This window comes from Oryctolagus cuniculus, chromosome 2 (assembly GCF_051225735.1).
Source record: "Oryctolagus cuniculus isolate XC-2025 breed Fujian yellow rabbit chromosome 2, ASM5122573v1, whole genome shotgun sequence".
Taxonomy (NCBI): Eukaryota; Metazoa; Chordata; class Mammalia; order Lagomorpha; family Leporidae; genus Oryctolagus; species Oryctolagus cuniculus.
In genome coordinates, this window is record NC_142868.1 from 73944761 (window position 1) to 74016849 (window position 72089).

A 72089-nucleotide genomic window follows, 5' to 3' on the forward strand; every position below is an offset into this window, starting at 1 on the left:
CAACAAAAACAAAGATAGAGGCATCACAATACCAGATCTCAAGACATACTACAGGGCAGTTATATCAAAACAGCCTGGTATTGGCACTAAAACAGACATGTAGACCAATGGTGCAGAATAGAAACTCCAGAAATTAATCCATGCATCAACAACCAACTTATCTTTGACAAAGAAGCAAAAATTAATCACTAGTGCTGTGGGGAGCAAACCGGACTAGACTGAGTTACTGGAATTAAGACTTATTCTATGCATCTGCTCTCCCACAATATGGCGCTGGGAGAGAAGTAAACAGCTTCCGCACAGCTGCCTCCAGTTCAACTAATAAACTGTAGGACTTGCTCCTGATTGGAGGAGAGCAGCGTACTCGGCGTGTGGGCAGCCGAGTTAGGATTGGCGGAGGAGGACTATAAAGGAGGAGAGAGACGGCATGCACAGGGAACATCTATGGGGAACATCTAAGGGGAACATCTATCTGAAGGAACACCTGTGCAGCCCCCCAGAGAGCCGGCCGGCGGTGTGCCGCTCCCCTGCGGAAGTGGGGAATGTGGCCAGGGGGAACTGCCCTTCCACGGAGGTGGAAGGGATAGTAGCCAACCCGGGAAGAACCAGCAGCAAACCCGGGGAGGGCCGAGCAGACAGAAAGAACAGCGCAGGGTCCTGTGTCGTTCCTCCACGAAGAGGGGGAGCAACATAGTGCAAAGACAATCTCTTCAACAAATGGTGCTTGGACATGCAGAAGTATAGAACCAGACCCCTACCTTACACCTTACACAAAACATCACTCAAAGTGAATCAAAGACCTAAATCTACAATCTGATACCATCAAATCATGAGAAAACATTGTGGAAACCCTACAAAACATTGGCAGAGGGAAAGACTCCTTGGAAAAGACACCAGAAGCATAGGCAATCAAAGCCAAAATTGGCAGATGGGATTCCATAAAGCTGAGAAGCCTCTGCACTGTAAAACAACTCCCAGCAAAGTGAAGAGGTAACTGTCAGAATGGGAGAAAATATTTACAAACTATGCAACTGATAAAGGATTAATTTCCAGAATCTATAAAAAGCTCAAGAAACTGAATAATAACAAAATAATTAATCCAGCTAAGAAACAGGAAAAGGACCTGAACAGACATTTTTCAAAAGAGGAAATTCAAATGGTCAACAGACACATGAAAAAAAGGTCAGGATCACTAGCTATCAGGGAAATGCAAACCAAAACCACAGTGAGGTTTCACCTCACCACAGTTAGAATGGCTTTCATACAGAAATCAACAAACAACAAATGCTGGCCAGGATATGGAGAAAAGGGTACCCTAATCCACTGTAGGTGGGAATGTAAAGTTGGACAGCCACTGTGGAAGACAGTATGGAGATACCTCACAAATCTGAATATAGATGTGACGTATGACCCAGCCATCCCACTCCAAGATATTTACCTATAGAAAATGAAATCAGCATATGAAAAAGGTATCTGTACCTTCATATTTATTGCAATTGAATTTGCAATAGTTAATATATGGAATCAACCCAAATGTCCACAAATTGAAGACTGGATAAAGAAATTATGGTGTATATGTACACTCTGGATTAGTACAGAGTGGTAAAAATGAAATCCTGTAATTTGCAACAAAACAGATGTAACTGGAAACCACCATACTTAGTGAAATATGCCATTCCTAAAAGACAAATACCATATGTTCTCTCTGATCTGTGGTAACTAATAGAGTACCTAAAAGGTAATCCATAGGAGTAAAATTGACACTTTGTGATGTGATGATTTTAAACAGCCATTGTCTTGACTGTTGAGTAACAATGTTTTTTTGTTTGTGTGTTTTTATTTTTTCTTCTTTTTTCTTCATACTATTTGTTGAACTCTTTATTTAAGTGAAGGGTTAATCTTATGAGTATTAAATTAATTGAAAATAGATCTTTGTAAAAATTAAGAATGGGAATGGGAGAGGAAGAAGGAAGAAGGAAGAAGGATGGGAATATGGACAGGAGGTAGGGTGCAGAGAATCACTATGTTCCTAAATTTGTATATATGAAATGTATGTAGACAAGGGAGTAGAGTCATGGAAGAAGACAGAAGAAAACAGATAAGTCAGTATTCAGTAACCATGGCCTCTGACACTGAATTGATCATTAAACGCAAATGTTCAACATAAACCTGCTAGAAAGATGTAGATTCAACAAAGAAATGTAAACATCCAGATACAGAATGACAACGGTAGTTTCTTCTACTGTTAACTTTTTCCTTTAAGACTGATTTGATCAAGACAAAATTTCCCCTAAATTCCTTGTGTGGTGAGATCACTAACTCTCTTTGATAATCGTCCACTTCAGATTTTTAACTCTTATTAGATATGAGTCAAAGGTCAATTGTGGACTTCATTGTAAATTTTTTTAAATCTATTTCTTCCTCTCACACATCCTCAAAATTTACTTCTTCAAAACACTGCTAATTCAAACCTGACGGTTGGATCCACAGAGATAATTAATGATATGTCTAAAATGACCTAATTGAAATAATTCCAGGGTTCCACTAGCAGAGAAATACAAGTGGAATGTGGCACTTCCAATGCTACCTTCTGGAAGAACTAAGAGATAGTCCAAGGATGGGAGCTTAACAGAAGCCATTTAATTAGGGAGATTATCAATGGCTAACATATTAAATAGGAGGCCTAAAGGCAAAGATATTCATTGATTAAGTGACCTACATATGTCAAATACAAGTCTATTTTTAAAGTTTCTTAAGTATTTTCAATGGGTTCTGAATGATCTGTAGGAAGCTCTGACTTAGTTGTGAAGAGTTTGATGTATGTATCCACCTTTAAACCTAGATCATGTTTTATATCAACATTTATATTAAGCAAAGCCAAGCTACTTGACCTATGGCCTGTTAAAGTGTTCCTCAGGTAATCTTTGAGATGCTTTCATCCATTTTCATAGTGCTCATTCTCAACCTTTATCACAGGAAGAATACACAACAGTATACACAACAGTACGACATATACATTAGGAAAAAATTTGATGTCACTCAGATCGAGAAGTTCATAAATAGTAAATGAAAGATCTGTATCTTTGCTCTGTGTTTCCATTTCAGCCTCAAACAATGAAGCCCTGCTGAGAGAGTGTCAGGATTGGATAAGTCATTTCTGTACATGTCAGCATGGTACTCCTCTGATATACTGAATTTCAGCTGTCCCATGACCGAGGATACCAGAGATAAGCATTGAAGAGCTTTGAGGTGCTGCTCTAAGAATATATCTTTAAGTTCCTGAATAATGTGCTCTAATGTTAGAATACTTAGGGTTTCTTTACAGTAACTCGCAGAAGTTAGCTGAGACTCCAGGTTGCCTTGCTAAGCCCTATCGAATTTCCCAGGGTGTTTCATTTGAATATCAAACTTAGTTGCCAACTTTGGGGATTCCTCAAACCACAAAAAACTCATGATATACTTTAATATTTTCCATTACTTCACTCAGTGAATGCAGGTCAATGATCAAGCTACTGGCTGCAAACATCAGAGGTTTGCCCCTGGAGATTTTTCCCAAAGGCTCTTATAAAAGGTAAGACATTTTAAGAACAACAGTGGTAACAATGAAATCAAAATCTGTGACTGCTCTACAGAGTACAAATGCTCAGCCAGCTATGCAGTTATTCCATCTAATATTTGTGTCACTATTTATGACATCTAAACATAAAACAAGTGCTTGCAGAAGGTCCAGGAAAATTTCATATATACAAATTTAGGAACACATGGATACTTCCCACCATATCTTCCCTGTATATGTGAAATACATGAAACTTTTATAACTTAAAATTTTTTTTAAATATGATACATATATACCCTATGAAATACTACTCAGCAATTAAAAAAATGAAATCCTGTCTTTTGCAACAAAATGGATGCAAATGGAAAACCTTTATACTTAATGAAATAAGCCAGTCCAAAAAAAAGAAAGATACTGTATATTTTCCTTGATCTGCGGTAACTAATGGAGTACCTAAAATATAATGTATTGTAGTAAAATTGACATTTTGAGATTCCTTGATCATTTACAGCCCTTGTCTCTACTGTTGAAGAGCAATATTTTTTTCTACATAGAATTTTTTGAACCTTTTACTTAGTGTAGGGTTTATCTTATGAGTATAAAGTAAACTGAAAATAGAGCTTTGTAAAAATTAAGAGTGGGAATTGGAGAGGGAAGAGGAAGAAGGGTAAGACCATGGGTGGTAGAGTGAGAACTATCACTATGGTCCTAAATCTGCTTATATGAAATACATGAAATATGTATACCTTAAATAAAATTAACAATAAAATAAAAAGTATGCATCAAAATTTTCATGGAATTTCAATTTAAAAATAAGTATATTGTGGCATGAAAAAAATTGAAATCTGTCCTCACATTTTTCTTAATAGACATTTCTTTTTTTTTTAAGATTTGCTTATTTATTTGAAAGTGAGAGTTACGTAGAGAGAAGAGAGGCAGAGAGAGAGAGGGGTCTTCCATTCAATGGTTCACTCCCCAATTGGCCGCAACGGCCGGAGCTCTCCCGATCCGAAGCCAGGAGCCAGGAGCTTATTCTGGGTCTCCCACATGGGTACAGGGGCCCAAGGACTTGGGCCATCTTCTACTGCTTTCCCAGGCCATAGCTGAGAGCTAGCCTGGAAGCGGAGCAGCCAGGTCTTGAACTGGTGTCCATATGGGAAGCCAGCACTTCAGGTCAGGGCATTAACCCACTGCGCCACAGCACTGGCCCAGATAGGCATTTCTTTTCTTTTTTTATTTATTTATTATTTTTTTTTTTTGACAGGCAGAGTGGACAGTGAGAGGGAGAGACAGAGAGAAAGGTCTTCCTTTTGCAGTTGGTTCACCCTCCAATGGCCGCCGCAGCTGGCGCACTGCGTCCGGTGCACCGTGCTGATCCGATGGCAGGAGCCAGGTACTTATCCTGGTCTCCCATGGGGTGCAGGGCCCAAGCACTTGGGCCATCCTCCACTGCCCTCCCGGGCCACAGCAGAGAGCTGACCTGGAAGAGGGGCAACCGGGACAGAATCCGGCGCCCTGACCGGGACTAGAACCCGATGTGCTGGTGCCGCAAGGCGGAGGATTAGCCTAGTGAGCCGCGGCACCGGCTTATTTTTTATTTTTTTGAAAGGCAGAGTGGACAGTGAGACAGAGAGAGACAGAGAGAAAGGTCTTCCTTTTCCTGTTGGTTCACCCTCCAATAGTCACTGCAGCCGGCGCGCTGCGGCCGGTGCACCACATTGATCCGAAGCCAGGAGCCAGGTGCTTCTCCTGGTCTCCCTTGGGGTGCAGGGCCCAAGCACTTGGGCCATCCTCCACTGCACTCCTGGGCCACAGCAGAGAGCTGGACAGGAAAAGGAGCGACTGGGACAGAACCCGGCGCTCCAATCAGGACTAGAACCTGGTGTGCCGGCGCCACAAGGCAGAGGATTAGCCTATTGAGCCGTGGCGCTGGCCCCAAATAGGCATTTCTTTTAACTTTTTGAAGTACTCTTGATTTGTTATAGAACATTCTGAAAACTGTTCAGAGAAATTGCTATAGAACCTCATAAGCTCAATTTGCTCCCTGCACACAAGAAGCCAATTACTGACATGGGGTGGTGGGGAAAGTAGGAGTTTATTTACAATGTGCAGAGAAAGGAGGCAGGCATCCATCACTTGATTTCCAGAATCCCAGAGGAATTAAAAGCAATGAATCTTACAGTTTAATGTGGAGGTACAACAGGGCATGATTAGCTTCTGTTAGGGGCCTCCGGTAAGCCACAGTGTACAAGGCTTTCCTTTGATTGCACAGTGATAGGGTCCAGCATGCTTCTTTTGAAATGGCAAAGCTGGGCTCTTTTCTGCTTGGGCCTGAAGGTAAATTGGATATTACTTTGATCAGGGCCTGTGATTTCCTGCAAAGCTCTCATATCAGAAGCTGACACTGAGATGTTAATTATAGGGGCAATGTGTATGTTTGCAATATTCAGGGTCTTGGCTCTAGCTTTACACTCATACATGTTTACTATTATATATTGTGTAATGATCCACTCTTTGCAGAGGAACTTTAAGCTAAGGAAGACAGATGTTGGGGCTTGATACAATCTACATTAAAAGTGTTAACAGTAGGGGCTCAGCTTCAATATCTACACAAACATGTTTACAACCTTAGAACTTTCACATGTATCTACTTTTAATTACCTTGCAAGAAAAGTTCTTATTAATGGTTCTCTTTTGAATCATGATACATGAAGTGAAAGTACAGATGAATATAAAATACAAAATCAGGCCAGCACTGTGGCAGAGTGGGTTATTCAACCACCTGCAAGGCTGGATCCCATACAGCTGGTAAAGTCCCAACTGCTCCATTTTCAAGCCATCTCCCTGCTAATGTGCCTGGGAAGGCAAGAGAAGATAGCCCAAGTACTTGGACTTCTGCCACCCATGTGGGAGACTCTGAAAGACATCCAGGCTTCTGGCCTCAGCTTAGCCCAGACCAGACCACCACAGCCATTTGGTTCATTTATTCTTTGGTTCACTGAATAGATGATCTTTTTCTCTCTGTCTGTCTTTCACTCTGCCTTTTGAATAAATAAATCTTAAAAAAAAATTCTATCTCTCTTTCTCTCTAACTCTGCCTGTCCAAAAAAAAAAAAAAGAGAAGAAAAGAAAACAAAATTTAAAAGTGTCTTGTTATGGTAATTTATTTCTGCTCATAATCCCAGATACACAACATGATATAATGGAAAGCACAGTGTGTTAGAGGCCAAGAGACCCAGTTCTTCCACCTGGCTATCAACTGCTTCTGAGACCATGGAAAAGTTAGAACTCGCCTCTTTCTCAACTGGAGGGAATCAAAGTATTAGTGAGATGCCTCAGAGTAATAATCATTGCTTTCAATGCTACTGAATGGTTCATAAGGCTCTGTCTATAGTTCATCCAGTGGATAGAAAAATGGGCCAAGGACCCACAAGACAGAAAAACCAACCAGAATAAGGCATGATGCTCTCCTTCACTGGTGTCTTTAGCACTATCTTTTCCCTCACACCATGTGCCAGGATCAGTGGAAGAATCAGAGGCCACCTGTAGGGAAAATGTATTCAAAGTCTCCTCCTCTTCTTCAACAAACAAAAGCTGTAAGTTGTTTTTTGCCACATCTGGTATTCAAAAATTTATGTTCCCATGTTAAGAAACTATGTAAAGAAGCATAACTCACAGAATCCAACCACAGTCCATACATGTTACACTGACCTACTACCCCCAGGCCTCAGGTACGGACCATTAACTGGATACCATAATTTATTTGCCTATGAGAGTATCTCAGACATCTGAAATCACAGACATGAAGATTGCTGCAAAGAGGACAATGACCTTGAACCCCCAAAGCCTCCTAGAGACATAATGGAAAGGCTGATCTGTTAGGATTGTGACGGAAGGTTTGGCTTGCTCTGCAACTGTACCTGCCAGCTGGCCTCATCACAGTCTTCCCTAAAGGAGGATGGTACCACCTGACTGCGCTCAAAGTTTATTTGTTAAGCATCCCCCAAGGAGTCCCAAGAGGGTTTTTAGCCTGTGAGAAAAAGAAACGAATTCTTTTTTTTCTGAAATTCAACCTTAAATAACATGATGCCTTTTTGTATAGACCAAGAAAAGAGCTGTGGAGAATTAGTCAGGCACCAGTACAGGAGTGGCCTCAAATAATAACTGTGACATCACTGCCATTTCCAGTAGGTAGTCAATTCTTAAATTTCCATCCATTAATAGAAATTGTTCCCTTTTCTTAATAGAAATTTTTAAATAGAAATCTCTACTGCTTTCCTTAGACATTTTCCCAAGAGCAGTGAGACGGCAAATTCCAAGATGGCGGAATAGGGAAGGATGTACTACTCTACACTAGGAATAAATAGTAAAAAAAAAAAAAAAGTGGAGGAAGTACATTCTCAGGGCAGAGTTAGAGAGAAAACTACACTGGAAATTCTATGGAAGGAAGAGGAATGCCATGGATCGGTATGGAAGGTGAGGACCCACAGCAATAAGCACAGACGCAACACGTGACCCCCAACAGCCAAGAGCCAGCGAAAGTGTCAGCTTTGGAGAGTAAGGTGAGATCAGACTGTAGCAGCCCCTGCCACATGGACATAGCCAGAGGGAGAGTCTGGCAGACTATATTGTCCCTGAGTCAGGCCTGAATCTAACACCATTCTTGGTCTGACATGGGTAATCAAATTTTTCATTTTATCATGCACTTGCCTACATTCCTAGTCCATGTAAATATTTTAATATAACTGTTTACTAGAGATAAATGCACCAATATATTATTGTAAGTTTATACACAATATTTATTCTTTTTTAAGATTTATTTATGAATTTAAGAGGTAGCGTTTACAGACAAAGAGAGGGCGAGACAGAGAGGAAGGCCTTCCATTCATTGTTTCACCCCCAAATGGCCTCAATGGCAGAGCTGGGCCAATCCAAATGAATCCAGGAGCTTCTTCCACATCTCCCACATAGGTGCAGGGGTCCAAGCACTTGGGCCATCTTCCACTGCTTTCCAGATCAGTGCTATATGGGATGCTGGCACTGCACATGGAGGCTTAGCCTACTACACCACAGCACTGGTCCCAACAATATCTATTCTTTATGCTTTTATATATACTCCTAGTTTTTTAGTGTTTTTAAAAGCTTTTTATTAACAATAACTATTTATGTCACAATGTTGATATTACTTTTTTTTTTCTTGAAAGGCAGAGTTAGACAGTGAGAGAGAGAGAGACAGAGAGAAAGGTCTTCCTTTCCATTGCTTCACCCCTCAAACGGCCACTACGGTCAGCGCACTGTGGCCAGAGGGCTGTGCCAATCTCAAAGCCAAGAGCCAGCTGCTTCCTCCTGGTCTCCCATGCGAGTGCAGGGCCCAAGCACTTGGGCCATCCTCCACTGCTTTCCCAGGCCACAGCAGAGAGCTGGACTGGAAGAGGAGCAACCAGGACAGAATCCGGTGCCCCAACCGGGACCAGAACCCGGGGTACTGGCGCCGCAGGTGGAGGATTAGCCAAGTGAGCCGCGGCGCTGGCACAATGTTGATATTTCAATACAAGTATACACTGTATACTGATCAAATCATGGTAATTAACATTTTATCTTCTTTGACATCACTTTATAATTACAGTCTTGAAGTTTCTTCTACTTGCTTATAAAATATGTAAGATTATTGTGATCTATGTTACCTCCATTGTTTCATACAACTATTGGGACTAATTCCTTCAATGTAACTCTGATTTGGTGCCCATTATCCAAACTCCTTCTATCCTCCCCACCTCTTTCAGCATCTATTTATCATGGGCTATGTTCAAATTGAGTATTTTTAGCTTCCACATATCAGGTAGAACATGTGGTATTTAGCTTTGTTTGTCTGGTCCACTTCACCCAACACTACAGACTCCAGTTCCACCCACCCTGTGGCAAATGACAGGATTTCATTCTTTCCATGGATGAATAACACTCCATTGTACACACACACCACACTTTTATTTACCGTGAATAATACTGTAATAGTCTCAGGTCTTAATGACAAATAGATCAATGGAACAAAACAGAGAGTACAGAAATTAATCCATGTACACATAACCAACTGATTTTTGACAAAAGTTCTCAGATCTTACAGTGGAGTAGAATAATCTCTTCAACAATGCCACTGGCAAAACTGGATGTATATGTATAGAAGAATGAAATTAGATTCATACCTCTCACCCTATATAAAAATCAACTCAAGATGGATCAAAGATCTAAATTTAAGACATGAGTATTGTAGTATACTCCTAGTTTTATACAATATTTGCAAGCTTTGTTGTTAAAATTATAGAAACCTTGTGAAAGTATATACATTTAATAATATACAACATTTATAATTAGGTGGAACATTCTAAAAAGATGAATAGTCTCACTAGCATGGTGCTCCTATCTGTATATCAAATGCACTCACAAGGTTCCCACTGCAAAGCAAGTGCTGTGTGATCTCCTTAGGTAACAGCTAAGGAAATAACTTTAACTCACTAATTACAACAAAAAACTGAATATAAAACATTGATCATTTTCTTGAGATGCCCATATCACCTCAAGCACTCTTGGGAAACTGCCCCTTGATTTTGCTCCAAAACTTTCTGCACTATGCTTAGAGAGGGCACAAAGTACTGAACTGCATTGGAAAAAAGTCTTAACTTCCCCACCCCACTTTTCCTTTCTTTATTCTTCTTAATAAATTGAAATTTTCCTTTAACTTAATCATGCAACCAATTGAAAGGATTTTCAAAGGCTATGTTACAAAAAGAGCTGTTGCTTTTGTCCCTCAGGACGCCAAATAATGAGTCTAATATTTTTCACTAAATTGGCAACTGGCTTGACTCGTTTCCAAAATGACCTTTCTTTTGTCCTTTGGCATCATGTAGACACAGCCTTAATCTAAATGTCATTAGCAGCTAAATGTAAGATTATTGATTTAACTAAAAGGGAAACCAAAAACTTGGCATCCTAACGGCAAAGCTTTATACACTTTCATAGTAAGAATAGCTAACATTTAGGGGCCAGAATTATAGCACAGCATGTTAAACTGCTGCCTATAACACCAACGTCCCATATAGCGTACCTGTTTGAGTACTAGCTGCCCCATTCTGGTCCAGCTTTCTTTTAATGCATGTGGGAAAGCAGCAGAGGATGTCCCAAGTACTGCTTTGGGGAGTGAATCAGTAGATGGAATAGATTTTCCTTTCTGTCTCTCCTGCCACCCTTCCTCTCTGTAACTCAGCCTTTCACATAAATAAATAAATCTTTAAAAATGAATAGCTGGCTGGCGCCACAGCTCAATAGGCTAATCCTCTGTGTGCGGCACCGGCACACCGGGTTATAGTCCCGGTCAGGGCACCGGATTCTGTCCCGGTTGTCCCTCTTCCAGGCCAGCTCTCTGCTGTGGCCAGGGAGTGCAGTGGAGGATGGCCCAGGTGCTTGGGCCCTGCACCCCATGGGAGACCAGGAGAAGCACCTGGCTCCTGCCTTCAGATCAGCACAGTGCGCCTGCCGCAGCGCACCAACCACGGCGGCCATTGGAGGGTGAGCCAACAGCAAAGGAAGACCTTTCTCTCTGTCTCTCCCTCTCACTGTCCACTATGCCTGTCAAAAAATATTTTAAAAAAGAAATTAAAAAATGAATAGCTAATATTTAATAAGCATTTGGTATATGCCACATGGTATTCTAAGTATCTTCCATGTATTAACTCATCTACTACCTGTAACAACCCTGCGAAGAAGACAAATATTATTATCCTCATGCAGAGCAACTGAATAAGAACTAATACAAGAGAAAAAAAAAAAACAGATCAGAAGCTGTACTGGTCTGAGGCCTAGGCTCTTAATCACTGGAACTTCATCATCACTCTGCCAATGGCACTGTGTCTTATTATTATCAGAACACCTACTGTAATGATCAAGGCCATGATCATTGGTGTCAAGCAGACTCATGTGTTCATGCCCTGGCTGTCACTTAGTATCTGAATATTTTTAGACAAGTCACTTTATTAAGTACATCTCTTTGCCTCAGTTTCCTTAATCTAATACTTAATCTATATAATTGCCCGAAGGATTAGGTTAGACAATATTTGCAAAGTGTTGAGCAGTGCAATCAGACATTAAGGCTTCTGTAAATGATATTTACTAGAATTATATCCACTTTAAAATGTAAGTTTTATCCTCCATGGGGGTAGAATGCATTTAGAATCTTCACAGTCAAATGAAAAATTCACAAGAAGTAAGGCAGACCCCCTTGCTGCAGAACTGAAGAAGAATCAAGAGCCAAGATTTAGCTGTAGTTGGAAATTCTCACAGATCTCAAGTAAGCATCACTTTCACATATTTTTTAATTTAAAGACACAGGAAATAACCTTACTGGAGTGTTCTTCAACTCTTTTTTGCTGCCAAAAAGCAGAAACACAAACAACACACTTCTTGTAATCTTTGCCTCAAGAGATCTGGGAACAAAATGAAGAAACAAAGAGCTGGCAAGAAGGACCATGCTGGACCAGTTCAGCACTACACTCCTTTTTGGAATGGAAGAGGGGAGGAGCAAGTAATTTCTGTCATGGGAACAGCCAGTGCATATTATTCTAGGAAAGAACTAAACAAAGAAGAATAGAGACAAAACATTTAAAAAAAAAAAAAAAAGCAAATTACTTTAGTGGAAAAAAAATCAACTCCGACAGGGAAAAGATGTTCCAATTTAGTTTTATACCCACGGAGCGGTGACTGATGCTGAAAGGAAATGTCCAGCACAAAGCCCAGCACATAGCGGATAGGGAGGTCAACTGACAGTTGCTGACGAGCAACAGAAGAACACCTCTACAATTTGCTGGGTGATGAGCACAACCTTCCTTCAGGAAAGACAACTATTTGTCTTGAGTCACTCTTCAACATGTGTACCATCCAACTACAGTCACAGGACAGGAAGTTTGTTTACAGAAAAGTATTCTCAATTTTTTGAAGTATTTGTTATATTAATATAGTTGGAGGGCTTAAAATTTAATAGAGAAAAAATGATTATTAAACTTTGCAAATTTTTGCCAAAAAAAAATTAAGTCTGCAGAAGTGAGAGGCCAGCAGAGAGGATGGTTTTAATGTATTTCATGTAGTTTTTCCATAATAAACCATCCTAAATGTGGTGGTTGTGATTAATTTTTGTTATGAGCCCAGATCGTAGACAATCTAAATGTCACTGTGAAGAATTTTTTTCAGATGATGCTTACATTTAAATCAGAGGACACTGACTAATGTAGGTTATGTTCTAGCCTGTTTGGGCCTCATACAAATAGTTGAAGATTTGAAGAGAAACATACCCAGAAAAGGGGGATTCTGCCTCCAGATTGTAATTGGAATTTAGCAGCAACATCAGCCCTTCCTTGGGTCTCCTGCCTGCTTTCTCTGCAGATTTCAAACTTGTCTGGTCCCACAAGTATATGAATCAATACCTTAAAATAAATCTCTCTCTCTCCTTCCTCCTTCCCTCTCTCTTTCCCTTTGTCGTTCTCTCTTTTACTCTCTTCCCTTCTTAAAATATTTTCCTCTCAAATCTACCTATATCTCCATACACACACACACACACACACACACACACACGGGTACTTCAAAGATTTGTGGAAATAGAATGAAAAATATGAGTTTAAGGGTGGGCATTTCAACTATCAGTTAAGAGGCCACTTAGGATGCCTGCATCCCATATTGGAGTTGCTGGATTGAGTTCCGTGGTCTGCTCTTGATTCCAGTTTCCTGCTAATGCAGACACTGGGAGGCAACAGTGATAATAGCTCAAGTAGTTGGGTCCCTTTTACCCAGGTGTGAGACAGACTGAGTTCCCAGCTCCCAGCCTTAACCCGGTCCAGCCCCAGCTATTGCCAGCATTTGGGTAGTAAACTATCATATGGAAGTGAGTGTGTGTGCGCTTTCTCTGTCTGTCTCTCAATCTCTCTCTCTCTCTCTCTCTCTCTCTCTCTGTCAAATGAATAAAAGTTCACAGAAAAACATAATTAAAAGGCAATTTTGGCTGGCGCCACGGCTCACCAGGCTAATCCACTGCCTGCGGCGCAGGCATCCTGGGTTCTAGTCCCAGCTGGGGCGCTGGATTCTGTCCTGGTTGCTCCTCTTCCAGTCTGGCTCTCTCCTGTAGCCCGGGAGTGCAGTGGAGGATGGGCCAAGTCCTTGGGCCCTGCACCCGCATGGGAGGCCAGGAGGAAGCACCTGGCTCCTGGCTTCGGATCGGAGCAGCATGCTGGCCTCAACACACCAGCCATAGCAGCCACTTGAGGGGTGAACCAACGGAAAAAGGAAGACCTTTCTCTCTGTTTCTCTCTCTCACTGTCTAACTCTGCCTGTCAAAAAAAAAAAAAAAAGGCAGTCTTATTGTGGTGCAAAAATGTTTTGAAATCCATGCATAGTTCTCTTTTTTCCTTTTTAAAATTTTTATTGATATAAAGATAATAGATTTCATGTATTTCATAGAAAAAATTCGAAGAAGATAACCATACTTGCCTCCCTTTCTCTCTCTCAAACCCCTCTCCTTCTTTCCTTTTGTTCATTTAATTTTTGTGATAACATACATTTTGTATTTCACATGTAGTCTTAAGAGCATAATTATACTTTACACCATACCCTCCCTTCCTCCTTAACTCCCACACTCCCTACTCCTTCTTACTTTTCTTTTAACATTCACAATGACATTTGAACATTTTGAAGCCCCTCATATACATGAATCTTGAAATTTTTGTAAGGAACTTCTGAAGTACTCTTGTATTTTACTCGAAACCAATTCTTCTTTAAAAGTGGTGGCTCTCGCTTTTAACAAGTTGCCTGTTTGATTGCAGACCCTGATTTTTTTTTCTAGAGTACTGAAAATCTAAAGAACCAAAAAAGAAAAAAGAAGAAATTACTGAGGAATTGTCACAGGGCTGTTAGAATTCCTGAGAACACCGATTGGTCTCTTTAGAAAAAGTTCTCACCTAACAGACTTCTAAATGAGATTCTTTAGTTCTAGAAATGTATAGACAAAGGGTGATGTAGAATTGTCCTGCTCCTTCTTGGGCAGATACAATGTTATCCTAAGGAAAACCTTAATACAAATTCTTTTCAAAAATGACACACATGATGGAGACCTAAGCTCATTAACTGCTTATTTTTAAATCTTTTTCCTGTGAAAGCAGACAGGAAATATGAGGGCAGAACAAAACAGTGACAAAACACCTCTGTACCTACCATTCTATTAGTATTCAAACCTGTGAAGCTGTTGACACATAAGGTGGAAGAGAATAATTTCCAGAACACGTTGGTTATACCACGACTCCTAAAATATCAGTCTTTTCACAAAATAAGCTGAGTCACAGGGAATTTGAGTAGCTAGTTCATTGTCACCTGAATGGTCGTCAACATTAACAAGGTCAGGGAAGAAATAAGAGGATGAGTATGGAGCCAGATGTTTCTCAAAAACTTGCTCCTGGCTGGGATAACTTAACTGTGATTTGGCCCATTTGTCCAACATCAGTGGTTCTGTCATCATCTGCCATCTGAAAATGCCATTTCCCTTATTATTTCTTCCAACTCAAATGTCTTAAAGTCAGTTTGAAGTTTAGGGTTTAGATAGCAATTATGGTAAAGGTCCTTTTAGTAACTTGCTTTGTTTTAAACAGTAGCATTCTTGTTCTGGAGATAAGTGGTCTTCTATTTGCATTTTGTTTTGCCAGTAAAAAAGTTTTCAGATTTCAACATGGCTGAATAGGAAAAAGAAATGCTGCTTTAAATGAGGGGAAAATGGCAGAAGAAAAGCAGAGGAAATGCATTCCCAGGGGAGAGTTGGAGAGAAGTTTGCAGTGGAAATTCTACAGAAGGAAGAGGGAAGCTGCAGAGCTATGTGGAAGCTGTGGACATGAGCAACAAGTGGAGAAACCACACATACACTCAAGCTGGGAACTACAGGAGACACCACTTTGGAGAATGAGGAGAGAGCAGACTGTGGCAGCCTGTGCCACTGGTGAAACTGCCTGATGGAGAGCCTTGTGGACCACACTGTCTTAGAGTCTGGCCCGGAGCCCTAGAGCGGGAAAGGGAACTCATTGAATCCAGCAAAAGAAAAGCACGTTTTTTCTCCCCAAAGGGCGGTGAGAACTGGTGAAGAGAAGGTGACATTTTGACACTTATAGAGACTACAGTGGCTCTCATGCACAAATGCGACCAAGAGATTTTATCAGAGGGAAAAATTCACATTCCCCACTTACTGTGAGTCTGGCTAGAAGGGTTGAAAGGGGGCTAAGCACCCATGAGGAACTCTGAGGTGCCCCCATCCTCTCAACACATCAAAGGCTAAAGGGCTCAAAATGCCAAGGCAGAGCACCCAAGGCAGCTGTCTCTGGGAACATCTCTGCTCTCTCCATGGATGGGACAGGCTAGACAGGTGTAGCAGATCCTCTGTACCCTGCGACTTGTATGCTGTGACTATGGGAATTCTGTGAATCAAAGACAAGGCACAGGATGTAGCTGGGTCTCTAGGCAATCATTGTGTCTGGCACCAGAGACTCAGAGCTCCCAGACTGCCTGAAATGGGTCATTGCATAGAGTTCTGTGCTCACATTGAGGAATGAACAGATCCTTCATGTGTTTCATGTGGTTGTACAGATAAGGGTTGTACCCATTGTGGGCTAACCCTGGGCACTGATCACCTTGAAAGAGAAGAGGTAAGGGTATGATTACACCAACAGAGGTGATCATACTCTCCCCATTGCTGACAATAGAGGAAATCTACCGTGCCCAACTTGGGTGTCATCCTGCATACTCACACCACATTGGAGCACTGACCAGAGTTCCCTGGCCAAACCCAGCACATGCTTCTGGGTATTCACTGAAAGGCCAGATACTGCACTAAGCCACAGAGGAAGAGTTCACAGATAAAATCCATCAGAGGAGAAAAACAACAAGTATTTTCACAAGGCCTAAAAATAAATGCAGAAATTCAAGAAAAAAGAATAAGGAAGACAACATAAAAGAACATCAAAGTACTTCAATATTAGAATGTGAAGATGAAGAGATTGATGAAATGCCTGAAAAGGCATTCAAAAGAATGATCACAGGATTACTCAGAAGCAACGAAAGCAAATTTATGAGTTAAAGAAATTCATACAGGACAAGGATGAAAAACTTTCCCATGAGATTAAGATGTAGAAGAGAAATAAAAATGAAACATTAGAAATGAAGAATTCAATATGTCAAATCAAATATACAGCAGAAGACTGGATGGTTTCACTACTGAATTCTACCAGATTTTTAAAGAACATCTAATTCTAATTCGTCTCAAGCTATTCAAAACAATTTAAAGGGAGAGAATCCTCCCAAACACCTTCTTTGACACCAGCATCATGTTAATTCCAAATCCAGAAAAACATACAACAAAGAAAGGGAACTATAGAACAATATCACTGATGAACACAGATGCAAAAGTCCTCATCAAAATACTAATCAAATCCAATAATACATCAGAAAGAGCATTCAGCCAGACCAAATGGGATTTCTCCTTGGTATGAAGGGATAACTCAAAATACACAAATCAATAAGTGTGGTACATCACACTAACAAACTAAGGAACAATAGCTATATGGTTATCACAATAGATGCAGAGAAAGCATTTGAGAAAATACAACATCATATCATGATAAAAATCTTAAGCAATTTGGGTATAGGAGGAACACTGCTCAACACAATCAAGGCAATATATGACAAAACCTCAGCCAGCATCTAGTTGAATGGGGACATGTTAGAAGCATGTCCACTAAGTTCTGGAACCAGACAAGGATGCCCACTTTCACCACTGATATTCAATATAGTTCTGGAAGTTTTAGCCAGAGCCACTAGGAAATAAAAAGAAATCAAATGGATACAAATTGGAAAGGGCAAGTCAAAATATTCCTGTTTGTAGAAGACATGATTCTATATACAGGGGAACCAAAAGAGTCTGCTAAGCTACTGGAACTCATAAGAGAGTCTGGTCAAGTGGCAGAGTATAAAATTAATGCATAAAAATCAATAGCTAATGAATGCACAAACAATGCCATGGCTGAGAAAAAACTTGTAAGATTAGTTCCATTACAAAATAGTTACAAAAAATTTAAATAAAGGAATAAATTTAGCCAAGGAGGTGAAAGATATCTATGATGAAAATTTTAAAACATTAAGGAAAGAAATAGATTACATAATTATGGAAAAAATCTCCCATGTTCATGTATTGGAAGAAATAATATCAAAATCTTCCTGCTACCAAAAGAAATTTAAAGATTCAATGTGATCTCAATCAAAATACTAAAACATCCTTCTCATATCTACAAAAAAACTATGCTAAACTTCATATGGAACACAAGCAACCATGAATAGCTAAAGAAATAGTATACAACAAAAAAAAAAAGCCAGAGGCATCACATACTACAGGACAAATACAATAAAAACAGCCTGGAACTGGCACAAAAGCAGACATGTCAACCAATAAAATGAAACAGAAACTCCAGAAATCAATCCATGCATCTACATCCAACTAACCTTTCACAAAGGAGCTAAAATCAATCCCTGGGGAAAGTACAGTCTTTACAGCAAATGGTGCTGGGAAAATTGGATCTCCACAAGCAGAAGTATGAAACATGACCCCTACCGTTGCTGGCATCACACCTCAATAGGCTAATCCTCAGCCTGCGGCGCCGGCACACTGCATTCTACTCCCAGTTGCCCCCCTTCCAGTCCAGCTCTCTACTGTGGCCTGGGAGTGCAGTGGAGGATTGCCCAACTCCTTGGGCCCTTCACCCGCATGGGAAACCAGGGGAAGCACCTGGCTCCTGGCTTCAGATCAGGGCGGTGCGCCAGCCACAGCAGCCACTGGGGGGTGAACCAACGGAAAAGGAAGACCTTTCTCTCTGTCTCTCTGTCTCTCTCTCTCACCGTCCACTCTGCCTGTCAAAAAAAATAAAAAAAAAAACCTACTTTATACCTTATCCAAAAATCCACCCAACATGGATTAAGGATCTAAATCCATCACCTGATGCCATCAAATTACCATAGAAAAACACTGGAAAACTCTGCAAGACATTAGCATAGGGAAGCACAGACAATAAGAAGCAAAAATAGACAAATGGGATCACATCAAATTTAGAAGCTTCTGCTCTGGAAAAGAAACACTCCTCAAAGTGAAGAAGCAACTGACAGAATGGGAGAAAATATTTGCAAACTATGCAACTGATAAAGGATTAATACCCAGAATCTATAAATAGCTCAAGAAACTCAACAACAACAAAACAAACAACCCACTTACCAAATGGATAAAGGACTTAAACAGGCATTTTTCAAAAGAGAAAATTCGGTCTATCCATCAGTTTCTGTACCAGTACCATGCTGTTTTGATAACAACTGCCCTGTAGTATGTCCTGAAATCTGGTATTGTGATGCCTCCAGCTTTGTTTTTGTTGTACAAGATTACTTTAGCAATTCGAGGTCTCCTGTGTCTCCATATGAATTTCAGCATCATTTTTTCTAGATCTGAGAAGAAGGTCTTTGGTATTTTGATTGCTATTGCATTGAATCTGTAAATTGCTTTTGGGAGAAAGGACATTTTCATGATATTGATTCTTCCAATCCATGAGCATGGAAGATTTTTCCATTTCTTGGTATCCTCTTCTATTTCTTTCTTTAAGGTTTTGTAATTTTCATCATAGAGATCTTGAACATCCTTGGTTAAGTTTATTCCAAGGTATTTGATTGTTTTTGTAGCTATTGTGAATGGGATTGATCTTAGAAGTTCTTCCTCAGCTGTGGCATTGCCTGTGTATACAAAGGCTGTTGATTTTTGTGCATTGATTTTATATCCTTCTACTTTGCCAAACTCTTCTATGAGTTCCAATAGTCTCTTAGTAGAGTTCTTTGGGTCCCCTAAATAAAGAATCATATCATCTGCAAAGAGGGATAGTTTGACTTCTTCCTTCCCAATTTGTGTCCTGTTAATTTCTTTTTCTTGCCTAACAGCTCTGGCTAAAACTTCCAGAACCATATTGAATAGCAGTGGTGAGAGTGGGCATCCCTGTCTGGTACCAGATCTCAGTGGAAACGCTTCCAACTTTTCCTCATTCAATAGGATGTTGGCCGTGGGTTTTTCATAGTTTGCTTTGATTGTATTGAGGAATGTTCCTTCCAAACCCAGTTTGCTTAGAGTTTTCATCATGAACGGGTGTTGTATTTTATCAAATGCTTTCTCGGCATCTATTGAGATAATCATATGGTTTTTCTTCTGCAGTCTGTTAATGTGGTGTATCACATTGATTGTTTTGCGCACATTAAACCATCCCTGCATACCAGGGATAAATCCCACTTGGTCTGGGTGGATGATCTTTCTGATGTGTTGTTGCATTCTACTGGCCAGAATTTTATTGAGGATTTTTGCATCTATGATAATCAGGGATATTGGTCTGCCATGCTCTTTCAATGCTGCATCTTTTTCCAGCTTAGGAATTAAGGTGATGCTGGCTTCAAAAAAAGAATTTGGGAGGATTCCCTCTTTTCGATGGTTCTGAATAGTTTGAGAAGAATTGGAGTTAGTTCTTCTTTAAACGTCTGGTAGAATTCAGCAGTGAATCCATCTGGTCCTGGGCTTTTCTTTGTTGGGAGGGCCTTTATTACTGTTTCCATTTCTGTCTCAGTTATGGGTCTGTTTAGGTTTTCGATGTCTTCCTGGTTCAATTTAGGTAGGTTGCATGTGTCCAGGAATCTATCCATTTCTGATAGATTTCCCTGTTTGCTGGCATACAAGTCCTTGTAGTAATTTCTGATGATTCTTTTTATTTATGTGGTGTCTGTTGTTATGTTTCCTTTTTCATCTCTGATTTTATTGATTTGGAACTTTTCTTTTTTCAGTTAGTTGGACCAATGGGGTGTCAATTTTGTTTATTTTTTCAAAAAACCAGCTCCTCATTCACTGTAGTGAGTTTGATTACAACACGTCATGGTGAGGATCTCTTTTGGTCATGTTTACTAGGGGTTCTACTAGCTTCCTGTACTAGGATGTCTCTGTCCTTCTCCAAACCCGGGAAGTTCTCTGCAAGTATCTCACTAAAAAGGCCTTCTAATCCTTTCTTTCTCTCCATGCCTTCAGGAACTCCTAGAACCCGAATGTTGGGTTTTTTACAAGTATCCTGTAGATTCCCAACAATATTTTTTAGATTTCTAATTTCCTCTTCTTTTCTTTGGTTTGACTGTGTACTTTCCTGTGCTCTGTCTTCTAAGTCCGATATTCTCTCTTCTGTTTCACTGACTATTTTTAAGGCTCTCTAATGTGTTTGTCTTTTGATCTATTGAGTTCTTCATTTCATTTTAATTTCTCTTCACTATCATACTTTCCTGTTCTACTAGTTTCTGCATTTCATTTTGATTCCTCCTTAAGATTTCATTTTCTCGAAGGAGATTTTCCATCCTGTCCAGTAAGGATTTCCGTAGCTCAAGCATTTGTTTTTGAAAACTTCTAATTGTTCTTATCATAAATCTTGCATTTCTTGCATTTCTTCCATCTCATCATCTTCATAATCTTGGCTTGGGATGTCTTGTTCATTTGGGGGTGTCATAATGTCTTCCTTGTTCTTGTTTCCTCGGTTTCTGTATTTGTTGTAATCAAAACAGCATGGTACTGGTACAGAAACAGATGGATAGACCAATGGAATAGAATTGAAACACCAGAAATCAATCCAAACATCTACAGCCAACTCATATTTGATCAAGGATCCAAAACCAATCCCTGGAGTAAGGACAGTCTATTCAATAAATGGTGCTGGGAAAATTGGATTTCCATGTGCAGAATCATGAAGCAAGACCCCCTACCTTTCACCTTACACCTTACACAAAAATTCACTCAACATGGATTAAAGACTTAAATCTATGACCCAACACCATCAAATTATTAGAGAACATTGGAAAAACCCTGCAAGATATAGGTACCAACAAAGATTTCTTGGAAAAGACCCCAGAAGCACAGGCAGTCAAAGCCAAAATTAACATTTGGGATTACATCAAATTGAGAAGTTTCTGTACTTCAAAAGAAACAGTCAGGAAAGTGAAGAGGCAACCGACAGAATGGGAAAAAATATTTGCAAACTATGCAACAGATAAAGGGTTGATAACCAGAATCTACAAAGAAATCAAGAACTCCACAAAAACAAAACCAACAACCCACTTAAGAGATGGGCCAAGGACCTCAATAGACATTTTTCAAAAGAAGAAATCCAAAGGACAAACAGACACATGAAAAAATGTTCAGGATCACTAGCCATCAGCGAAATGCAAATCAAAACCACAATGAGGTTTCACTTCACCCTGGTTAGAATGGCTCACATTCAGAAATGTACCAACAACAGATGCTGGAGAGGATGTGGGGAAAAAGGGACACTAACCCACTATTGGTGGGAATGCAAACTGGTTAAGCCATTATGGAAGTCAGTCTGGAGATTCCTCAGAAACCTGCATATCACCCTACCATAAAACCCAGCCATCCCACTCCTTGGAATTTACCCAAAGGAAATGAAATTGGAAAACAAACAAGCTGTCTGCACATTAATGTTTATTGCAGCTCAATTCACAATAGCTAAGACCTGGAACCAACCCAAATGCCCATCAACGGTAGACTGGATAAAGAAATTATGGGACATGTACTCTATAGAATACTATACAGCAGTCAAAAACAATGAAACCCGGAGGAATCTGGAAAACAGTATGCTGAGTGAACTAAGCCAGTCCCAAAGGGACAAATATCATATGTTCTCCCTGATTGGCGACAACTAACTGAGCACCAAAGGGGAAACCTGTTGAAATGAAATGGACACTATGAGAAACAGTGACATGATCAACCTTTGTCCTGACTGTTGATTTACAATGTAATACTTTATCCCTTTTAGTATTTTTTTCTTCTAGTACTATTGGTTGAACTCTGTAATTAACACACAATTATTCTTAGGTGTTCAAATTTTACCTGAGAAGTGATCCCTGTTAAATATAAGAGTGGGAATAAGAGAGGGAGGAGATGTACAATTTGGGACATGCTCAATCAGACTTGCCCCCAATGGTGGAGTTAGAAACGTGTCAGGAGATTCCAATACAATCCCATCAAGGTGGCATGTACCAATGCCATCTCACTAGACCAAATGATCAATTTCAGTTCACAACTGATTACACTGATAGGTCTCAGTCAAAGGGATCACACAAACAAGACTAGTATATGCTAATACTAACTGATAGAATCAAAAAGGGAGAGAACCATCCGACATGGGAAGCAGGATACACAGCAGACTCATAGAATGGCAGATGTCCTAAATAGCACTCTGGCCTCAGTATCAGCCCTTAAGGCATTCAGATCTGGCTGAAGAGTCCATGAGAGTATTTTAGGCATGGAAAGCCAAGACACCCTGGGAAAAAAAATCCCTAAATGAAAGATCTCTGCAAGTGAGATCTCAGTGGAAAGAATGGGCCATCAAAGAAGGAGGTACCTTTCTCTGAAGGGAGGAGAGAACTTCCACTTTGACTATGACCCTGTCAGAATAAGATCAAAGTTGGCGAACTCAAAAGGCTTCCATAGCCTTGGCAACTCATGACTAGAGCCTAGGGAGATTATTGACGCCATAAACAAGAATGTCAAATTGTTAAGTCAACAACAGGAGTCACTGTGTACTTACTTCTCAGTGGGATCTGTCCTTAATGTGTTGTCCAATATGAAGTAATGCTATAACTAGTACTGAAACAATATTTTTACACTTTGTGTTTCTGTGTGGGTGCAAACTGATGAAATCTTTACTTAATATATACTGAATCGATCTTCTCTATATAAAGATAATTGAAAATGAATCTTGATGTGAATGGAATGGGAGAGGGAGCGGGAGATGGGAGGGGTGCGAGTGGGAGGGAAATTATGGGGTGGGGGAAGCCATTGTAATCCATAAACTGTATTTTGGAAATTTATATTTACTAAATAAAAAAATTAAAAAGTTAAAAAAATTCAAATGGCCAACAGATACATGAAAAAATGCTCAGGATCACTAGCCATCAGAGAAATGCAACCTAAAACCAATGAGGTTTCACGTCACCCTAGTTAGGATGGCTCTCATACAGAAATTTACAAACAATAAATTTGTTGAGGTTGTGGAGGAAAAGTTATCCTACTTCACTTGGGTGGGAATGTAAACTAGTACAGGCATTGTGGAAGACTGTATGGAGATACCTCAGACATATGACCCAGCCACCCCATTCCTGGGAATTTATTCAAACAAAATGAAATCAGCATATGAAGTAGATATCTGTACCCCATGTTTATCACAGTTAAATTCACAATAGCTAAGATCTGCAATCAACATAGATTTCTATAAACTGATGAATATATATAAAAATATAGATATATAATGGCATACTACTTAGCCATTAAAAAATTAAATCTGTCTTTTGCAATTAAAGTGATGTAATTGGAAACCATTATATTTAATGAAATAAGTCAGTCCCAAAAGGATAAATGTTTCTGCCTGATCTGTGGTAACTAATAGAGGACCAAAATCTGTAATGTACATGAGTGAATTTGACATTTTGAAATTCAATGATTGTTACAACCCTTGTCTCCACTATTGAAGAAACGTGGGTGTTTTTCCTTCTTACTACTTCTTGAACTCTTTATTTAGGGTAGGGTTAGTCTTATGATTATAAAATAAACTGAAAGTAGATCATTATAAAAATTAAGTGAAAGAACAAGAAAGGAAGGAGGAGAAATGGAAGAAGTGTGTGTGGAAGGATGGGTAGGGTGTGAAGTAACACTATGCTTCTAAATCTGTATAAATGAAATATACAAAATTAGTTCACCTTAAAAATTATTCAACAGAAAAATAGTTTTCAGTCGCATGCACATCAAAGGCCATTGTTATATAATACAATGTTCACTACATACAAAATAAACAAACACTATTCTATCTTACTTGACAACGGACTATCTTAGCAATTTCACCCTATTTTAGAACAAGTCACAACCTAAAAGTGGTCAAAAAATGCAATTAATGAAAAAAGCTCTCAAAAAACCTGTACATGAAGTCAACAAGCTATACTTAAGATTTACCAAGAGTAAAACTGTCATTTACTCCTGTTACACAGGAAAACGGAAAATGGACTGCAGAAAGTAGATATTGTCAGAAATAAGTGGTGGCAAATAGCCTGACAACAAAACAGGAAAGCAAAAGAATTACAAGTATAAAACAGAGAGCTAAGAAACTCATCTACCACTTCTCTCCACATTTCCACAAGAGAGGGAACTTTTGCTGATGCTCTAGGTCTCCTCAGGCAATGGAGGAGAGATCTCAGAGAGAATGAGTCCATCTTTCTCTCTACTATTCTCTTCTTTCCTTACCAAGATGGACAGAAATGGCCCATCAAAGTAGTCAGACCCCATTTTGTTGGATGATAGGTCGAGTCACTGTGCGTCAGAAGCAAGAATCAGACTGATGAGTAGCTTTTCTTCAACTCCCAAGTCCACATGTAGCAGTTTCTCTTGTCATCTTAACTTCTCAGGAAGGCATTACGGACAGTCTTGTTCTTTCTGCCATCTCACACAAAGTCTGAGAAGATCCAAAAGTTTGTTCCTAAAAATCTTTCCCTGTGTTCTTCTTGTGAACTTGAGTGTGAAACTGGACTGCCAGCTCCTTTGGCCATGCCCATGAGTTTGACCCAATAGCTGCACTACAGTCTCAAATCTATTTGTGCAGACAGGCAGAAGCCTGAATATACCAGAACTGGAATATGAAGCAGAGAGCCCCTTGTCTAACATAAGAACCCTTTACTGGGAATCATAGAAAGTATACACAAATTCAGAAAATAAATTTTATTTCCCAATTATCATGGATGGTTCTGAGGCCTAGAGGTAAAAGTAAAGAAGAATGGGATTTAGGCGCTGTTATGGATTGAATTGTAACACCCATCAATTAAAAAAGAAAGAAAGAAAGGATGTGGGAGTCTCAAGCTTATTTGGAAATAAGGTCTTTATAGATGATCAGTTTAAAATATGGTCATTAACAAATGTTCTTCCTGATAGGTGACAACTAACTGAGCACCAAAAAGGAAACCTGTTAAAGTGAAATGAACACTATGAGAAATGGTGACTTGATCAGCCCTCACCCTGACTGTTGATGAACAACTTAATATGTTAACCCTCTTAGTATTTTTTTGTTTGTTCTACTTAATACTTTTGGTTGAATACTGTAATCAATACACAATTATTCTTAAGTGCTGAAACTTAACTGAAAAGTGATCACTGTTAAATATAAGAGTGGGAATAAGAGAGGGAAGAGATGTGCAATTCGGGACATGCTCAGGCTGACTTACCTCAAACGGTAGAGTTAGAAACATACCAGGGGATTCCAATTCAATCCCATCAAGGTGGCATGTACCAATGCCATCTCACTAGTCCAAGTGATCAACTTCAGTTCACAATTGATCATAATGATAGGACTAAGAACCAAAGGGATTACACAAACAAAACAAGTGTCTGCAAATACTAGCTGATAGAATAAAAAAGGGAGAGAACGATCCAACAAGGGAAGTGAGATACACAGCAGACCCATAGAATGGCAGATGGCCTAAACAGCACTCTGGCCTCAGAATCAGCCTTTAAGGCATGCGGATCCAGCTGAAAAGCCCATGAGAGTATTTCAGGCATGGAAAGCCAAGACACTCTGGGAAAAAAAAAAAATGAAAGATCTCCGTGAGTGAGATCCCAGTAGGAAGAACAGGCCTTCAAAGAAGGAGGTACCTTTCTCTGAAGGGAGGAGAGAACTTCCACTTTGACCATTGCCTTGTCTAAATATGATCAGAGCCAGTGAACTCAGGGGGCTTCCGTAGCCTTGGCAGCTCATGACAAGAGCCTAGGGTGATTACTGATGCCATAAACAAGAGTGTCAATTTGTTAAGTCAACAACAGGAGTCACTGTGCACTTACTCCTCATGTAGGATCTCTGTACTTAGTGTGCTGTACATTGAGATTTAATGCTATAACTAGTACTCAAACAGTATTTTTCACTTTATGTTTCTGTGTGGGAGCAAACTGTTGAAATCTTTACTTAATGTATGCTAAACTGATCTTCTGTATATAAAGAGAATTGAAAATGAATCTTGAGGCCTGCGCCATGGCTCACTAGGCTAATCCTCCGTCTAGTGGCGCTGGCACACCGGGTTCTAGTCCCGGTCAGGGTGCCGGATTCTGTCCCGGTTGCCCCTCTTCCAGGCCAGCTCTCTGCTGTGGCCAGGGTGTAGTGGAGGATGGCCCAGGTGCTTGGGCCCTGCACCCCATGGGAGACCAGAAAAAGCACCTGGCTCCTGCCATCAGATCAGCGCGGTGCGCCGACCGCAGTGCGCTGGCTGCGGCGGCCATTGGAGGGTGAACCAACGGCAAAGGAAGACCTTTCTCTCTGTCTCTCTCTCTCACTGTCCACTCTGCCTGTCAAAAAAAAAAGAAAGAAAGAAATGAATCTTGATGTGAATGGAAGGGGAAAGGGAGTGGGAAAGGGGAGGGTTGCGGGTGGGAGGGACGTTATGGGGGGGAAGCCATTGTAATTTATAAGCTGTACTTTGGAAATTTATATTAAATAAAAGTAAAAAAAAAGAAATCATGGGACATGTACTCTATAGAATACTATACAGCAGTCAAAAACAATGAAACCCGGTCATTTGCAGCAAGATGGAGGACTCTGGAAAAGATTATGCTGAGTGAATTAAGCCAGTCCCAAAGGGACAAATATCATATGTTCTCTCTGATCGGCGACAACTAACTGAGCACCGAAGGGGAAACCTGTTGAAGTGAAATGGACACTATGAGAAACAGTAACTTGATCAGCTCTTGTCCTGACTGTTGATGTACAATGTAATACTTTATCCCTTTTAGTATTTTTTTTGTTCCAGCACTATTGGTTGAACTCTGTAATTAACACACAATTATTCTTAGGTGTATAAATTTTACCTGAAAAGTGATCCTTGTTAAATATAAGAGTGGGATTAAGAGAGGGAGGAGATGTACAATTTGGGACATGCTCAATCAGACTTGCCCCCAGTGGTGGAGTTAGAAACGTGTCAGGAGATTCCAATACAATCCCATCAAGGTGGCATGTACCAGTGCCATCTCACTAGTCCAAGTAATCAACTTCAGTTCACAATTGATCACACTGATAGCTTTAAGAGTCAAAGGGATCACACAAACAAGACTAGTATATGCTAATACTAACTGATAGAATCAAAAAGGGAGAGAACCATCCAACATGGGAAGTGAGATACACAGCAGACTCATAGAATGGCAGATGTCCTAAATGGCACTCTGGCCTCAGTATCAGCCCTTAAGGCATTCAGATCTGGCTGAAGAGCCCATGAGAGTATTTCAGGCATGGAAAGCCAAGACACTCTGGGAAAAAAAAAAAAAAAAAAACCTGAATGAAAGATCTCTGCAAGTGAGATCTCAGTGGAAAGAATGGGCCGGCCGGCGCCGCGGCTCACTAGGCTAATCCTCCGCCTAGCGGCGCTGGCACACCGGGTTCTAGTCCCGGTCGGGGCGCCGGATTCTGTCCCGGTTGCCCCTCTTCCAGGCCAGCCCTCTGCTGTGGCCAGGGAGTGCAGTGGAGGATGGCCCAAGTACTTGGGCCCTGCACCCCATGGGAGACCAGGAAAAGCACCTGGCTCCTGGCTCCTGCCATCGGATCAGCACGGTGCGCCGGCCGCAGCGCGCCGGCCGCGGCGGCCATTGGAGGGTGAACCAACGGCAAAGGAAGACCTTTCTCTCTGTCTCTCTCTCTCACTGTCCACTCTGCCTGTCAAAAAAAAAAAAAAAGAAAAAAGAAAGAAAGAAAGAATGGGCCATCAAAGAAGGAGGTACCTTTCTCTGAAGGGAGGATCCAGGCCAGCTCTCTGCTGTGGCCAGGGTGTAGTGGAGGATGGCCCAGGTGCTTGGGCCCTGCACCCCATGGGAGACCAGAAAAAGCACCTGGCTCCTGGCTCCTGCCATCGGATCAGCGCGGTGCACCGACCGCAGTGCGCTGGCTGCGGCGGCCATTGGAGGGTGAACCAATGGCAAAGGAAGACCTTTCTCTCTGTCTCTCTCTCTCACTGTCCACTCTGCCTGTCAAAAAAAAAAGAAAGAAAGAAATGAATCTTGATGTGAATGGAAGGGGAAAGGGAGTGGGAAAGGGGACCCTGTCAGAATAAGATCGAAGTTGGTGAACTCAAAAGGCTTCCATAGCCTTGGCAACTCATGACTAGAGCCTAGGGAGATTATTGACGCCATAAACAAGAGTGTCAAATTGTTAAGTCAACAACAGGAGTCACTGTGTACTTACTTCTCATGTGGGATCTGTCCTTAATGTATTGTCCAATGTGAAGTATGTGAAGTAATGCTATAACTAGTACTGAAACAGTATTTTACACTTTGTGTTTCTGTGTGGTTGCAAACTGATGAAATCTTTACTTAATATATACTGAATCGATCTTCTCTATATAAAGATAATTGAAAATGAATCTTGATGTGAATGGAATGGGAGAGGGAGCGGGAGATGGGAGGGGTGCGAGTGGGAGGGAAATTATGTGGTGGGGGAAGCCATTGTAATCCATAAACTGTATTTTGGAAATTTATATTTACTAAATAAAAGAAAAGAAGAGAAAAGAAAAAACAGTCACAGTAAAAAAAAAAAGTGGTTATTAGCATGGACCAAAGTCCAAAATGGCTCTGTCCTTATGAAAAGTGAATCTGGACACAGAGGTGGACACATACCCAAAGGAGAGGAGGGTGATAAGGTGGAGGATTGAAGTGATGAGTCTAAAAGTAAATCAATGCCAGAGATGCAGGAAACTACCAGAAGCTAGATAGAGGTGGGGAATTATTCCCCTATGAATTTTAGAGGGAGCACAGTCGTGCCAACACTCTGACTTCGACTTTTAGCATGGAAAGCTGTGAGACAAGAAATTCATGTTATTGCCCTATTGGTGACACTTCATTATAGAAACTCAGGAAAGTTACACAAGTACTGAGACCCTTAACATTATGTGAAGGGTGTAAACAGGTGTTTTATAAGAGAAATATAAAAATAATCAATGAACATACCAAAATGTGTTCAATAACCACTAGAAGCCAAAAAATTAAACAATAACATAGATTTCATTTTAAAAATAGCAGTTTTTTTTCCTTTAGAAACACTTGTTTCAAAAGGAGGAAAAGGGGCCAGCACAGTGGCGTAGCAGGTAAAACAGCAGCCTGAAGTGCTGGTGCCCCATATGGGTGCTGGTTCACATCCCAGCTGCTCCACTTCCAGTCCAGCTCTCTGCTATGTCCTGGGAATGCAGTGGATGATGGCCTGACTTGGGCCTATGCACCCGTGTTGGAGACCTGGAAGAAGCTCCTGGCTCCTAGCTTCAGAATGGCTCAGCTCCAGCCATTGAGGCCATCTGGTGAGTGAACTAGCAGATGGAATACTTTCTCTTTGTCTCTCTCTCTCTCTCCCCCCTTCCCTTCTGTGACTCTGCCTTTCAAATAAATAAATAAGTCTTATTTTAAAAGGGAAGAAAAGGAAGATCCAAACATATTTTATAGAAATATGAATCAGTATTGCCTTTCTGGAAGGCACATTAGAAATTCGTGTCGAGTCCTCTGGGAATATATCCTAGGGGAACAATGTTAGGCTCGCTATCACTTAAACCCTTCTAATATATTATAAAGCTCATATTTTATATCGATTGTCAATTTCCACCTAGCCGACTATGAGTTCTACAAGAGCAAAGATTTTTCACTTTGTATCCCAAGCATCGACAATAGTGCCCAACACAATGTAAGTGCTTCAAAAACTCTTCTTAAATAAAGTAATTAATCAGGATTTCCATCAAGTTTCGGTACAAAAGAATTCACTGCAGTATTCTTTATAGTATCTAAATATTGGGAAAATCTAAATATTCACCAATGGGAAACAGGATAAGAAAATAATGGTACTATTATACAACGCAACATCACGTAGCCATTAGAAAGTCTATCATTAAGAATGCTTAAGGCTTTGAGAAAACGTTCACAATGTATTAATAAGTAGGAAGGAATTTAAAAATGTACATACAGTAATGTATTAACTTTATTATAAAACTGTAATTATGCCAAAACGTTAGCTATGATCACCTCTGGCTAGTGAGCTTAACAACATTTTAGTTTTCTTCTCTATGCTTCCATATTTTCTACAGACAGGTAAATAAAATTCTGGGTCATGCTCATACTCCATAAACTTTTCTGAGTATATTTCTTTATACAGTATGGTATAATCATAATATCCACAATAACGCCACAATATTACATTGTACTCAGAGGCAGATGTTGTGGCACAGTGGGTTAAACTAACACTCAGGATGCCTTCATCTCATATATTGGAGCACTTACTCTCAAGTCCCCCTTCCACTTCTGACTCTGGATCCAGCACAGCCCCTGGGAGTCAGCGATGATGGATCAAGTACTTGTGTCCCTGACACCCAAGTGGGAGAGCTGGATGGAGTTTCTGGCTCCTGGCTTCAGCCTGACCCAGCACCCCCAGCTATTATAGCTGTTTGGGGAATAAACCACCGAATGGAAGATTGATCAATCTCTCGCTTTCTCTCTGCTGCTCAAATAAAAATAAGTAAACTTTAAAAAATAAATTATACTCAATATCTTCTATTATAAAGAAGGAAAATTTGTGTGGTGGGAACATGGGTTTAATTAGTTTCTACATTTTTTATGCTCTTATCTCTAAATTTAAGAGGTAGATAATGCATTTTATAATTCTTTATTTTAATTTTTTATTTATTTATTTTTGACAGGCAGAGTGGACAGTGAGAGAGAGAGACAGAGAGAAAGGTCTTCCTTTGCCGTTGGTTCACCCTCCAATGGCCGCCAGGGCCGGCGCGCTGCGACCGGCGCACTGCGCCAATCTGATGGCAGGAGCCAGGTGCTTCTCCTGGTCTCTCATGGGGTGCAGGGCCCAAGCACTTGGGCCATCCTTCACTGCACGCCCTGGCCACAGCAGAGAGCTGGCCTGGAAGAGGGGCAACCGGGACAGAATCTGGCGCCCCAACCAGGACTAGAACCCGGTGTACTGGCGCCACAAGGCGGAGGATTAGCCTAGTGAGCTGCGGCGCCAGCCGCATTTTATAATTCTTAACATTGAAATAAATTAAAATTTTTAAAGATCTATTTATTTATTTGAAAGTCAGAGTTACAGAGATAGACAGACAGAGAGAAATCTTTCATCTGCTGGTTCACTCCTGGAATGGCTGCAGTGGCCAGAGCTACTAATCTGAAGCCAGGAGCCAGGAGCTTCTTCTGGGTCTTCTTCATGGGTACTGGGGCCCAAGGAATCAGAACATTCTTTGCTGCTTTCCCAGGCACTTTTGCAGGAAGTTGGATTGGAAGTGGAGCAGCCAGGACTCGAATTGAGACCCAGATGGGATTCAAATGCTGCAGGCAGTGGCTTTACCTGCAATGCCACAGCACCAGCCACAACAAATTAAAATTTTAAAATGTTAAAGTTCTTTAGGAGTAATCCCATATGGGATGCCAGCACCGCAGGCACAGGATTAACCTAGTGCGCCACGGCACCGGCCCCTTGTGAATATTTTTAATAACCCTCCAACAGTATTCCAAAATACATTATTAAGAGATACAGAGGTTTGAGACAAGCATCATAGGTGGTTCAGTCTTCAAAAGAGAACATGGCCACCCTGACTCATCAATGGCAGAATTATAGAGTTGGGAGTTATGGGTTTCTCCAATTATAACTAGAGGGATTGGTAACCTCGGACCTATTGACTGCATGCTGAGTTATAGTTTTGTCTATTACTATACTTTATTAATTAAATATTTCAACTAAATTAGAAGTAACAAAAGTTTTTTAAAGATTTATTTATTTACTTACTTACTTGAAAGACAGTTACAGATAGAGGCAGAGAGATGTCTTCCATCTGCTGGTTCACTCTCCAGATGGCCACAACAGCCGGAGTTGAGCCAATCCAAAACCAAGAGCTTCTTCTGGGTCTCCAACACAAGATCAGGGGCCCAAGGACTTGGGCCATCTTCTACTGCTTTCCAAGGCTACAGCAGAGAGCTGGATTGGAAGTGGACTAGCTGGGACTCCAACCAGCAGCCATATGGGATGCTGGCACTGCAGACTGTGGCTTTACCCACTATGCCACAGCACTGGCCTTGAAGTAACAAAATTTAATCTTGCCACTTGCAAGGATAGAAAATCCCTACCCATTGATCTTTTGTCATTAAGGAATGTTAACTTCAGTGTTCCACATTGACTTCAGCCAAGCTCTTACAATGCAGATACAGCCATGGGAGTTTTCTTGAGCTCCAGAGCCCAAATATGTGCTCAGAATTCAGCCAGAAGCTGATCCTATAAACAGCACTAAATTCCCAGTGCATACCATTGGTTTGATATGGTTGTTATACTGAGATTGTGAACATCTGGTTCTTTTATTTTACCAGTCTGTGGGTATGTGGATATTATTCTACAAAGAAGTGCTTAAATTGAAGAAATACCAGACTGACAATAAATAATTCAAATAAATTATGTCATGGTGTTTATATGTGGTCCTATCTGCTAAGCATTAATAGCACTTTGGCCCTGTTTATTCATTATCTGAACACATTTATTTAAATATATTCCCTCCTCATTTTGCCAGGAATCATTTTCTTTACTATCTCAACATGTATATTTTTATTTTTTAATGAGGTAATTACAAAGAACCAATCCTTTTTTTTTCTTTTTTTTAACTTTTATTTAATGAATATAAATTTCCAAAGTACAGAATATGGATTACAATGGCTTCCCCCCCATAACGTCCCTCCAACCCGCAACCCTCCCCTTATCCACTCCCTCTCCCCTTCCATTCACATCAAGATTCATTTTTGATTCTCTTTATATACAGAAGATCAGTTTAGCATACATTAAGTAAAGATTTCAACAGTTTGCTCCCACACAGAAACATAAAGTGAAAAATACTGTTTGAGTACTAGTTATAGCATTAAATCTCAATGTACAGCACACTAAGGACAAAGATCCTACATGAGGAGTAAGTGCACAGTGACTCCTGTTGTTGACTTAACAAATTGACACTCTTGTTTATGGCATCAGTAATCACCCTAGGCTCTTGTCATGAGCTGCCAAGGCTATGGAAGCCCCCTGAGTTCACTGGCTCTGATCATATTTAGACAAGGCAATGGTCAAAGTGGAAGTTCTCTCCTCCCTTCAGAGAAAGGTACCTCCTTCTTTGATGACCCGTTCTTTCCACTGGGATCTCACCCGTGGAGATCTTTCATTTAGGTTTACAAATAACCAATCCTAACTCCTAGTTCTGCATGTTTGATCATCTAGATACACAGATTGAAAACAAGGCAAAAATACTATTTGCCATAGTTAAGCATCTGCCAAACTCAATGGAATTCATCTACAAATTTTATGGACTGAAGGGCAGATAGGGAGAGATAAAGACAAAGGCCAAGGTGACACAGAAGCCCACCCAGCTCTTCAGAGTGAAACTTCTGAAGAAAAGGGAATATACTAATAATGTTTATAAAAGAAGACCCACCTTAGCTATTTAGGACAATTCTCCTTGAAAAAGCCAAATAGAGAATAGTCGTTCAAAAACTTTGCTGGGTTATGTGACAGAGGCACATGGCTTATCCAATCAGCACTTTGACCAAATCTGGGATTTTGAGAAAGTGAGGCAAAGTTCTAAGGAAGATAGCGATTAGCTAAAGTTACGGCGACAGAGGCAGTAAGTAAGTGGCAGCATCAGGGCAGCAACCATGCATTAGCAGCAGTGTTAATGGCTGTGTTTTCAGCTGCCTGGTTTCACTAGGTTCTCACATATTTTCTGAGTATGATTCCTCAGGCTTGTGAGCCATTCTTCTAAATACACTTCTAATGTGTATCACTTCTTCTACTTAAATTATCAACAGAATTAAAAAATCAACAGGGTTGATTTCTGTTGTTTTCCACCAAGTATCTCACTGACATAATCTTTCCCTAAACTCAGATATATTCAATAATCAAGCTACATTATTCTAGCTGGAAGAGAAGTCTCCCAGGAAAGACCAAATCAAAACAAAAGATGATAATCTAGTTGCTATAGATTAGGGATCTATCCAGGGTCCTGACCTCTATGACACATAATATTCTATGACTTTGAAATCTATGACCTTGAAACGATCATTATGATCCTAATATTCCTGCCTCATACCTTCTTAAGGCTCATCCTTATGATGATAATTCACTGCCACTCCAAAAACCTGTCTTGAGTCTTCATGGTCCAGTCACACCCTGAATAATTCACATCAAGAAGAAACATGACCCTCTTTGTCCAAATCATAAAACTAAAATTAGTATAGTAGTTTGTTGGAGTTAACAGTGAGGAACAAAAAGCCAGATCCTAGGAGTTCACAATTAGCATCTGCTTTTGGTAAAAATCATGTCTTTGTTTTCATAGAAATCTCGTCACTTTTTTTTTTTTTTTCAGTAAATACGAGAGTGCTTCAAAAAGTTCATGGAAATTCACATTATCTTCTTATTCCATTTTCTAACAAATGCTTTGAAATCCTTCATACACATTAAGCATGTACAACAATCCCAGTATTTTGTTCGTGGCTCTGGTTGCTGTAAAAAAATAGTCCCCTACCAGAAGCCCCTACAGTAAGATCTTAATTTGAGAGCTGGCTTACTTAATTTCTGTGTGTGAATTCAGACAAATATTTTAATGCCTAAAGTCTCTGTTTCTTCATCTATAAATCAGAGGTAGCACTCATCTGTCCTTCCTGCCTAACTGGTTTTATAAAGATCCAATAATATCTGCTACCAATAGGAGAGCAAAATGTTATTGCAGGCACTTGGAAACAAGAAAATTAAGATCACTCTTTAAGAATTAAGTCATTAAATCAAGACATAAAGAATCAGAACCAAGCTAAATACTGCCTCCTTAAGACAGAATAAATTGCAGCTCAACACAAGTGAACAATAACCTGATTAAACCATATTTAAAAATTTAACAATTAGATGAGGCAATAGTAAAATGGATTGTCAAAAAAGACAAAATTCAGAAATGCAAACACTAGGAATAGTATCAGAGAAATTTAGCTGAAGAACTTCAGTTATAATTGTTGCATTAATAAGATACAAAGATAACAAAGATAAAAATATCAGATTTAGTAAACTTCTTAGTCCCATCACTGCCAAGAAAACACCTAGAGATGTTTAGACTTCTAAGATATGTCTGTTTTGAGGATGATGCTCAAATGTGAATTCTTGTCAATGTGATAACTATAGTTCACACAGGACAATCTGTCACATAGATTAGACTCATAATCTTGGCTTCCCTGATCCCACTTCTGAGGGTGAATTGTTGACAAAATCAGAATTCCAAGCCTATCAGATTGAGGGCTAAATCCTAAAACCACCAAGGTGATACCATACTGGGATTTCTCAGGAAAGGCAACCAACACTGTAAATTCAAACTTTCAGAGTTTAATTTTTTGTTGAACAACTCTTATCCCAATTCACTCGAGCTTGATTTTTAAGAATTGCTAGTATATGGCTCTGAAAAAAATTATTCCACAGTGCATTTCAAGAGATTTCACAGATCTGATTGTTATTAATGAAGATCGTAAAACACCAAATGGACTGATTTTGAGTCACTTGCCAAATGGTCCAACTGCTCATTTTAAAATGAGCAGTGTTCGTCTTCGTAAAGAAATTAAGAGAAGAGGCAAGGACCCCACAGAACACAGACCTGAAATAATTCTGAATAATTTTACAACACGGCTAGGTCATTCTATTGGTCGTATGTTTGCTTCTCTCTTTCCCCATAATCCTCAGTTTATTGGAAGGCAAGTTGCTACATTCCATAATCAGCGGGATTATATCTTCTTCAGATTTCACAGATACATATTCAAGAGTGAAAAGAAAGCAGGAATTCAGGAACTTGGACCACGTTTTACCTTAAAATTAAGATCTCTTCAGAAAGGAACCTTTGATTCTAAATATGGAGAATATGAATGGGTCCATAAGCCCCGGGAAATGGACACAAGTAGAAGAAAATTTCATTTGTAAAGTACTGAGGGGATAACTTGGATTTTGCTGAACAGGCCTATCTTGAACTTGGTAAATTATTTCTGATGGAATACCCTTTTCAAAATGGCATTTACTGATTTCAAAAACTCCCTTTCATGTCTGGACAAAAATGACTAAGTACCCTGGACTGCCATTGTTTATATAGTAAATGTAAGTCACTTAGGTTTAATAAACCTTTTGTTTCATAATAAAAAAAAAAAAAAAAAAGAATTGCTAGTATAGAGATGAGTATTGTGGCACAAAAGGCCAAGCAATCACTTAGGAAGCCTGCATCCAATATCAGAGTGCCTGGCTTGTGTCCTGGATACTCTGTTCCCAACCTAGCTTTCTGCCAAGGCACCTGGGAAGGCAGCATATGATGGCTCAAGTGCTTTATCCCCTGGCACCCACACAGACCTGAATGGAGTCCCAGTCTCCTGATTTCAGCTTGGCCAAGCCCTTGCCGTTGTGGCATTTGGGGAGTGAATCAACAGAATGAAGAATGTGCGCTCGCTCTTGTTCTCTCTCTCGCTCTCCCCCCTTCTCTGTCACTCTTCTTCTCAAATAAATAAATGAAAAGAATAGGTAATATGTAGGAACTTCAAAAAATGTAGAAAAATAGAATTAAAAGATTAGTTTATTTTGGTTTATAAAGCTTTGAAATTCATGCACAGTTCTGTCATAATATGCATTTTCCATGAATAGGAAGAATGCATCCTTTCATGTGGAGAATTATTTCTTTTTACTCTCCAACAACTACTTCTAGTGGAAGTTGACTTAATACCACATCCCATGGGGCCGGTGCTGCGGCACAGCAGGTAAAGCTGCCGCCCACAGTGCCAACATCCCATATGGATGCCAGTTTGAGTCCCGGCTGCTCCACTTCCAATGCAGCTCTCTGCTGTGGCCTGAAAAGGCAGTAGAGGATGGCCCATATTCTTGGGCCCCTGCACCTAGGTGGAAGACCCAGAGGAAGCTCCTGGTTCCTGGCTTAGGATGGGCCCAGCTCTAGCCATTGCAGCCATTTGGGAAGTGAACCAACAAATAAATATTTTGCCTCTGCCTTTCTGCAACTCTGCCTTTCAGAAAATAAATATATAAATCTTTTTAAAAAATTAAAAACAGAATACCCCATCCCCTTGTTTCTGCTTATTGGTCAAGGATTGGGCACATGATCTTAAAACCAAGGCAATAAATGTTCATTAATGGAATTTTTCAATTAATCTTACCTAAAAGTGATGGCAATCATCTTCTAGTCACACCTAAATTGGTAGCTTAACCATGTGAGAATATTTACTCAACAGAATTCCAAAATTTTAATTCTCCATTCCATGGGCTGTTTTTCCTCCATTCACTGCTTTGTCCTGTCCCACTCTACCACTTTACAATACCTTCCTCAATGCCTCATCCCAATGCAAAGAAAACCAGTTATTCCCCTTTGGCAACTAGCAGTTCACAATTTGCAACTGTTCATCCATGCTCATTTAAGACATAGTTTCTGTTATTTGAATTTGTCCCCAGAAAAGCATGTATTGGACATTTAATCCCCAAATGAAACAACACTGGGAGCTGGGGCCTAATGAAATGTGATTATGCCATCTTCCCTATGAATGGGTTAATGACATTATTACAGATATATGTTCATTTCCATAGGAGTGGATTCTTTATAAAAGGACAAGTCAGTCTGCCTCTCTTTGTCATTCTTCCATGGGATAAAACAGGAAAAAGCCCTTGAGACATTTAAAAAATTACTTATATTATTTCGCATATTTCAACAGGTGTCACATTCACTTAAAAGAAACACTCAAAGCTTAGGTAAAAACCAAATGATATCAGCAGGAAAGCAGTACAACAAAAATACAGAGCCAGATGCAGGAAGAAATGCTACACCACTGACATAAAAAGAGGAAAAATGATAGTATAAGTTTCTTAAAAAGTAAGCAGAAGTAGTTTTCGATGTAACTTTTTTTTAACTTTTACTTAATAAATATAAATTTCCAAAGTACAGCTATGGATTACAATGGCTTTCCCCCCCCCCATAACTTCCCTCCCACTTGCACCCCTCCCATCTCCCACTCCCTCTCCATTCCATTCACATCAAGATTCATTTTCAATTATCTTTATATACAGAAGATCAGTTTAGCGTATATTAAGTAAAGATTTCAACAGTTTGCACCCACATAGAAACACAAAGTGTAAAATACTGTTTGAGTACTAGTTATAGCATTAATTCACATTGAACAACACATTAAGGACTGAGATCCTACATGAGGAGTAAGTGCACAGTGACTCCTGTTGTTGACTTAAAAAAAATAACACTCTTGTTTATGGCATCAGTAATCTCCCTAGGCTCCTGTTATGACTTGCCAAGGCTATGGAAGCCTTTTGAGTTCGCCGACTCTGATCTTATTTAGACAAGGTCATAGTCAAAGTGGAAGTTCTCTCCTCCCTTCAGAGAAAGGTACCTCCTTCTTTGATGGCCCATTCTTTCCACTGGGATCTCACTTGCAGAGATCTTTCATTTAGGTAGTTTTTGGGGTGTTTTTTTTTTTTTTTTGCATAGTGTCTTGGCTTTCCATGCCTGAAATACTCTCATGGGATCTTCAGCCAGATCTGAATGCCTTAAGGGCTGATTCTGAGGCCAGAGTGCTGTTTAGGACATCTGCCATTCTATGAGTCTGCTGTGTATCATGCTTCCCATGTCGGATGGTTCTCTCCCTCTTTGATTCTATCAGTTAGTATTAGCAGACACTAGTCTTGTTTGTGTGATCCCTTTGACTCTTAGACCAATCATTATGATCAGTTGTGAACTGAAACTGATCACTTGGACTAGTGAGATGGCATTGGTACATGCCACCTTGATCTGATTGAATTGGAATCCCCTGGCACGTTTTGAATTCTACCATTTGGGGCAAGTCTGATTGAGCATGTCCCAAATTGTACATCTCCTCCCTCTCTTATTCCCACTCTTATATTTAACAGAGATCACTTTTCAGTTAAATTTCAACACTTAAGAATAATTGTGTGTTAATTACAGAGTTCATCCAATAGTATTAAGTAGAACAAAAAAAAATACTAAAAGGGATAAAGTATTAGGTTGTACATCAACAGTCAGGAGAAGGACTGATCAAGTCACCGTTTCTCATAGTGTCAACTTCACTTCAACAGTCTTTCATTTTGGTGCTCGGTTAGTTGTCACTGATCAACATAAAGATTCATTTATTCATCTGAAAGTCAAAGTACAGAGTTACAGAGTGAGAAAGAGAGAAAAAAATCAATCTTCATCTGATAGTTCACTCCCCAAACAGCCATAAAGTCTAGGGATGGCCCTGGCTGAAGCCAGGAGCTTCTTCTTGGTCTCCGACATGGATGACAGGTGCCCACTGCTTTTCCCAGGCCATTAGCAGAGAGCTGGATTAGAAATGGAACAGCAGGAATACAAGCTGGCATCAAAGGTGGCTTTATCTGCTAAATCACAATGCCAGCCCCCAACTTAACATTGTTGATGTAATACTTTATCCATTTTAGTATTTTTTTTCTTCTAGTACTATTGGTTGAACTCTGTAATTAACACACAATTATTCTTAGGTGTTGAAATTTTAACTGAAAAGTGTTCCCTGTTAAATATAAGAGTGGGAATAAGAGAGGGAGGATATACAGTTTGGGACATGGTCAATCAGACTTGCCCCAAATGGTAGAATTCAAAACGTGCCAGGGGATTCCAATTCAATCAGATCAAGGTGGCATGTACCAATGCCATCTCACTAGTCCAAGTGATCAGTTTCAGTTCACAACTGATCATAATGATTGGTCTAAGAGTCAAAGGGATCACACAAACAAGACTAGTGTCTGCTAATACTAACTGATAGAATCAAAGAGGGAGAGAACCATCCGACATGGGAAGCATGATACACAGCAGACTCATAGAATGGCAGATGTCCTAAACAGCACTCTGGCCTCAGAATCAGCCCTTAAGGCATTCAGATCTGGCTGAAGATCCCATGAGAGTATTTCAGGCATGGAAAGCCAAGACACTATGCAAAAAAAAAAAAAAAACACCCCAAAAACTACCTAAATGAAAGATCTCTGCAAGTGAGATCCCAGTGGAAAGAATGGGCCATCAAAGAAGGAGGTACCTTTCTCTGAAGGGAGGAGAGAGAGAACTTCCACTTTGACTATGACCTTGTCTAAATAAGATCAGAGTCGGCGAACTCAAAAGGCTTCCATTGCCTTGGCAAGTCATAACAGGAGCCTAGGGAGATTACTGATGCCATAAACAAGAGTGTCATTTTTTTAAGTCAACAACAGGAGTCACTGTGTACTTACTTCTCATGTGGGATTTGTCCTTAATGTGTTGTTCAATGTGAAGTAATGCTATAACTAGTACTGAAACAGTATTTTACACTTTATCTTTCTGTGTGGGTGCAAACTGTTGAAATCTTTACTTAGTATATACTGAATCGATCTTCTGTATAAAGATAATTGAAAATGAATCTTGATGTGAATGGAATGGGAGAAGGAGCGGGAGATGGGAGGGGTGCGAGTGGGAGGGAAATTATGGGGGTGGGGGAAGCCATTGTAATCCATAGCTGTACTTTGGAAATTTATATTTACTAAATAAAAAAGGAATATTAAAAAAAAACACATTTTAAATGATTTACAATAGAGGTGGGTATTCAGAACAGTAGTTAAGACACCACTTGAGAATGCCTGGGTTCAAGTCCCAACTCAATTTCCATTTACAGCTTCCTGCTAAGGCATACCCTGGGAGTACCAGGTGATGGCTCAGCAGTTGGATTTCTGCCACCCGCATGGGAGGCCTGGAGCTCCAGGACACTTGGGCAGTGAATCAGCAGACAGGAGAACTCATGGTCTCAGGTGTGCACACATGCTTTCTCTTGTCTCTGTCTCTGTCTCTGTCTCTGTTTCTCTCTCTCTCTCTCTCCCTCCCTCCCTCCCCCTCCTCCTTCCTTCCCTACTTCCCTCCCTCCCTCCATCCTTCTTTCTCTCCCTTCCTCTCTTGGCTCTCAAGTAAAAAGTAAATAATTTTTAAAAGTAAAACCAAAAATTATTTTTATAATATAATAAAATTATAAATATGGTCTAAGTTTTGGTTGTGAGATCATATTCTTTTAGATCTCATCCATCCAAAAGTCACAGTAAATTGAGTTGGTTTTACTGAGTTCTTTGAAACCAACAAAAAGATAAAATTGAGCAGTTGAGTTATGGTGTTAATGAGCATCAATTGGCACATCACTTCAGGATAATGAGGCCACATTCTCATAGTGTAGGATGTACAATTAATGCTTCCAATTATCATGAATTTTTAGTAGCTACAATGGTTAAGAAATGCCACAAGCTGAACTGCAATTTACAGACTGAGAGAACGTGTCTTAGCCAAGGGAGAACATATCTCAGAGAAATCCTTTGTACTTTTTGTGCTATAAGACAAACCAACCCATTTAGAAAAATAGTTTTGACATGGGAGACAAACTGTTTTTTCTAAAATTCTGAACTCACAACATCCACTCAAGTGGAACAAAAGGTTTCACTAACTCTCTTGCCTCGCATGGTGGGCCTGTTCTCCAGTAACCCGATCCATTTATTACTCCATGCTCTTTTGGTGGATTGGCTCCTAATTCTATAAAATCCAAATGGATAGCCATAGGAAAATTCAGAACAGGCACACAAGTTTTTGCACTTTGGTTACGAAAAGGGATGTTGCCTTGTTAATCTCAAAGGATTGGCAAATCAATTTTATCACATTTTTTGAGAAAAAATCTATACAGATTTAAGGTTGCATTCTGGATTTAATTGAAGTAACCTTTTGTACAATCCAGCTTTAATGAAGTGCAATGAAGTTAAACTCCATGGGGGCCATTAATCTGAAACACTCCATTTAAAAACTACAAGGGGAGTTTTTAATAAACAGTGTGAACTAATGCCCAGGTGGAAAGGTAATTGAGAGGGAACTGGTGTCTGGACCAGATTGTTATTAAACTCTTATCACAGGTAATGCTGAAACCCCAATGGCAAGCTGCCCTGTGATTTACTGTGCCCTTCCCTACCTAACTTTAAAGGAAAGGCTACGTTTAATAATGAAAAAATCCTGTGACTAAGCTATAAAATAACTGAGCAATTACTTAGAATAATTTATACAGTGCAATACACTGACCTTGCTTTAAGCATAAAATCTACAAAATAACTTTGGCAATAAAACTGTGAACTACTAAAAGGACTAAAGGTTTTAACCGTTTTTATTGTGTGGTGCCTCGGGGGACCATAAATACGTATTATACTCTAATCACAGGGCTTAAGAAAATTCATAATTTTTTTATCTTGAAATGGCTTTCAGAGAAAACTTTGCTCAATTTGGCCAATTGCAAATCATGAAGCCTAATGCCCTTACTTTAAAAGGATTACATGTAATTTCTACAATATTCTTTTTTTCATGTGTGACTTCTACCTCACACTCTTTTTAACTCCCAGCTATGGCCTATAGAGGAAAAATGGCAATAACTTTTCTATATTACCTATTTAAATATTTACTCTTCTGGAATTAAAAAAAAAAAAGAAGGCAACAGGGCTCTGTTGCAATAGAAAGGATTGATGCTATTTACTCACCCTGTTGGAGGCAAGGATGCTTCTATTTCTGGACAAGTAAATAATGCACCACCACTCAGCCATCCACAATCAATGTTTCCACTTTCCACTTTCCACGGTGGCTTTCAACAACAGAGTTCAGCTTTTCCTCCAAATCAGCAGCAGAGCAGCACATAACCAAGCGTGACATACCTCTCTCGTTGCCTGGGGTTTCTCAATCACCATGGCTGAGCAAACACTGTTTCTCAGAATGCTTTGAATTCATGAAATGATTCCAACAAACTGTCTTTCAATTGACTACAAATTCCATGAAATTCAGTCCATTTCTGTAAGATGGGAATATCAGCACAATGAAACCCTAAAGAAACAAATTTTTGAGGCAGTATCTTCTCTTTGGGCCCCAAAAATTTTGTGCTACATAGATTCTCCGTGCTTCACACCCAGTAAAGTACCTAGTCTAGTCCAGCTTTCAAAGGAGAACAAAGCCACAAAGATATTATTCCTGGAGCAAATTTTTATAGACAGAACATTAAAGGAAAACCTCCTAGTCTATCATTTCTTGAGCCACAGATATGAAAAAAGTACCATATAAAAGTAAAAAGTTTAAGGTATAATGCAATCAGCCATCATCAGTCTCTTCAGTATATCTAGTAAGTTAGGTAATACACAGTCTTAAGGGGCTCACAAACACTGGAGCACATGTAGGGCAAAGGAAGAGTTCTACAAGTTCCAGCTCCAATGAGGTACTTTAAGAAACAAGCCCTGGGACCACCAGGAGGCACGGACTCGATTCAGGTTATCTGGGGCTGCAGACTGGAGTCGCATGTAGCCATAAAATGGAGGATGGGGTACTGAAGAAAAAAAGAAGGCAGCACCAATGTTCAGGGCTTGGGGGTTTTTGTCTTGTTACCAGATGGTAGACTGAGCTTCAGAGAACAGAGCCATGAATAAGAGCCCAAATCTCCAGCAAACAATCAACTCCCCATGTGAACCTCACCTCCTCCACAAGACAGCAGCCTTCCTGAGTAGGGGAGGAGATAATTGCCTTTCAGGATGGAACCTGCCTTAGGAAGGAGACCAGGACTGCTACATCTAACTTCAGCCTCTCATGAACTTCCATGAAAACATTACACAGGAAATGTTAGGGCCTAGAACAATAAGGATGGGGAAAATGGGACAAGAAACCAAAGCTAGGGCCGGCGCCGCGGCTCAATAGGCTAATCCTCCACCTAGCGGCACCGGCACACGGGGTTCCAGTCCCAGTCAAGGCGCCAGATTCTGTCCTGGTTGCCCCTCTTCCAGTCCAGCTCTCTGCTGTGGCCCGGGAGTGCAGTGGAGGATGGCCCAAGTGCTTGGGCCCTCACCCCATGGGAGACCAGGAGAAGCACCTGGCTTCTGCCTTCCGATCAGCAAGGTGCACCGGCCGCAATGGCCATTGGAGGGTGAACCAACGGCAAAGGAAGACCTTTCCCTCTGTCTCTCTCTCTCTCTCTCACTGTCCACTCTGCCTGTCAAAAAAAAAAAAAAGAAAAAGAAAAAGAAACCAAAGCTAGAAATCTGAAAGACACGTGGAAACTGGTATGGTTCCAAAGAAAGACTACTCAATCAGCAACAAGGAAAGCCAAAAACCAATTTAAGTGACAAATGATCCCTCCGAGTTCAGTGGGGAGTTATTTCCTCTGGCAATGGGGTAAGGAGTGTTTGGAAGCCTATTTAAAAGCAGATAGAGACCTGCATTGTGGCATAGTAGTAAAGCCGCCACCTGCAATGCCAGCATCCCACATGGACAAAGGTTCTAGTCCTGTCTGCTCCACTTCCAATCCAGCTCCCTGCTAATGTGTCTGGAAAAGCAGCAGAAGACCCAGAAGAAGCTCAGACTCCTGGCTCCAGACCAGACCAGCTGTAGCTGTTACAGCCATTTGGGAAGTGAAAGAGCAGATGAAAGGTTGATCTCTCTCTCCCCATCCTACATTCTGTAAACTCTACCTTTAAATAAATAAATAAAAGCAGATGGACATCCAAATACTCACTCTAGCAAGGAAATGGAAGGTTAGTATTCTGATGACAAATTTAAACTTTCAAGATTCCATCAATTTGAAAAAGGCAAGATTAAGGCAAACTTTGCATCCTGGCTGCTGAGACTACCCACTATCCCCTGGCAATCTCCACTCCCTTGATGCCAGGTCACTGACCAGCCAAGCCTAAACCTCTGCAGAGGAAGTCTTTGCTCTGAGGACACTTACCTGCATAAAAGGAGACACAAAAGTTGCTGACATCAAAGTTTCCCTAATAATTCAACCAGATCACCCTACAGTAGAGCCTACCCAGTGCTCAGCCTTTCATTAATTTCTTAATTGTCAACTTTTAATTATAAGCAGATCTGAGGAAATCCAATCACCTCAGAAAAATCACTCACATGAAATAAAGATATAACAAACAGAAAAAGGTGAAGAACACACTTTGGAAGTTACTGTGGAAAAAATTATTTAGAGAGAAGATCATGTTTCCCTTCAAAACAAAGACATTACTAACCTCAGATAGATAAAATAATAGAATCATAAAACAAGATCGAGAAGCTTTTAAAAACATTTAGGGATTGACTTTGTGGCATAACAGGTTAAGCCACCACCTGCAATGCCAGGATCTCATATGAATATCAGTTCAAGTCCTAGCTGCTCCACTTCTGATCAAGCTCCCTATAATGTGCCTGGAAAAGCATCAGAAAAATGGCCTAAGTACTTGGGATACTACCAAACATGTGGGAGACCTTCCATAACAAACAGAAATTGAAAGAATTTGTCACTACCTGTCCAACTCCTACAAATGATGGTCAAGGATGTGCTACACATAGTAACACAGAAACAGGGACATCACTATGAAAGAAGATGAAGGCAGAAAATGACCCAGTAAAAGTACCAAAGGAAACCCAAAATAAAAATATAGGACTATTAATGGAACTATTGCAGGGAAACGATGTTACTTAGCAATAGTCACCCTGAATGAAAATGGCCTCAACTCTCCAGTTAAAAGACACAGATTGGATAAATGGATTTAAAAAATCTATTTGCTGCCTACAAGAAACACACCTCACTCACAGACTGAAAGTGAAAAGATGAAAAAAGATAATCCATGCTGATTACATAAAAAAGACTAGTGTCTGCAAATAATAATTGATAGAATTAAAAAGGAGAGAATGATCCAACATGGGAAGCAGCATACACAGCAGACTCATAGAACAGCACTCTGTCCTCAGAATCAGCCCTTAAGGCATTCAGATCTGGCTAAAAAGCCCATGAGAGTTTCACAGGCATGGAAAGCCAAGACAAGAGGCATCACAATACCAGATTTCAAGACATACTACAGGGAAGTTATAATCAAAACAACCTGATACTAGTAATGGAACACAATTCAAATGCCAGAAATCAATCCAAGCATCTACAACCAACTTATCTTTGACAAAAGAGCTAAAACCAATCTGTGGAGCAAGGATAGTCTCTTCAACAAAAGGTGCCAGGAAAACTGGATGTTCACTTGCAGAAGCATGAATCAAGAACTCTACCTTACGTCTAACACAAAAATCCACTCAAAATGGACAAAAGACATAAATCTATTACCTGATACCATCAATTTTTATAAAACATTGGGGAAACCTTAGAAGACAACAGCATTGACAAAGAGTTACTGGAAAAGACCCCAGATCACAGGTAATCAAAGGCAAAATCAACAAATGGTATTACATCAAATTGAGAAGCTTCTTGACTTCAAAAGAAACAATCAGCAAAGTGAAGAGGCAACTGACAGAATTGGAGAAAATATTTTAAACTATACAACTGATAAAGGATTAATAACCAGAATATATAGAGATCAAGAAACTCTACAACAACAAAACAAACAACCCAGTTAATAAATGGCCAAAGGACTTAAACAGACATTTTTCAAAAGAAGAAATCAAATGGCCAATAAAACATGAAAAAATGTTCGAATAGCTAGCCATCAGAGAAATGCAAATTAAAACAACAATGAGGTTTCACTTCACCCCAGTTAGAATGGCTTTCATACAGAAATCAACAAATAACAAATGCTGGCAAGGATATGAAGAAAAAGGTACCCTAATCCATTTTTGGTGGGAATGTAAATTGGTAAAGCCACTATGGAAGACAGTACAGAAATACCTCAGAAAACAAATATATATCTATCATATGACCCAACAATCCCACTCCTGGGACTCTACCCAAGGGAAATGAAATCAGCAAATGAAAGAGAGATCTGTACCTGCATGTTTATCACAGCTCAATTCACAATAGCAAAGACATGGAATCAACCCAAATGCCTGTCAGCTGAAGACTGGATAAAGAAATTATGGAATATATATACCATGGAATACTACACAGCAGAAAAGGATGGAAAAAATGAAATCCAGTCATTTACAACAAAATGGATGAAACTGGAAAACATCATACTTAGTGAAATAAGTCAGTTCCAAAGGGACACATTCTATATGATTCCCCCTGACTAGCAATAACTAATAGAGCACCTAAAAGGCAACCTGTAGAAATGAAATTGACACTTTGAGGAGCAATGACTTTGAACAGCCCTTCTCTTGACTGTTCAGGCACTGTCGCTCCCCCTCTTCGTGGAGGAACGACACTAAGCCCTGCCTAGGCTTCATATCCGAGTCACGGCACCATTATGTCGCTCCCCCTCTTCGTGGAGGAACGACACAGGACCCTGCGCTGTTCTTTCGTCTGCTCGGCCCTCCCCGGGTCTGCTGCTGGTTCTTCCCGGGTTGGCTACTATCCCTTCCACCTCCGTGGAAGGGCAGTTCCCCCTGGCCACATTCCCCACTTCCGCAGGGGAGCGGCACACCGCCGGCCGGCTCTCTCGGGGGCTGCACGGGTTCCCTTAGATGTTCCCCATAGATGTTCCTGGTGCATGCCGTCTCTCTCCTCCTTTATAGTCCTCCTCCGCCAATCCCAACTCGGCTGCCCACACGCCGAGTACGCTGCTCTCCAATCAGGAGCAAGTCCTACAGTTTATTAGTTGAACTGGAGGCAGCTGTGCGGAAGCTGTTTACTTCTCTCCCAACGCCATGTTGTGGGAGAGCAGATGCATAGAATAAGTCTTAATTCGAGTAACTTAGTCTAGTCCGGATTGCTCCCCACAGATCCCCCTTTCTTTTTATTTTTTGCGTTGATACGCGCCTGTCTTCGGTGTCCCGCGGCACACACTCTGCTCTACTTGCTAGAGTTGCCACAGGCTCTTACAAGTCCTATCAATCAGGAAAACTGAATCCGGGTCCTCTCTTCGCCATGTTGTGAGGAGGTTTTTAGGCGCTGATGCATGCCTGTGTTCGGTGCCCTGCAGCGCATGCTCTGCTCTGCCTGCAGGGGACTTACAAGACCTATCAGGCAAACCGAATCCAAGCCTTCTCATTGCGGTATTGTGGGGAAGCCTTACTGATGTTAATTCGTGCCTGTCTTCGGTGACCTGCGGCGCATAAGCTGCTAGCCGCCCAGGTGCTCATCGCCTCACTAATCGGGCAGACCGAATCCAAGCCTTCTAATTGCCATGTTGAGGGGAGGCCTTTCTATTTCTCTATTTCTCTATCTCCGGGCATTCCTATTTCTCCCATTCCACTTCTATCTTCCAGCATTCCTATTTCTCTCACTTTACTTCTAAAACTTCTGTTTCTCTTATCCCCGCAGCTTCCCGCTGCCCGCCCCGAGGCTACTTCTCGGCGGCTTCCCAGCTGAGCTGCTTCAGCCCGCGCCTCTTTCATCTGCGCAGCTTCCCGGCTTTGCGCGGCTTGGCTTCGCGCGCTCCGCGGTCTCCACGCCCTTCGCGTCTGCACCACGGCCTACGCCAGCCCCGTTCCCTATCTATTCACGCCCCGTGCTCTCTCTGCACGCGGCGGCTTCCGCGAGTAACACAGCGTAGCTTACGTGTCCGCCACTAGCATTCAATCTAAGTTCCCCGGGCTAGCCTGGCGAATTCAACCCAGCGTACGTCTCCGCCCCACGGTTTGGCTTCCCGTCCTTTGCTCCCCGGGCTAATCAGACGGATCCCAACCAGGCTCACGTTTCAGCTTCTAGTTTCAACTTTTCGCCCCCTATTCCCGGGCTAACTTGAGAATCCCAAAGTGGCTTTCGTATCCGCCTCGGCCTGCACTCGCGGCTTCATTTTCCCTAACATTTTTCTCTACCCGGTATATTTCCCCAAGCTTTCCTCCAACGATATTCCTCCCTCATTTCTCCTGGCCTCTCCCCACAGTCCGCATCCGAGTCTGTTTGTTCTAGCTTTCACTTTCGCTTTCGACCTTAGAGATTTCTCCCAGCTTCCCCCCGTAGTCCGTATCCGAGTCTATGCCTAGGCTTTCAATAGCTTCTTCCGGCTCCTTTTTCGTCCGGCTTTTCCCTAGGCTGTTTGCTAGTTTCTCTCTCCGATATTTTCCCTAGTTCTTCCCGTTTCTTCCCTCCTAAGTTTCATATCCGTCCTAAGTTTCCTATCCGAGTCATTTCTTCCCTCCTAAGTTTCATATCCGTCCTAGGTTTCCTATCCGAGTCAGGTTTCCTATCCGAGCTAGGTTTCCTATCCGAGTCAGGTTTCCTATCCGAGTCACGGCACCATTATGTCGCTCCCCCTCTTCGTGGAGGAACGACACTAAGCCCTGCCTAGGCTTCATATCCGAGTCACGGCACCATTATGTCGCTCCCCCTCTTCGTGGAGGAACGACACTAAGCCCTGCCTAGGCTTCATATCCGAGTCACGGCACCATTATGTCGCTCCCCCTCTTCGTGGAGGAACGACACAGGACCCTGCGCTGTTCTTTCGTCTGCTCGGCCCTCCCCGGGTCTGCTGCTGGTTCTTCCCGGGTTGGCTACTATCCCTTCCACCTCCGTGGAAGGGCAGTTCCCCCTGGCCACATTCCCCACTTCCGCAGGGGAGCGGCACACCGCCGGCCGGCTCTCTCGGGGGCTGCACGGGTTCCCTTAGATGTTCCCCATAGATGTTCCTGGTGCATGCCGTCTCTCTCCTCCTTTATAGTCCTCCTCCGCCAATCCCAACTCGGCTGCCCACACGCCGAGTACGCTGCTCTCCAATCAGGAGCAAGTCCTACAGTTTATTAGTTGAACTGGAGGCAGCTGTGCGGAAGCTGTTTACTTCTCTCCCAACGCCATGTTGTGGGAGAGCAGATGCATAGAATAAGTCTTAATTCGAGTAACTTAGTCTAGTCCGGATTGCTCCCCACAAGGCACAGCTTTTTAAGCTTTATTTTTGTTTTTTCTTTTTTTTTTTTTTTTTTTTTTTGACAGGCAGAGATAGAGAGAGAGAGAGGTAGAGAGAAACATCCTCCTTTTCTGTTGGTTCACCCCCCAAATGGCCGCTACAGCCGGCACACTGCATCGATCTGAAGCCAGGAGCCAGGTGCTTCCTCCTGGTCTCCCGTGCGGGTACAGGGCCCAAGAACTTGGGCCATCTTCCACTGCCCTCCCGGGCCACAGCAGAGAGTTGGGCTGGAAGAGGAGCAACCGGGACTAGTACCCAGTGCCCCAAATGGGACTAGAACCCATGGTGCCGGTGCCACAGGCAGAGGATTAGCCTAGTGAACCATGGAGCCAGCCTGTTTTTCCTTTCTTGTCTTTTCTTTTATCATATCCTCATCTTTTTTCCTCCATACTAATCCTTGAACATGTTACTTAACATAGAGTTAACCATAAGTGTGTAAAATTAATTGAAAATAGATCTTAGCAAAAAATAAGAGCAAGAATAAGAAAGGGAAGAGGAAAGAGGATGGGAGTGTGGGTAGGAGGGCAGGCACATTGGGAAGAATTACCAAGATCCTAAAGTTGTATTTATGAAATTTATGTTTGTAATGGCAAAGCAGTACAGTTCTGCATACATTCCTATAGACTTACTTCTAAGAATACAGCCTAGAAACTTGCCATGGGACCCCAAATTCCCTTAAGCTTGCTGGTAAAAATAGCAGCTTAAGTGTTATAGAGATCAAATAGATACAATTAAGTGGTAAAGTGACCATATAGATAGGATCAAGTGTTAAAGTGATCATATAAGTAGAACCAAGGGTTTGGATATAACAATAGAATTAAAAAGGAGTGAATGCTCCAAAATGGGAAGCAGTCCATACAGCAGACACATAGAATGACAATCGCTGTAAGTAGCACTCTGACCTCACAATCAGCCCTTAAGGCACTATGGTCTGGCTGAAAAACCCATGAGAGTATTTCAGGCATGGAAAGCCAAGAGACAGTGGCAATAAAAAAAATGTCCTACATGAATGTTCTCTATGGGAGAGAACTCAGGGGAAAGAAGCAGCCATCAAAGAAGGATGCACTTTTCTCTGAAGGGAGGAGAGAAATTCCACTTTGCAAGTAGCCTTGTTGAGCTAGTGGATCCAAAAGGCATCCATATCCTGGGCAGCTCATGTCAAGAGCCTCAGGTGAGGGACTGGCACTGTGGTGCAGCAGGTAAAGCCCTGATCTGCAGTGCCAGCATCCCATATGGGCACCGATTCGAGTCTCGGCTGCTCTACTTCTGATCCAGCTCTCTGCTATGGCCTGGGAAAACAGTAGAAGATGGCCCAGTCCTTGGGCCCCTATACCCACGTGGGAGACCCAGAAGAAGCTCCTGGCTCCTGGCTTCAAATCAGTGCAGCTCCAGCCATTTTGGCCAATTGGGGAGTGAACCAGCAGATAGAAGAGCTCTCTCTCTCTCTCTCTCTCTCTCTCACTGCCTCTTCTGTGTGTAACTCTGACTTTCAAATAAATAAATAAATCTTTAAAAAAAGCCTTGGGTGATCACTCACCTCATACATAAGAGTGTTAATTGTTAAATAAACAAGAATCACTGTGCACTAACTTCCATGCAGGACCTCTATCCCCAAAGAGTTGTATCATGAGACTTAATAGTAAAACTTGTTCTCAAGAATCACTTCCTTTTAGTGTATTAAGTGGAACATATTCTTATGTCTAAAGCTCACAAAAGATGTATCATTCTTGGGTTCCTCTTTAAAGATAATTAAGTTTCTAAAAGGAAAGAAGGGGTAGGAAGGAAGGGGAAAGAGGAAGGGAAGAGAAAAAAAGGGGGTAAGCGAAATCACCTTCGAGATGCAGTAACTGTGAACAGCCCTTGTCCGGACTATTGACGAAGAGGTTTTGGTGTTTTTGTTTGTTTTCTTTCTTTTTCTCTTTCTTTCTCAGACTAAGCATTGAACTCTTAGCCTAGAATAGAGTTAATCCTCTCTATATAAAGTTAAATGAAAATAGATTTTAGTGAAAAAAAAGGACAGGGAATAGGAGAGGCAAGAGAAAGAGGGATGAAAGAGTAGGTGGGAGGATAGGTATGGTGGGAAAAATTACTATGTTCTTAATGTAGTATTTATGAGATACATGCAAATAAATAAATAAATAAATAAATAAAAAGAAAAAAGAAGTAGACACATGAAACCAAGTTATTAATCCAGAAAAGATAAAAAATTCTTGAAGAAAAGGTATCATAATTTGCCACAGGCTCACCACTGACTGGCAGTTACATAAGCCACAATAATGAAAACTGTGAATATTGACCTAACCAAAAGTCTATCAAAAGGGAAAGATAGGTGAAAAGGGTGAAGAGAGGAGGAAAAAAAGAAAGAAAAATCTTAACTCCCGTAAGTAATGCCTAGAACTTAAAATTTGAGATTTAGCAATAAAAGCATGTTCTTTAAAATATAATAGCAGATACAAAAAAAGGCAATAAAGGTTTAAAAGAGGCAATAGGAGGAGGGCATAGCAGATTATTATATTTTATAACAGACCTCATGGAACTATTTAATTCTTCAAACTATATGTGAATTGGTTTTAAAAATTTAAACCTATAAGGAAGCAGGAAGAGAAGGATAGGAGAGTAAGAGGGGAAAAGGTAGAGGGGAGATTTAGTTGAAGAAAACATCAAATTGACTCAAATAGCAGTAAGGTCCAGAGAGTAGAAACTTTGCTTGTAGCTTCATCAGCCCCTGGTATTCACAGCCTGCCTTCACTGCTGGCCAGCCTCATTGAACTGAAACCTTCTGACAGATTAAACAAGTCCAGTGCTTCAGATTTTTAGCAGTCTTCCTGCTCTATGTCTGACCAAACTCTTTACCCAAATCTAGTCATGGCACCACCCCCACCCAAACCGTGTGGATATTAGTCTGTTCTCTGTAGCTGTAACAAAGTACCTGGAGCTGGGTAACTTACAAGGTAGAGAGGTTGATTTGGCTCACATTTCTGGAGACTGGAGGGTCCAACCAGTGTGGCGCTGGCATCCTGTCTCGAGTACCCAGCTGCCTTGCAATACGGCAGTGAAACAGCCAGGAAAACAGCTGTGTGCCGAAGCACCAAGTGCAGGGGTGGCATCACTTTATAACAACTTGCTCTCCTGGTCCTAATCTAGTGCCACAAGAGGCGAAACGCCCTCAAGACTGCATCATCCATTCCTGAAGGTGGTGCCTATGACCTAATTACTTTCCATTAGGCCCACCTCTTAAAGGTCCCAAGACCTTAACACCAGCACAGCACACAGAAGACCAACTTTCCAACATATGAACCACTGGATACAAATGAAATCCAAACCATAGCCATGTATATGACCAAAATCGTTCAGTATCTAATCTTTGCCTTCATTTGTAGATACTCATTAACTCCCCAATAAGAAGACATGGTGATTTGTGATGGTGCTATAGTCCACATTTATCAGGAGGTGATTCTATGCAAGTCACTTGTAATGAGCCTAGATTTTTGCAAATTCAGAGATAGAAGTGGAAAGACAAATTTTAAGAAACAGTAACTGTTTAACTTATACAAGGGAACTACTGAACCCACCACTGGCATCCACTGTGGAGAAAGAACACTTTTATGCAACCAGTGTGGATAATAGTACCCAAGCCAGCAAGGAAACCACCCAGCTGTGTCCACCTTGTTCTACTACATGAGAATTCCACAGTGGAAGCTGCCTTTCAAATTCCCTCTGGTAATTTCATCCTCAACCAGGTGTTCAACATCAATTCATTTATCCCTGCTAGCAGAATTTCCTCCCTTTTCTCAAGATATAAGTTGATACCTTATCAAAATATAAAGACAGAAATACGGGCCCAAAATAATTGCTCCTTTGCCACACCAGGATATTAATTAGTTCACTGATTGTATCAACCCTAAAATATTAGGATGCTAGGTATTTATTGGCAGAATGATTGGATTTTAATCTTCCCATTGTTGAAGTGACTTATTACATGATACCTAGGTTTCATTATGTAATACCTATCAATAACATTACTGATAGATATTTTTCCTATAGTCAATCTGAGAAAAATAAATTGAATGAAATATTGGATACTTCCTGACACTCCTGGCAAGGGCCAAGATTGTCTTTACAGCCCAAGCTGATAAACAAAGAATTGCAGGAAAGTACTTGCAAGTGGGAATCAAATAAGACTACAATTAATAGCTGTGCTCTCGAAGCCTTAGAAAATCAAATAAGATTGCCCCTTTCTTTAGTCTGCTCTAGATTTAACATAATCATCTGTGAGACTGTAAATCAAGGTTCAGTTGCAGAAAGCAGAAATCCCAACCAAGAAAGGAGTGTGATACAAGAAATTAGGTGTTAACAACCCTGAAAGGAACAGTGAGCCCTCAATGGAGTCTCCAGGAAGAAGTCTCAAAATGCTCCCTGAGGATCTGGCCATCCAATGGAAGTGATCCAGTCAGGAAGGCAGGGGCTCAGAAGACAACTCTTACCAATACTGACCAAAGCTAATGGCCAAACTCACAAAAACCGCTATAGAAAAGACTCTGTTCACTCTGGCCTCATAATCAGCCCTTAAGGCATGCAGATCCGGCTGAAATGCCCATGAGAGTATTTCAGGCAGGGAAAGCCAAGACACTCTGGGGGGAAAAAAAAAAAAAACCTAAATGAAAGATCTCCACGAGTGAGATCCCAGTGGAAAGAATGGGTCATCAAAGAAGGAGGTACCTTTCTCTGAAGGGAGGAGAGAACTTCCACTTTGACCATGGCCTTGTCTAAATATGATCAGAGTCAGTGAACTCAGGGGGCTTCCATAGCCTTGGCAGCTCATGACAAGAGCCTAGGGTGATTACTGAGGCCATAAACAAGAGTGTCAATTTGTTAAGTCAACAACAGGAGTCACTGTGCACTTACTCCTCATGTAGGATCTCTGTCCTTAGTGTGCTGTACATTGAGATTTAATGCTATAACTAGTACTCAAACAGTATTTTTCACTTTATGTTTCTGTGTGGGAGCAAACTGTTGAAATCTTTACTTAATGTATGCTAAACTGATCTTCTGTATATAAAGAGAATCAAAAATGAATCTTGATGTGAATGGAAGGGGAGAGGGAGTAGATAAGGGGAGGGTTGCGGGTTGGAGGGACGTTATGGGGGGGAAGCCATTGTAATCCATATTCTGTACTTTGGAAATTTATATTCATTAAATAAAAGTTTAAAAAAAAAAGACTCTGTTATCTCCCCCCGTCCCTCCCCACAATGCTAGGTTTACCTTCCTATCATTTCTGACGTCCAAATCTTACAACAGAAGAATCTAGTTGGTGAAGCCAAGGCTCATCAGATGCCTGGATGAGGCCATACATCACTAATCTAGTACCTCATGCTGTCAGGGGTCCAAGAAATGAAGACCTGCAGCCTCCAAAGTATAGGAAGGTGTAGAAGAGGGGGAAATGAGTGCTCAAGCTTAATCAGCCACAGACTAGTTTTAATTAACCTATCTAATTTATCACACAACCCTAAAAACATTACTTTCTCAAGAGCCTCTACATATTGTCATACTCGATGAAGATCCTCAGAATGCCAAATTGGACACAGAGCTATACCTATAGCTATAAGAGAAACAAAAAGAAAAGCTAATTCTCAGTACACTTACTTTTATACTAGTATATGCCCCATTTTAAAGTTAAAGAAACTAAAGGAGAAAAAGAGAGGTAATATAATGTGTCCAAGAAATTTGTGGGGAAATTTGATTGCATAATCCTTGATATTTGCAGTCTTGATAGTCTAGCCTGAGAGATGTATGAAGCTGGCCTCAGACCATTAGTTGTCACCATGTGCTGTGTAATTCAGATGTTCTGTTTCTCACCAAATCTGGCAGTGAATCTCCTGTCCACAGGGTACCTGAATAGAGACAGAAGTCAGGGCTTCCTGACACTGTCCTTTATCCTGCTTCCAAGAAATTTTCAGGCCATAATAAAAATGGATTGCTTAAAAAGAATATCAAGTCCTGGACGACAGCTCCCAAGGAGCCTCAGTTTCATAGGAGGTGTAGCCATCCAATACAGACAGTAAGTGATCCACCATAAACAAGGCATTCACTGATGTTTAAGACCTACCATTGTAAGCCTGGCCCTGTGAGAGGCTCCACTTTAGAGACAAAGGGCAGAGGAAGAAGTGAACTTCCTGTGTTAATGGGGAACAGGAGCTCCATCATGCCAGGATAGAAAGATGCCTTACTCAGAGTTGACCTCTGACCTTAGTACCCAGAGTCTGCCTCACAACTTCACCAGCCCTAATGTCTCCCCATGGGTTAACCAAGTTTCTAGATCTGTTAACCATACTTTAAATTCTTTCCATCCATGAATCTTTCATATGCCAGCTCTTTTCAAATGCACTCTGCCTTTGCTAGACCCTACCTAACACCAGACTATTTAATCACAGCTCAAACTCTTGCTCTCCCAAATATGCCTCTGCCCTCCTCCCCAAGAACAGGATGTTGGTGCTCACTGTAGAGTTTTCTCTTAATTCTTTATTTTTTCAAAAGATTTTATTTCTTTATTTTAGATGCAGAGTTACAGACAGAGAGAAGGAGAGACATAGAGAAAGGTCTTCCATCTGTTGGTTCACTCCCCAAATGGCCAGAATGGTTGGAGCTGGGCTGATCTGAAGCCAGGAGAGAAGAGCTTATTCCAGATGTCCCATGTGGATGCAGGGGCCCAAGTACTTGGGCCATCTTCCACTGTTTTCCCAGGCCATAGCAGAGAGCTGGATTGGAAGATGAGCACCCATATGGGATGCTAGCACTTCAAGTGGAGGCTTAGCCTACTTTGCCACAGCACCGGTCCCATTCTTAACAATTATTAGGGCATTCATTTCTCCTAGCTGCCATAACTGCAAAGATAGACATGCACAATTTTTGTGAGCAAATAAATAAAGTTCTCAAGAAAAATTTGGTCTTCAAGTGTTTGAGTTACTTTTACTCAAAAAATGTAATGTTGCTGTTTCACTAAAAGGAGATAATTTTAAGACTTTTCAAAGGCTCATTGGACATCAAATAGTCCTTATAAAGCTGACTATAGTGTAAATTAATCAAAATTACATATCTTTAATGTTCCTTGGAAATCCAGCATCTCACTTTTTTTAGGAGCCCATTGAATCTTCAGAACAAGTAAGGGGAAGGAGAAATAAGAAAGCAAGAGATGAAGGAAATAAGAATATGGGAAGTGAAAACAGAAGTGCAGAAAGAGCAGTTTATGGTAAAAGAACACAAAGAAAAGATAGGACAATTGAGTGGAGAATGCAAGAGAAAAATGGAGGTCAAGGGTATAAAGACAGTGAAGCTGCTAGCAGATGGCAGTAAGAGGAAAATAAGCAATACTCACATGTGCACACTCATACACAATCTCACTTTGCTTCTTACGCTTTTCAGCCAGAGTTCTTATTGAGTAAATCAGTATGGTGGCAAAGACTCTAGCCTAGAATTTACAGAACCTGAATCTTAGTCCCTGTGCTGTGAATAACTAGTTGTGTTTGACTTTCAGCAAGCTGCCTAAACTTCCTTCATGTAATCGCTATAAAGTAAAGATAGTAAGCTTCTAGGCATGAGAGTAGTGGGCTTCTGGGGACAAAGAAAAGTTGTGAAAAATGAGGAAATAAAAATGAAAGGACAGGAAATGAAGAATAAAATTCATCTAACTCATTCAATACCATGGACTTGTGAGCATTCATGGAGTCTAATGCTCAACCACTATGGTTGGAGTTAACATTTCTATTTATAATAGCTATTGACAAATAGATGCCCCAGGTAGTCCAGTCTGAGAATACCTGATACTCTACTCCAACAGAAGCCATAGGAAAAACTGAGATGAGTGAAAAGGGTCTTCAGTGTCCCCTTTTCCCTAGCATCTTCTGGATTGCTGTCACCACTGCCCCGTTGTCTTTTCTGTAAACCAGTCTTTCATCCAGCTGCTGGCTGTTGCAAGAAATTACCTGCTTTTATAGAGGTGAGAGTAGATGATGATTGATAATGATGATTATAATTATGATGGGGGTGATGATGATAGTAATAATGATGGCAATTATAACCAGTAACTAACAGTAATGACTATGAGAGAAAAAGGAAAAGGAATGAAAAAAGAAGGAATAAGAAGGCAACACAGAAAACAAATAAGAATTACTACATTCCAGTAGCTGCTCTCGTTGCTTTGTTCCTTCTTTCTTTCAACAAATATTTATGGCATACCTGCCCTCTACTAAGCTTGTTTACGGTGGTGTCAAGGCAAACATGATTCCCCTCCTGCAGGGAGCTGACAGAGTAGCAAGAATTACAAACAAAAGTATGTTCTGAAGTATCATGAGAGTGCTATGATAAGGAAGCACAAGGTCATCTAGATGCACATAGCCCAAAGATGCAAGATCATGGAAGTCTTCTTATCTGTGTGTTACAAATATGTATAAGAGAAGGACCAAACTGTGGAAAAGATAATCATTAACAGATTATTATGAGAAAAAACTCAAGAAGTGTTGATGGTAGCAACTAGTGTAATGGAAATGGGTATGGAGTAGAAGGATTGCATTGACAGGACTTAGTGGTTAATTAGGTGAGGACAGTAAAGCAAAAAAGTCAAGAACAAGCTTCAAGTGTGTGCACTGACCTAATGAATGGAAAGCAATTTCATTTATTGCAGTGGAGGACATAAGAAATAGTGCAGATTGAGGATTATGAATTCAACATGAGATGTATGAGTTTTACACACATACATACCACACAAACTTGCATATATCACCTAATTATAAATAACCAGTGGGTAATGGAATGGAAAAGAGATGCTATTAACTCAGAAATCTCTAGCACAACACATGGAGATAGGGGATCCAAAGACTCCACCAAGAGACTAGTGGAACTCACAGAAGAGTTTGTTAAAGTAGCAGGATATCAAATCAACACACAAAATTAATAGCCTTAGAATACACAGAAAATGCCACAACTGAGAAAGAACTTCTAAGATAAATCCCATTCACAATAGCTACAAAAATTCAAATACCTTGGAATATATTTAACCAAGATTATAAAAGATCTCTACAATGAGAATGCCCTACATGAAGGCTCTCTGTGGGAGAGACCCCAGTGGAAAGAAGCGGCCATCAAAGAAGGATGTACTTTTCTCTGAAGGGAACTTCCACCTTGCTTATGGCCTTGTCTAAATACTGAAAGAGATTGTGGATTCAAAAGGTTTCCATAGCTTTGGCAGCTCATGTCAAGAGCCTCACATGATCACTATCATACAAAAGAGTGTTAATTGCTATATTAACAGCAGGAGTCACTGCACAACTTACTTCTCATGTAGAATTTTTGTCTTCAATGAGTTGTATTATGAGAATTAACTGTAACACTTGTTCTCAAGCAGTTTTCTTTGTATGTGTCTGCAAATTTTGAAATCTTTACTTAGTATAGAGTTGGTCTTCTGAGTATAAAGTTAACTTAAAATGAATCTTAATGGAAACTGGGACTGGGAAAGGGCGAGGGAGGAGGAGGCAGGGTGGGAGTGGCAGTGGGAGAATGGGTATTGTGGGAAGAATCACTATATTCCTAAAGTGATACTTATGAAATCTGTACTCCTTAAATAAAAGGTTTCTTTGGGGAAAAAAGTTTAATATAGGAAGAGTGCTGTGATGCAGCAGCTTAAGCCCTCACTTGGGACGCCTGCCTCCCATTTCAGAGTGTCACTCTTTGTTCTGTCTGTTTCTGATCCAGCTTAGTACACATGTATCCTGGGAGGCACCAGATGATGGCTCTAGTACTTTGGTCCCAGCCACCCCCATGGGAGACACAGAGGGAGTTCCGGGATTCTGGCTTCTACTTGGTCCAGCCCTGGCTATTGTAGGCATTTGGGGAGTAAACTAGCAAATGGAAGATCTCTCTCTCCCCTCAACCACCACTCACACACTGCCTTTCAAATTGATGAAAATAAATAAGAAAATAAAATTTTAAATAAAATAATATGGAAAAAGATGCACTAAAAATAAAATGAGTTCAGTAAAAATAAGCTACAAATAAAGTCTACAAAAATACAGAGAATGGGTGTTTAAAGGAGCAGAGAGAAAGATACAGGAACAGTTAGGATGGAATATTTGAATCCACCTTAAAGAATGAATAGGTTTCAAATATGCCTTGGATGACAATTTTCTCCACATTTACAAATAAGGTGAAAAGCCTAAAGCCATAAACTCTTACCAGTCAACACATGTCTTCATAATGTCCCTGACTCTTGACTGCAAGTGCAGTCCAACTAGAAGCTTGTTTCAGCACCAAACCCCACTGTCATTGCTGCTTTGCTTGTTTTAAGCATCATGGTATGCACGTGTCACAAATCAGTTAATTTGGTAATTCCAATGTCCAATGCTTCTTGTTTACAACTTATCCCTCTGTGTGAATATTGTTCTCCAAATAGTAGGAGCTGTTTCTAGCAAGACCAAGGTTACGTTTACAGGATTTTCCCACTTACCTGGCAATATCACCAACTAGAATAATCACCTCTTACTTCAAACTGAAGTTACACCTTTGTCAACACAGATCTATACATTACTTGTTAGTGGCTATCATCACTCCCTTGTTTATTACTGAAAGTGTGACTAGTAAAAGTACTAAGAATCTGTTTGCAACATGAAAAACAACAAGTTATATGTGGCTTCAAGGTGTCTTTTCTGGTTTGGTTGTGCTGTTTTATGAATAATTTTTTCTTCTCTTTTGTAGAAAAGGAAGTCATCTCTATGAAAATATGTTGACCAATAACATATTCATAGACATATCATTTTAGGTTAAAGAAAAAAAAGAGCTTATTTAGAAGCATTTGTATTGTCAGATTCTATGGCTTTACCATTTATCTGATAGCTTTCCAACACCTTGCAACTCATTTTGTGTGCCACAGCTCGATTCATTTCCTATATCACTACTTTTATGTCACATTCTTTCTTAAGGGATTCCCTGTTGCTATCACATCTCATCTAAACTCCTCCTTGATTCTCTTGATTTTAATGTGCATCAATTGTCCCTTAATTGTTTCCACTTCTCTCAACCCAAGCTCAGTTCCAATCAGCAGGCTTTCCTCACTGAGCCAGATTTGGTCCTATTCACCCTACACCTATACACGCATGCCATGTTCACATCCAACTGTCAGGTCCAGCTCCTTTATTCAATGTTTATTACCTTTCCACTATGGACCAGGCCAAAAAATAGGATTGTTTGTGCATGTGCAAGACAAGATCCCTGCTCCTAAATAGTTTCTATGTCTAATAGACACACTAAGACATCCAGAGTATAATAGATACTCTAACAAGGGTGAAGGCAAGTTCTGTATCATGGTCCAAGAAGAGTTAATGTCTTGGCCCCATGGCATTCCGTTTCTAGCTCAAATTTCATATCAGCTATGAAGTTTGCTTCAAAACCACATCTGTATCCAACAGTCTATTCCTTGAATTTACTGTTAATCTACAATAAATAAATCTGAATTTGAATAGAAGATTCTCCTCAGAATGCCATTTGTAGAATTTTCATGTGGGTTGGTCTCATCTCCCCAATTATGCTGTACATTCAAGGGCAAAGATTCTGTCTCCTAGTTGTTTGCTTACCTCACTCTATCTAACATACTGGATTATTAAAGGCATTTGTATTTTATCCAAACTTAGAGTGTAATGTACTCATTTCATAAAATCAATGTTTCAATAAATTCTAAAAGAGTAATATACATAATAAATGGACTAAAAAGTTTTAATTATTCATTTTAGAGGGAGAGAGAGGCAGACGAAGAGAGATAGACAAAGAAAGAGATCCCTCATCTGTTGATTCATTCCCCCAAATGCCCACATGGCCAGGGGACCCAAGCCAGAGGCCTGTGGTCATGAACTCAATTCAGTTCTCCCATATGGGTAGCACAACTCCAATTACTTCAGCCATTACTACTGCCTCCTAGGATCTGCAGAAACAGGAAGCTGGATTCAAGAACTGCAAATGGGTATCAAACCCAGGTACTCTGATTAAAATGTGGGCATCCTAACCATCTGATTTCACAAAAATAAAACTTCCAATATACTTTTGCATAAGAGAATATGGAATCACAGAAGCAGTTGTGGCTAACTATTAAAATAACATAATTCAGCCAGGTAAAATATTTTTGGTAGAGCCACAGAGTGCTGTTATTATTTAAACAAAATAAAGCAACACAAAAACATTTGCCCAATGAGATTCAGAAAGCACAAAATACAAGCTAGTGAGTGATGGGCATACTTTCCAGTTTTGCACTGTCATGGCAAGGGGTCATATCCTCAGAGAAGTCTTGACAAAGGATTCCATTGACCTCGCAATACATTTTATGTCTGTCTTCAGAAATGCTTAATGTCTGCAATTATTTGCCAGCCACCTGAGAGCATCAGAATACTTGCAACTGCAGTTGCTGGGGCTCTACTGTCCTCTGCTGGATTCGTAGACTAAGGACTCCTTATTTTTCTTCAGAGTATGTTTGAGTACTGAGTACAGCTATATGAAGCTGGGGGTCTTTATTTAGGAGCAATTTTGAGCACACAGGACTTGATTCATGCTATGACTCATGTGACAGCCTAGATAATCCAGAGCAGGATACAAACTACATCTAACTAAATTACTATTAAAACCAAAGAGTGATTTTTAAATATTTTAATTATTCTTTTCAAGTTAGTATTACATACTGAAGAAAAACTTCTCATAGTAGATGTTTGGAATAGCAGTCAAGGTACCACTTGGGTATCTTAAACATTCCATACTGGAGTACCTGGGTTTGAGTCCCAGCTCCTCTGCTTCCTATCCAGCTTCCTGCTAATGCACACTCTGTGAGACAGCAAGTGATGATGACTGAAATACCTGGTTTTCTGCCATTTACATGGGAGAGCTGGATTGAATTCCAGCTCTGGCTTCAGCCTGGCCCAACTCCAGCAGTTCTTGGGAGCATTTGGGAAGTGAAACAGAAGATAGAAAACCTCTCTCTCTCTCTCTCTCTCTCTAACTTTCAAATAAAATAAACATTTTTGTTAGTGTGAAAAATATGCTGACATTTATTCACACTATACAATGACCATCACCATATGTCAAAGGAGACAGAGATGTCCAGTATTATCATAAAAAGAGCTATCTTTCTATTTTGCTGGTCAGTGACACTATATACAAACTACTTAAAATACTTAGCTTGTTGTGAATAGATTTGCTTTGTGTGGTTTTCTTGAAATCATTACTTTCTTTAAATGTTGTCTTCGATCACAAATTTCAATGGAGTTGGATTCATTTGAAAATCCTCTATCCTGATCATGCATATACAATGTCAGCAGCCTGGACACAAATCAAAATAATCAATGTATCTGGTTTCCAGTGGGAATCACTTCACCAAAAAGGCAAGCCGGGACTGGTGCTGTAGCATAGAGGGTAAAGCCTCTGCCTGCAGTGCCAGCATCCCATATGGGTGCCAGTTTAAGCCCCAGCTGCTCCACTTCTGATCCAGCTCTCTGCTATGGCCTGGGAAGGCAGTGGAAGATGGCCCAAGTACTTGGGCCCCTGCACCCACGTGGGAGACCTGGAAGAAATTCCTGGCCCCTGGCTTTGGATTGGTGCAGCTCCAGCTATTGCAGCCATCTGGGCAATGAACCAGCGGATGGAAGACCTTACTCTATATCTCTGCCTCTGCATCTCTGTAACTCTGACTTTCAAATAAATAAATTTAAAAAAAGACAAGCCTCAGATTGTCTACAAGTCTACCTCCATCCTGTGGAAGGTGAGGAGAACCCCATCTACTGAGATTCTTCTCTGCCCCAAGCATTATCCTATGAAACTTCACAGCAGCGCCACCAGGTGCACTGTCATTCACATTTTACACTTTCTGAGAGGACTGTCTCAGAATGCACCTGCAGAAGAGGCTGCAGGTGTTCACCTCCCACATATAGGGTTTCAGAGATGTGATCTCAACTCTAAGTTATACTCTCTTAACATGACTCTTTCAAGCTAGGTGAAGAAAAGAAAGTCAAGGAGAAAATACCTAGAGCTTTACCCTTGACACTGCCAAGACCTGGAACAAATCATAACCTTTTCAAGCCTCAGAAGGAACACTAAAGCAATATGAATGGTATTAGTCCCTCACTTCAGAGTAGTTCAAATGACTTGTTTTTACTAGCATAGTAAGAAGAAAAAATTTAGGTTAGTATTTTGTAAAGAGGCTGTTTGGATTAGGGCAAAGATTTCTGACTCTATAAGTATGCCACATGTCTGGTGCGTAACTCTGTTCAACTCAGAGCCTGAGATCCCTGGGGCTAAACAGAACAGTAACAGTCCTTCTCCAGTATTATATGAGAATCCATGTAGCCAATCCCCTGGTAAATGCCCAACAAGTGTTCCTTAACTTTGTTTTTTTTTTTTTTTTTTTGACAGGCAGAGTGGATAGTGAGAGAGAGAGACAGAGAGAAAGGTCTTCCCTTGCCGTTGGTTCACCCTCCAATGGCCGCCGCGGCCAGCGCGCTGCGGCCAACGCACCGCGCTGATACGATAGCAGGAGCCAGGTACTTCTCCTGGTCTCCCATGGGGTGTAGGGCCCAAGGACTTGGGCCATCCTCCACTGCACTCCCTGGCCACAGCAGAGAGCTGGCCTGGAAGAGGGGCAACCGGGACAGAATCCGGCACCCCGACCGGGACTAGAACCTGGTGTGCCGGCGCCACAAGGCGGAGGATTAGCCTAGTGAGCCACGGCGCCGGCCCCTTAACTTTTCTATCCTCAATTACCTTCAAATGTTATGAGTCCTTCTTCTATCTAAAGAGTATAAATATAGCTGGAAAAAGGAACTAGATTCCTCTCAAAGTCCTTCCCAGTCCTGTACTTTAAAACTAAACTGCTAATGTAAAAACATTTTCTAAGCTCCTACGGAACAGAGGAAACAAAATGACACTTCTATGATCCCCCTATGATTATAGACACTGGAAGAAACTTAAAGAACATCTAACTTTGTTTAGAAATAACTGAGGCCAGTGGACTCACCCAAGAAAGAGCCCAGGCTAGAATTGTGGCCCAGTAGGCTCCAAAACATAGACATTCTGCTTTCATGCAGTAATAGCTGGACTCTTTCTAGAGCATGCATTATCAGATGTGACAAATTATGTGGGGTTGGCAAGTGGAGCTCCCTCTCCAGCTCCAAGTGGTAGGACATCACCTGGTCAGGAGAACCTGAACTTCAAGAGAGGGGTTTTTTAACTGGGTAAAAGAAAGCCTACAGTGTTAAATGCATTTTTTAAAAATCTGCAGGATTTATGTTTTGTGTTGAGAATGTGCATATATTACCAAAAGCTGCTGCTCGATGCATTCATGTAAAACTAACTAAATAAATAAAACCATGAGATTTGAGAGAGATGAACTGCCTTTGGCCGAATGGAGAAGATGATGTTAAACCACCGAAATGCTCCATCCCCTGGCATCCTTTACTCCACATGCCCTACTTTTGAGGGGGGTGGATTTTAAAGCATTGCTTATCCAGTCACATCTCAAGTTGCCTCCTACCTCATTTAATTCTGCCCTGGATTCCTTATGGTGTTTAAAAGCCCTGTCTAAGATCTATAATGCAGTATTAACACAATTGAGTGCTTGCCAATATCCGGCATCCACAGCATCCTCTCTCCCAGAATATATCTCAAAGAAATTTCACTATAAACTTAGTTTTATTTCAGAAATGAATATAAATAGCACCTTGGTTGATCTAATTAGACCAGGATGGAGCTTTGAGCTGTCTCCCAGGTTTAATAACAGGTGACCAATCATGTGTCACTTCTTCATTATTGGCTTCCCAGAAAGCACCAGGCCCCCTCCCTGATTTCACAGCTCTCCTAATTACTCTTTGTGGTGTATTTGTTTGTTTTCTTGGGTGATTAGTTTAGCAGAATCCCTGCCTGGAGAATGATTTCGGATTTGCTGGTACTGATTTATTTACTTGCCAATGCCACGGCCACAGTACCAGGCATTTGCATTAGAAAACAGAAATTATTACCACCAGATTTTGGGTATCATGCATGCATATACATATAATTATGAAAGAAGATAAACTGCTTATAAAAACTCTGACAACATTTTTTAGCATCTTGTGTCCATGTGTTTTTGAACAAATATAAGTATTATGCATGTCTATTTTATGAGTATTGACTTCTCAATATAACATGGTACAAACACAATAGTTTTAAATACTAACCAAACATATGGTAAGAAGAAATATCCCAGCACAGAGAACAATACATAAACACAAATCTAAACCTTCATTTTAGGAACCTGAGTTAACATGTATATTAGGTGTATCATCTCCTTAAATTGTAAAACCAGAAGTCAATCCCACCAAAGAAATTCATAAACACCCAAGAAACCTGCCCACATGACACAATTTAATGACACATGCATATGGGTATTTATCTGCATTACACAAAGGACTTGTTTCCAAACCGCTCTGTTAATACCTTCAAGTAAGGAAATATACATGTGCCAATCCAGGACTCTGGCGCTCCAACATGACTGAGATAAAGACAGCGTGTCGGACTGGGCAAGGTCCCCCCTGGATTTCGGCAAGACTTGTGTCTTTCCAGAGAATGCGGAACAGCCCATTTGGGTACCAGCTAGAAACATCAAGCCTGCAAATGACAGCCTACCAGAACCAGCTGAAGAAGACTGAGAATCCGCCTTGCTAGCAGATGCACCTGCCCTATTATCCTACCCTGAGAAACTGCCCATAGCCATATCTGTTACTGTTTTGCACCCCACTAACTCTGGTCAGCCACTCAAATGGCCCACAGCCTGTGTGCGGTCATGCCATTCCCAATAACCATTATTCCTCATTCCTACCCCTAGTATGAGCAAGCAATCCTGTGGTCTCTTGATTTGAGTGTTGGTTAGTCAATGACGGGTAAGATCCCCTGGGGGACAACCTAAGACAGGCACAGCAGCATACGGAGACCACATGGAAACGGGGTCAACAATGGTATGGCCAAGAATCATGCCTCCCATTGCTCAAAAATAAACGAAAAGGGGGAAATGTGGTGGAATGAGTTGAAAAGTTCATGCCAAGATGGCCACTGAGGTGAAAAGGTCATGCCAAGATGGCCGCTGACAACAGAAACTGCCTGGCAACAGGCCGTGATTGGATGGCTTCGGAAACCACATGACAACAGAGGAAACCACATGACAACAGAGCCTGACTGACGGCAGGCCGTGATTGGATGATTTCAGAAACTGCCTGGCAACAAGAGCCTGACTGGCAACAGGCTATGATTGGATGGCTTTGGAAACTGCCTGGCAACAGGCTGTGATTGGTTGGGGCATAGACCACCCCTTGACCGGATTGGCTGGTCTTGGCTATATAAGCTGTTGTACTAACTCAAATAAATGAGTCTGCGGGCTGCTCACCTCAGGCCTGCTTTCACCGGACTCCTGGAGTCTGTGTGGTGACTCTGCGCCTCTTGCCCCCACCACACTCCTCCTCTCAGAAAGGAATCCACTGCAACATTGTTGAGAAATCAGCTGCAACACAGGACTTTTATAAAAAGACAGTGACCTGCCATCCTCAAAATCTATTCATGAGACCACCTTAGAAAGGAGACACTTTTGGCCAGCGCCACAGCTCACTTGGCTAATCCTCCACCTGTGGCGCCGGCACCACGGGTTCTAGTCCTGGTTGGGGCACCAGGTACTAGTCCCGGTTGCTCCTCTTCCAGTCCAGCTCTCTGCTGTGGCCTGGGAAGGCAGTGGAAGATAGCCCAAGTGCTTGGGCCCTGTACCCGCATGGAAGACCAGGAGGAAGCACCTGGCTCTTGGCTTCAGATCGACGCAGCACACTGGCCGTAGCAGCCATTTGGGGGGTGAACCAACGGAAAAGGAAGACCTTTCTCTCTGTGTGTGTCTCTCTCTCTCACTGTATAACTCTGCAAGCAAGCAAGCAAGAAAGAAGATACTTTTAATAAAAATAGCCACTCAGCCTTTTGGAGGAGCTCCCAGGGAAGATCTTCCAAACATCCAACTTCCCAGAATAGTACACCAGAACACATTTATGTCTTATATACTTTTTTGGCAAAATAGGAAGGCCAAGAAATGGACTATTAACTAGACTTCAGCAGGAAAGAAAGCTATCTTTTTTTCTTTCACTTGTTTTTAAGTAAACTTTCATTTGTAGTAGAAATAAGAGAACAGCAGGGGAAACAAATTCTGAGAAGCAGAACTAATGAATCATTTTAACAAATGTACCTGGAGAACATGAATTTTTTTCTCTAAAAGACAGGTTGTACTAGCAAGGCATGCTCCTTAGGACTATTGGGCTCTCTCTGCACATGTGTACAATTCAAGGGGCCAGCATGAGATAGGGAATTAGGTCTGGAGCTCTACAGTGAGAACCCCAAGTCCTCTATCTTGTGGGATGGAGAGAAAAACTTATGAATTAAAGTATGAAACCAGACATTTCCCTGGTTATCTGTCTACAAAAACAGAGGTCTTTGCTTGAAATTGCAATATATATCATATTGACTAACTGCTGACTACTTAGAATTGCATAGTATCTCATAATGACTTATAAATCCACATATCTTTTTTACTTTAGTTAAAGATAGATGCCTTTTTTTTCCACATAAAATGATTACATTAGTATAGACTTCTTTTTTACTTGACTTTTCCCAATCCTTCCTCTCCTTGGCTTCTCCCAAGCAAAATGGACACTTCCAGTTATCAATATCGTCTGATTCTCACGTCTAGCTTTACTTCCCAGAGCCCTCATGGAAATCCTTAGAAATCTGCTGTCCTGTGATTACAAATTAACCCCCAAAACCCCAGGTGTTTAAGACAACAAAGACACATTTCTCATTGAAGTCCAATATAGGTCAATGGGAGTTCTGCTCCATCAGTTACTCAGAAGCCTATGTGATAGACATGCTAACATCACCATGGATGATGGTCCCATTGCCAAGGAAGGGGAACAGGGAACATGGAGAACTTCCTTCTGCTCCTCTATGCTTCAACCGGAACGCACACCAAGGACTTGTGCATTTAGGCTCAGCTGGTGCAAAAAGCATGGCTTCAATCTAGATAGAGCAGAAGCTGTGATGGATGAGTAAGCATGTAAATATTCAAAAACCACTCTATATTCCTGAAACCCCTGGAATCCTTTCTCAGAGGGTCAGAAACTCTCACATTATACTCATTCAAAATCAGATTCAAAACACTCCAGCTTCAGAGAGAGGGCCTGACATAAAGTTTCCTCCTCCCTACTTCCTGCCTTTAGAATGAAATTTATTAATCAAACTGATTCTTTTTTTTTTTTAAAGAAAAATACAAAGTAACCTTTGATGTCTCATTAAAGAGGTATCAGTGAGAAAAGAAGAGCCCTTGATTCTTCTTTCTAATTTTTATTTATTTGAAGGGCAGAGAGATAGACAGACAAATCTGCCATCCACTATTCTCTTCCCAAGTACACACAACACCAGGGGTAGGCCAGGCTGCAGTCAGAAACCCAGAACTCATTCTGAGTCTCCCACGTGGTATCAGGGATCCAAATATGTGAGTTACCATTGATACCTCCCAGGTTGTGCCATTAGCAGGGAACTGGAATTGGAAGCAAAAACAAGGACTCAGATGCAGGTATTCTGACATGAGATGTGAATGTCCCAAGCAGCACCTTCACCTCTGCCAAGTGCCCACCCTGACCTCTTGCTTTAGAATAAACAGAACCATCTCAACCCAACTCTACCATTTATTAGCTGTGACACTGAATCTTTCTGTGCTTTGGGATTTGGGGATAAAGACAAATCAGCTTGTTATGGAGAATATTCTAACTCTGCTATACCCTCCTTGAAAGCAGGATCCACATTCTAACACATCTAAGCACCTCCCCCATAACATCTAGTAGAGCAGCCTACATTATATTGGAGCTGACTTACAGCTACATTAGGAGTCCTTTGCCCTGCTGGGTATGTCACATACTCATTCTCACCAGGGAGAAGAGATGGCATCTGTCTGCACTGACTCTCCCATAAAACTAAAAGTTGTAACCATATTTTTGATATTTGAGCTTCAGTATTTCCAAGTCTGTTGGTGGTTTGTGGCCTAGACAAACTCTTACTTACATTAGGGCTTGAAGCTTTAACACGGTGACTTGAAAGCTCCTCCACATTAACACTCTCAGAGGATAACTTTGACCAGTATATTTGATATCGTCCTTCTTAGACGGAGACAAAAAGCGTCATTCACCGCACTTCACATATCATCGCTAAAAACCTAAATAAAGCTTTATTTTCCCATATAGTCACATTCAACTTTCTCCACTTGGCTCTTACATATGACTTAAGCTGACCTGACTCTAATTCTCTACCCTCACAGCTTGTAAAGATACATTAAAGAGTACCCTGCCTTGGACTAGACACATTTATCTTCTAAAGGAAATAACTTTGGTACATTATGAAGATTTTAAAACATTACTCACATGGCCCACATGGTCCTAACATTCTTTATCATTTTTCCCAAATCAACAGGTGTGATTTGGGGCTAGCACTGTGGCATAAAAGGTTAAGCTGCCACCCGCAATGCCAGCATCCCCCATAGGTGCCAGTTCAGACCTCTCGGTTTGGCTCCACTTCCAATCCAGCTCCTTGTTAACATGCTTGTGAAAGTAGTGAAAGATGTCACAAGTGCTTGGATCCCTGCAGCCACATGGGAGACCTGCAAGAAGCTCAGGGCTCTTAGCTTCAGCCTGGCACAGCCACAGCCATTGTGGCTATATGGGGACTGAAACAGAGGATGGAAAATCTCTATCTCTCTCTGTCACTCCTGCTCTCAGTAAACTCTGCCTTTCAGATAAATAAAAAATAAATCTAAAAAAAAAGTAGGATCTGTTCTGTTCCCAGCCCCCATTTCTGCCATCTGGCAAACTTGAATCTAATTAATTCTGACTGCTTATACCTATGGCGTATGACCAAAGTGTCCTGGGTAACTCCCAAGGTGGGTCATAAAAGATGTTTAAGCCTTTGCTTGTGCAAAAACTGAACATTCATATTTGCAATCCCAAGCCACCATGTAACAAAGTAAACTGTCCCAAAGCCATCCAATTGGGAGGAAGCCAGGCACTGAGGTCAGGAGCTCTAGTCTGCATGTCATTCCAGGGCAGACACCAGACAGGTCTTCAGATAATTATACAAGATTGAGTCTTTCTGGCTGAACACATCTCCATTTTCACTGTGCTTTCTGAATACTAGACCTACAGAATCAATGAACACAAGAAAATGGTTGCAATCCTCAGGGTTTGGTCAGCTGTCACATAACCAGTAGCAACTGAAACTGAAATCTATCCCTGAGGCCCTGCATTAATATGTTAGGATTGCTTTCACAAAGATTTATACAACACAAATGTATTTTCGCACAGTTCTGGGGGCTGGAAGGCCAAGATCAGGTATCTGCAGGTTCAGTTCCT

At 40.9% G+C, this 72089-nt stretch overlaps 2 pseudogenes across 1 annotated transcript; one reads left to right on the plus strand and one right to left on the minus strand.

The window, feature by feature from the left end:
• Positions 1–2752: 2752 nt before the first annotated feature.
• Positions 2753–3742, minus strand: LOC149127835 (52 kDa repressor of the inhibitor of the protein kinase pseudogene; annotated as a pseudogene).
• Positions 3743–36204: 32462 nt separating this feature from the next.
• On the plus strand, positions 36205–36954 carry LOC149127836 (ribosome production factor 1 pseudogene; annotated as a pseudogene). The gene has a single exon (XR_016229085.1). The product of XR_016229085.1 is annotated as a ribosome production factor 1 pseudogene (transcript).
• The last annotated feature ends 35135 nt before the right edge of the window (positions 36955–72089 follow it).